The 72,089-nt window shown below is 44.7% G+C and overlaps 1 protein-coding gene across 2 annotated transcripts; it reads left to right on the plus strand.

Moving 5' to 3' along the window:
- The first annotated feature begins 2,268 nt into the window (after window positions 1-2,268).
- SLC30A10 (solute carrier family 30 member 10) lies at window positions 2,269-49,212 on the plus strand. Of its 2 annotated transcripts, none has more exons than XM_069768480.1 (4): window positions 2,269-2,746; window positions 36,876-36,959; window positions 39,387-39,626; window positions 45,071-49,212. In XM_069768480.1, exons 1-4 carry the CDS (start codon window positions 2,296-2,298, stop codon window positions 45,547-45,549), a joined length of 1,254 nt encoding a protein of 417 aa, XP_069624581.1. In that variant the 5' UTR covers window positions 2,269-2,295; the 3' UTR covers window positions 45,550-49,212. The 2 variants fall into 2 exon arrangements, with proteins under 2 accessions (XP_069624581.1, XP_069624580.1); XM_069768479.1 differs by lacking the exon at window positions 2,269-2,746 and adding an exon at window positions 33,825-34,942.
- Window positions 49,213-72,089: the final 22,877 nt, after the last annotated feature.

Genomic DNA, 72,089 nt, shown 5'->3' on the forward strand with positions numbered 1-72,089 from the left:
TGCATCAGATTTGGAGTCATGTGGTGGACAATTTGAAGTTGTCCCAGGAGAAGGCTCAGCAGTTTGCTAATCGCCGTCGCCGCGTGGGTCCTCGACTTCGTGTTGGGGACTTGGTGTGGTTGTCTTCTCGTTTTGTTCCTATGAAGGTCTCTTCTCCTAAGTTCAAGCCTCGGTTCATCGGTCCTTATAGGATCTTGGAAATTCTTAACCCTGTGTCGTTTCGTTTGGATCTCCCGGCATCGTTTGCTATTCATAATGTGTTCCATCGGTCGTTGTTGCGGATGTATGAGGTACCTGTTGTTCCTTCGCCTGAGCCTCCTGCTCCGGTGCTGGTGGAGGGAGAATTGGAGTATGTTGTGGAGAAGATCTTGGATTCTCGTGTTTCCAGACGGAAACTCCAATATTTGGTCAAGTGGAAGGGTTATGGTCAGGAGGATAATTCTTGGGTGGTTGCCTCTGATGTTCATGCTGATGATTTGGTCCGCGCTTTTCATAGGGCTCATCCTGGTCGCCCTGGTGGTTCTCGTGAGGGTTCGGTGACCCCTCCTCAAGGGGGGGGTACTGTTGTGAGTTCTGTTTTTGGGCTCCCTCTGGTGGTTACTGATGGTACTGGGTGATTTGTGTTCTGCTGTCTCTGGTGTCCACCTGTTCCATTAGGATTTGGGAGTTTCCTATTTAACCGGGCTTTCTTGTCATTTCCCCGCCGGCTATCAAGGTTATCAGAGTGTTTGTTACCTCAGCTTCTGGCTTCAGTAATCTTCAGGACAAGCTAAGTTTTTGATTTTCTTGTTCCATGTTTTGATTTATTTTTGTCTTGTCCAGCTTGCATATAATTGTTTCTTTGCTGCTGGTTGCTCTAGCGGGCTGTAATTGCTCCTCATGTTCCATGAGTTGGAACATGAGTTCAAGTAATTACAGGATGGTTTTTTGAAGGGTTTTTTGCTGACCGCGCAGTTTACTTTTGTATCCTCTGCTATCTAGTTTTAGCGGGCCTCATTTTGCTGAATCTGATTTCATACTGTGTATGTGCCTTCCTCTCATTTCACCGTCATTATATGTGGGGGGCTGCTATTTCTGTGGGGTATTTCTCTGGAGGCAAGAGAGGTCTGTGTTTCTTCTAATAGGGGAAGTTAGATCTTCGGCTGGTGCGAGACGTCTAGGATCAACGTAGGCACGTTCCCCGGCTATTGTTATTTGTGTGTTCAGGTTTAGGGTCGCGGTCAGCTCAGGTTCCATCACCCTAGAGCTCGTTGGTGCTTGTCGTTTTGTGATTCCCTGCCATTGGAATCATGACAGAACACATCCTCTATATACTACACCACATGGGACACATCCTCTATATACTACACCACACGGGACATACCCTCTATATACTACACATCCTCTATATACTACACCACACAGGACACATCCTCTATATACTACACCACACGGGACACATCCTCTATATATTGCACCATACAGGACACATCTTCTATATACTACACCACACGGGACATACCCTCTATATACTACACATCCTCTATATACTACACCACACAGGACACATCCTCTATATACTACACCACACGGGACACATCCTCTATATAATACACCGCACAGGACACATCCTCTATATACTACACCACACGGGACACATCCTCTATATACTACACAGGACACATCCTCTATATACTGCACCACACGGAACACATCCTCTATATACTACACCACACGGGACAGATCCTCTCTATACTACACCGCACGGGACACATCCTCTATATTCAGAATTCCTCCACACAGAAGAACAGGAAATATAAAGTTAAAGGGATTGTACGAATGTGTAAGTTATTCCCTATTAATTGGATGAAGTATAATTTGGCGATCGCTGGGGTTCCTACCACTGAAACTCTCTGCGATTTTCTTAGATTTGGTCCCATAGAGCCACATTTGAATGAAGCGGAGATGAGACCTCCGGAGAAAGACGAGCACTTTATTCTGGCAATTATATTGCTACTCTTTTAACGTTTTATGTCACTTCACATTTTTATGAACACAATGTTGTGACATCAATGGATTTGTTGCTGGGTTATAACATGGGCCCGGTTCCTGAGTCTAGTAGCCCTCACATTGCCTGTTTCCTCAGTTAATAATACTCCTTACTTTAATGGCTTGTTAAAAAACAAAGTTATTATTTTACAGTGTCATAAAACCACATTGTAAACTGTGATTGGCGTAAGATATAAGATAGCTGTTATCCATACTGAGAGAGATACTCCTTCCCAGCTCAGTCAGCGCACCAGGAAGAGTCCAGTAATGGGTCGATACACGGGCAGAACCGGGCGCCTGATCCTCATGTGCGTGATTAATTTCTTCATGTTCATAGCAGAGTTGGTGATAGGATTCATAGGGAACTCCCTGGCCCTTTCCTCCGATAGCTTTGCCGTTCTTTCCCACCTCATTTCTATGATCGTTGGTCTATTGAGCGTCCGGTATAGTCGTGTTCAATGGCATAAGAGAAACACCTATGGCTTCCTAAGAGCGGACGCAGTTGGCGCTTTTGGTAACTCTATCTTTGCCGCCGCTCTTATGTTCAGCATCCTTGTGCAAGCCATCAAGAGGTTTATCGAGCCGGAGAAGACAGAAAACGCTGTGCTGGTGCTGATCGCCGGGGTAGTCGGCCTGGCCACTAATATATTAAACTACATCCTCTTTATGGACTGCTGCTTTCAGAAAAAGTCGGGAGATAATCTTGATCATGAAAAAGGTAAATGTGCAATTGTTGAATGAATGAATGAATGCTATATCACCAATTTTCATAGACTCCTGAATAGCAGATCTTATATCGATCTATCAATTGAATTGATCATATATGATGATCTATTGATGGCACGCCTAACAGATATGATCATGTGTCCCAAATTCTCCACATTTGGTTTATCTTTGCTGCAGGAAAGCATTTTCTGGTCCCTGTTCGTGTTGCAGAAGGCTGCTTGTCTCACTCATTTCAGAAGCTAAGCCAGCCCCCTTCATTTTCCTTATGTCAGCTATGACAGGCGCTTCATTGCTGGAGATATATCTATCGATCTATTTATCTACAAACATTGTACAACCTAATTGGATGAAAAACTTATCCAAGGGCACAAACTGAGCATCTCCCAGACAAAAATCCGAAAATGAAAAGTTTAAGGTGCCTTCATTTACCAAAATTGGGTTTAGAAAATTCTCCATAGAAAGTCAAAATGTAGCTTGTGGGGTCAATAAAGGAGCCTTACATTATTTTTACACCCTACTACATAGGAATAGGTAGATTTACCCTATTTATTTTACTGACTTTTAGGCCATGTGCGCACGTACAGTATTTTTCGCGGTTTTTTTCGCGTTTTCGCTATAAAAAGTGATAAAAACACGAAAAAAACGCTTACATATGCCTCCTATTATTTACAATGTATTCCGCATTTTTTGTGCAAATGTTGCATTTTTTTCCGTGAAAAAATCGCATCGCGGAAAAAAAAGCAACATGTTCATTAAATTTGCGGAATTGCGGTGACTCCGCACACCTAGGATTGCATTGATCTGCTTACTTTCCGCATGGGGCTGTGCACACCATGCGGGAAGTAAGCAGATTATGTGCGGTTGGTACCCAGGGTGGAGGAGAGGAGACTTTCCTCCACGGACTGGGCACCATATAATGACGTCGCGGTCCTGTGATTGGTCACGCGACCGCTCATGTGACCGCTCACGTGACCGCGACGTCGTCGAAGGTCCTGCGCGCACCATCTATAGGAACGGACGCCGCTGAGGAGATCGGCTGTCTGCAGGTGAGTAGAACCATTTTTTTTATTTTTTTTATTATTTTTAACATGATATCCTTTACTATTGATGCTGCTTAGGCAGCATCTATAGTAAAAAGTTGGTCACACTTGTCAAACACTATGTTTGACAAGTGTGACCAACCTGTCAGTCAGTTTTCCAAGCGATGCTACAGATCGCTTGGAAAACTTTAGCATTCTGCAAGCTAATTACGCTTGCAAAATGCCAAGAAAACCGCAAAAAAAACGGCATTATTTCCATATGGAATATTCTTATAAAATGAAGCCGGTGTCACACAGGCATTGGCCAATTACCTACATTTTATTGCATCCTATTCTCTATGGTTATATTGTGATTTACATTTCACATGCTTAATATTTTAGCACATTGTGTTGCTGCATCATGATAATTTGGTTTGTAGATAGATAATAAGATGGAAAAAAAAAAAGTTAAGTTGGACGGCACACAATAGCAAATTCCTTTAGCAAAAATATCATTTAGTGAATAAATAATGTTTGTTGTGTACAAAATATCAAACTAACATAGAAAATTGATATAACACATTAAGGCTCAATTGTCTAAAGCATAAGGCAGGGATGAATTATAATAAAACAAGTGGCTCGCCAATTAGGAGAAAGTGACCGGTTAATCCATTACTTGCCAAATTAGCAATTTTCATTTTTTTTTAAATGACAGATTTTTAATGATTTGGGTGCAAATGAATCAGAAACATAAGTTGCAACATTTTTTTCAAGTACGGATTTTTCAGAAAAGGGCGTCCCAATATTCAATTAAAAATGACAATCACACGATTTCCTATTTTGAAAACATTCATTTTACAAACACAACACAAAAAATTGGACCTAATTATTAAAAATTATAAAATCTTAGTTGCTAGAAGCTAAAGATTAGGCGTCCCAAAAAAAGGACATTGGTAGATAATGGGTTAATCGTTGATATCTGCATCCTATGTTTGTTACCTGAACGCCGACTGTGTGATTGCAAATAGATCCCAAAGGGTGTGAGGTCAGGGAAGGGTTTATAAAAAAAAATAGCGCCAGTGATAGATCGGGGCAAATACGTGTGGAATAATTAAAGTTATGCCCGAAGAAATAAAGTGAGTATTAATACATACTGGTAAGGCTGCGTTCCCATGATGAGCTTTTGGTGAGTTTTTCATGTTGCAGATTTTTGTACCATTTCTGCACCTATTATGCAATCTTACATTTTTTAGTGCTTTTTTTTCCATGCCTTTTTATTGGGTTTTTGATGCTGCTTTATTGATGCAGTCGTGTACTGAGTACATATATTTTGGATATGTTTCCGCAGTGGACATGCATATGGGTTTTTTTATCTGCAGAGTTTTCACATCTAATGCAAGTCTATTTTCAAAATCCGCCCATAAAACGTAGGGGACCCGCAAGAGAAATTGACATGTTGCAGATTTGAATCGCGTACCGCGGGTCAGTTTAGGCTAAGTCAAAAAGAAGCCCAATGGACATGAGGTTTCTATAAATCCCATCTACTTTGTTGGAAATGTAAAACACTGCTTTTTATTGCAGCGAAAATCCGCAGCTTAGAAAGTTAACAAAATCTCAGAGTTTCGCACCCCGTTCGGACACGATCTGATATCCATGACCTATCCCAAAGATATCACCTGACCAGACATCGTTATCATCTGACTGGACATCAATGTCATCTGACCCAACATTGATGTCATCTGACAGGTCAACGACGTCGTGTTTCTGGACACCGATGTCGTGTCTCTCTGGACATCGATGTCGTGTCTCTCTGGACACCGATGTCGTGTCTCTCTGGACACCGATGTCGTGTCTCTCTGACTGATAAGTTGCAAAAACACTCGTTAACCCTTTTGATTCCGCTTAACTCTTTACTGTTTGATTTGTCTCTATTAACCCCCTGTTTACTCCCTGTGAGGAGAATTTTACCCCTGTTAATAAATCCCCTTCAACAGTTGGTCTGTCTGTTCCGTGGTGACATACTCAACCCTGCACTCTATTACACTTGGCGTAGTCGGCAGGATGTCACACGGTAGCGCGGAAGGGGCAGACCAAGCAGTTGAGGGAGGCCCCAGGTCTAGCATCTCCCTGGGACCCATGTTAGTTAACCTGCCAAAATTCTTGGGGAGCGATGTCATGTTGTGGAGTTGGACGGAGCGCATCCGAGGGATGATGCGGATGCATCCTATGACACCGGCTCTGCAGGCGGAAATAGCGGTGATGGCCCTAGAGGGGGATGCATGGGACTCTGTTATGCTCAGACCCCCCAGGCGAGAGATACCCTGGACAAAGTATTACGTATACTTGAGGAGACGCATGGGAACCCCACTGACGTAGGGGAGCTGCGCATGCGACTGTTCCGTCGGGTACAAAGAGAGGGGGAGACCGTTACACAATATATGAATGCACTGCTGGAGCTTCATACTGCCATTATACGGAAGGATGGCGTAGGTGTGGGGTCAATTGATGTTATGCTGCGGGACCAACTGGTGACAGGCTTGCGAGATGTGTTGGTGAAACAGGCCCTGCGAGAGCGCATGCCCTTAAAGCTACATATGACTTTCTCTGAGGTCGAGAGTGAGGCACGCACACGCGAGCAAGAGCAAGGGGTGGTAGTGCCAGTCGGACAGGTATGGAGCGGGGAGGTAACAGCCCCTCAATGGGTAGAAGACTTGAAGAAGGAGGTTAAGCGAGTCCGTGAGAAAGTGGCTGAATATAAGAAGATCCCTGCTGCAGAGTACAACCCTCCGGTGCGAGAACGAGAGACCGCCCCCCAAACTGAGACTAGTGCCGCCTGGCGAAAAAGACTGCCTACATGCTACAACTGTGGAGCACCCAGTCAAAATGAAGAGGAGGCGATGTGAACTGTTGTGGATTCTGTTTTTGGGCTCCCTCTGGTGGTTACAGATGGTACTGGGTGACTTGTGTTCTCTGCGGTCTCTGGTGTCCACCTGTTCTATCAGGATATGGGAGTTTCCTATTTAACCTGGCTTTCTTGTCATTTCCTCGCCGGCGATCAATGTAATCGGTGTGTCTTGTTACCTCTGCTTTCCGCTTCAGTAATCTTCAGGACAAGCTAAGTTTTTAATTTTCCTGTTCCACGTTTTGCTTTATTTTTGTTTTAGTCCAGCTTGCAGTTATGTGATTCCTTGTTGCTGGTTGCTCTAGTGGGCTGATATTACTCCTCATGTTCCATGAGTTGGCACATGAGTTCAGGTAATTTCAGGATGTTTTTTTTGTAGGGTTTTTAGCTGACCGCGCAGTTCACTTTTGTATCCTCTGCTATCTAGTTTTAGCGGGCCTCATTTTGCTGAATCTGTTTTCATTACTACGTATGTGCTTTCCTCTCATTTCACCGTCATTACATGTGGGGGGCTGCTATTTCTGTGGGGTGTTTCTCTGGAGGCAAGAGAGGTCTTTGTTTCTTCTAATAGGGAAAGCTAGTCCTTCGGCTGGCGCGAGACGTCTAGAATCATCGTAGGCACGTTCCCCGGCTACTGCTAGTGTTGTGAATTAGGTTCAGGATCGCGGTCAGCTCAGTTTCCATCACCCTAGAGCTTGTTCTGTTTTTTTGTGTGCTTGTCCTTTTGTGATCCCCTGCCATTGGGATCATGACAGTGAACCCAGGATTCCCGGTCGAAGATAAGAAGAATCTGGGAAGAGATTGAGAGTCTGGGGAAAGCCCTGACTGCCGTTTTGGGGACCAGCGGCATACCCCGAGGTAACGTGCGGAGGCCGCCAGAAAGGGATAGAGGAGAGGTGCGCAGCATGAAGAAGGCTTCAGTTGTGGCCCTAGAGTGTAACTCCGTATCCTGTGGTGAAGAGCAACCGCAGGTGAGAGATGTCCCCCGCCAAGGTCGACGATCCAGACTGAAGCGCCCTCCAGACAGATGCAGACGTGAGTGCTGGTCGTGCAGAAGGGTGGGACACATGTCCAGAAATTGCCCTACCCAAGAAGAGCGGTGGCAGAGATCCGCTCACCCCTCTGAGGGTCCTGCTACCTGGAGGGAACGTCGCCCCTGGAGAGAATGGTACGGCAGGAAGAGAAGAGTTCCACCTAAGGCAAGACAGTACCACAATGTCGGACACCAAGGAGAGGTGGAGAAGGTGTCAAGCATCTCTGGTGGAATGACTGCACTGTCCTGACGCGTAAAATTGAGCCTGGTGGATCTCCAGCCTGGGTCTGAAGGTTCTGTTTGTGAGACTCAGCCCGGAAGAAAGAAAGGGACGTTCACTCGAGAAGACCACCGAGGTACTTTACTGCCTTGCCCAGCACGAGTTCCCGAAGAAGGAGAGAAAGTGCCAAGTATACCTGCGACGCACGTTTTCGAGGTCCTCGTCGATGAGAAGGAGGAACCACTGATGTCATCCCCTGAGGTGAAGAATGTGCTGGCTGTCAGCTCACCTGATCAGACAGGGGAAATGGAACAGCTGTGTGAGACAGGGCGTATGGCTGAGAAGCCCTGGGAAGTGATGCCCGCAGAGCCCGGCGCAGATGACGAAGAGTCCGGCCTGCATAGTCATCTGACTCAAGTTTTGACGAGAATACTCTTGTCAAAGGGAGGGGGAGCTATGGAGAGGAATTGCTTGTACTAAACCCCCAAACTGAGGAGCCCGAGCAAGAAGTCCCTAAAGTTTCCGATAACAACAAGGAAGAAGATGAATCATCTACGCAGACATCTGCTAGTGGCAAAGTTAAGAAGAAGAAGAAAAAAGAAGAGGCCAGCAGTTCTCGATCAAGCGGAGAAGGCATATTTCAACCTGACCGATGAACAACTCCTATACCATTTAGTTTGGCAGTATGTGAAAGAAGAAAGGCAGAAGGAGATGTGAGAATCGCAGGTATCTGACTACCCTCAAAAGAACAAAGAGAAGCACGAAGAGTCCGGAGGTTGCTTTCCCTGCTCCTTACCTGGAACAACTTAGTCAGACAGCTGGGTTGTCTAGGGGAAGACTTTCTGCCCTGGACAGAAGGGACCATGTGACGGCTGGGGCAGGGAGGAAGAGACTGGGGTGTGGTCAGAAAAGTGCGGGAGAGCAGAGCAGGCTACAGCGCCGCGCTCCCCATGACGGAGTGCTCCCCGTGAGGGCACTAAGGCTGGAGTGAGAGTGGGGACTTGGAAGCCTCCATAATCAGAGACGACGTATCCCCTTACAGTGACCTAAGCGCGCAGCCCCAATGACCGTACTGACAAGCCAGGACCCCTGAGTGTGACTAAGGAAACTGCTCAGTGTGTGTGTGTTCGGGCTGCAGAGAGAGAGACTGTCAGCCTAATATCCAGAGACTCGCAGCAGAGTGGCTGTGTGACTTCCTGCTTCCAGCTGCACAGGGAGAACAGGCTGCAGAGGCTTAACCCCGAAGTTTCCACGAGACAGAGAAGAGACTTCAGGATCTCAAGCCCTGCTGGTGACTGTACCCGCGTTGGAAAAAGGACCCTCCAGTCAGGACCTCCCTGGACTGATAAGTTACAAGAACATTTGTTAACCCTTTTGAATCCGCTTAACTCTTTACTGTTTGATTTGTCTCTATTAACCCCCTGTTTGCTCCCTGCGAGGAGAATTTTACCCCTGTTAATAAATTCCCTTCAACAGTTGGTCTGTCTGTTCTGTGGTGACATACTCAACCCTGCACTCTATTACATCTCTCTGGACACCAATGTCATCTGACCCAACATCCATAGCAGCGCTGTTCACTTTGTAGTGGCTGCTTCTCTTGAACTTGATTGGTGGGAGTGCTCAGTGTCGTTCCCCCACCGATGGGGATAGGTCATCAATATTAAGAGTTTAGATAACCCCTTTAATGGTGCGCATACACTGTGTGGATATCCAGCATTAGTTTTTTTCTAAGTTGAAACAAAGATGCTTTTTAATTATGCAGAATTTTGGAGATTTTCCAAAAATCGAAGTGGAAATGGACTGAATTTGCGCATGTGAAATTGACAGGTTTTTCCATAAAGAACTCTGCAATAAAATACGCACTATTTGTCCATAATGTCACTATCCCCACCTGGTGGTCACAATTGGTTCTACATATTTTTTTTCTATAACAGTTTGGCACCTGCAAATGTTCCTGAAAGTTACTTGAAGTTAGTTTTCCACAGAAGAAGTTTGAACAGTTTCTTTAAAAAATAAAATTTGCAGATTAATGCAGTAATGTTTTGCAGGTGTGATCACTAATGAATTCAGTTGGTGGATCCCTTTAAAGGTTATATCCACCTTTCAATTAATCTCCTTATTGCTCCAATGCTTCTACTATAAAAATCTGTCCCTTGAAATGTAAATGATTACATTTTTCCTGACGTTTTGTGCATACATCTCCTATGTTGTTGTATGCATATTCATAGATACTTACTACATAGGTACAGACAGACTACATAGATACAGACCCGTGTAGTCTGGTCCTCTATACCCCATTTCTTGCTAACACTTACCATATGTATGTCAGTAAGATGTAGGGGAGAGATGAAGGCAGTATGACCTCAGGATCAGACTATGCAGGGTTTGTTTGTCGTCTGTTTCTATAGAGACACATAGTCTGCATAGGAGCTGTGTACAAGAAACGATTTTTAATCAAGACCATTTCTAAATTTGCTACGTGATTTTACAAACTGCACAAATGTTGTAGCTACCTGTGATGTGGACGGTTCATTCTATTAGACAATATTTAATAGTGCCGCCTTTAAAAATATAATATAACCCTATATCAGTGATGGTGAACCTTTTAGAGACCGAGTGCGGAAACGGCCATACAAAAACCCACTTATCAGTATCAGAAAGTGCCAATACGGCAATTTAACATCGCATCGCAGAAGACCTGCAAAATACACCCACATACACACACACACACACACACACACACACTACCCCTCTGCAAAACACACACACTACCCCTCTGCAAAACACACACAGCCCCTCTGCAAAGCACACACACACTGCCCCTCTGCAAAACACACACACACACACCCTCTGCAAAATATATATATACACACACACTGTCCCTCTGTAAAACATATACACACACTGCCCCTCTGCAAAATACACACACACACACACACACACACACACACACACACTACCCCTCTGCAAAATACACACACACACACTCTCTCTTCAAAATATATACTCACACACTGCCCCTCTGCAAAATATATACAAACATACACTCCCTCTGAATAAAGCAGCCCCCCATCCCCACCTCTCTCAAAACTAAACGTAATACATTTAATGTCCAGCTCCTGCTTGAGCTCTTACCAGTGCACGCCTGCAGTCTTTACTCCTCTTCGGCCCCAGCAGCAATGTTGGACATTGGACCTGGGGCTCACAGCCTTGCCGTGAAGGCGAAGATCACAGGGGGGCACATAGCTGGAGGGGACAGAGATCACAGGGGGCACAGAGATCACATGGGAGCACAAATATCACAGGGGGTACATAGATCACAGGGGGGCACAAAGCTGGGAGGCACAGAGATCACAGGGATGTGTGAAGCCCCAGGGTCCTGGTCGTCACAGTGACATTGCTTTCCTCACGGGGAGAGTGATGTCACGCTTAGAAGCAAATGAAGATATCTTTTATCAGGTAACCACAATGCATGTTCACACTCCAGGCCAGAAGGGGAAGCTCTGAACCTGGTTTTTAGGGGAACTCCCTTATTAATACATTCTGGTCTGGAGGGAAAGAAGCAGGGCCGGCGTCAGCACCCGGCGTACCCGGGCAAGTGCCGGGGCCCTGGCGAGACGGGGGGCCCATTGACGGTATGACACTGAGGCTCCTGGGGGGGGCCCCCGCAGCCGGACTACATCCCGTGTCCCCTGTAATACACAGTACAACTCCCAGGACTCGGAGCACATCCCCAGCAGAAGGCAGCACAGAGCTCTGGGAGTTTTGCAGCTGCTGGAGAGCCATGACGCGTCGCCGTTGATTAGCAGTCTCACCATGGATACGCAAAGTGACTTCCGGTCTGTGTCGTCAATTCCGGGTGACAGTGAGGACAAACTCGTTATCCTAAGAGCTCAGAGCGGTCCGCCCTGCCCTGGGAATCCTCATCGTCCAGCGGCGCATGGGGTCCGACCGTCCAGTGCCCACAGCATGAGCCGCGTGTCACCAAGCAGAAAGACGAGTAGCAGTGCAGCACCTGTGGGTGTCCGTGACGGTGAAAGTGAAGCAGTCTTCCTTCCTGGAGCAAAGGCAGACCTACAGTATGGCATCTGAGTGAGTGATGCTGGGACTTGTAGACTACTGTCTGTATATACTACACTACATGGCTGTGTTATATACTAGGTGGGCTGTGCTATATATTACGTGGGCTGTGCTATATACTATATGGACTGTGCTATATACTACGTGGGCTGTGTTACATACTGCGTGGGCTGTGTTATATAGTACGTGGACTGTGCTATATAGTACATGGGCTGTGCTATATACTACATGGGCTGTGCTATATACTATGTGGACTGTGCTATATACTACGTGGGCTGCGCTATATACTACATCGCTGTGCTATATACTACGTGGGCTGTTATATACTATGTGGCTGTGCTATATACTACGTGGACTGTGCTATATACTACATGGCTTTGCTATATACTTCGTGGCTGTGCTATATGCTATGTGGGCTGTGCTATATACTACGTGGGCTGTGCTATATACTACGTCACTATACTATATACTACGTGGGCTGTGCTATACTGTATACTACATGGGTTGTGCTATATACTATGTGACCTGTTACATACTACGTGGGCTGTGCTATATATGTTTGCTGTGCTATATACTACGTGGGCTGTTATATACTACGTGGGCTATTGTACTACACGTATATTTCTCTGCTGTATCTGTGCATCATGAATCGTGGTTTGTGTTAAAGGGGGGCCCACTGAGATGTTTTCGCCCGGGGCCCTCAAAAACCTGGAGCCGGCCCTGGCTGCAGCTCCAGGATTGAGAGATACTGAAGGAAGTGAACATACAGGAGAGCGAAGCACAGGCGAGTGACAACTGGGGAGGACAGCTGTGACTGGTCTACCTCCCTGCAAAAAAAAGCGCAGATACTGGTAGCCAGAAGACCGAGGTTGTGTCGGACTCTAAGTGGCACAGCAGAAACCGGCAGGACAGCAGACTTCACATAGCCTGTCTTCCATAACACCCAGGAGACAGTGGCATATAGAGCCCGGGTCGTGATAGAGACCCTACAAAAAGACTCCAGCCACCTATCATACGGGTTTGTGTCCACTTCTATGAGGGACAGAGAGAGAACTGTGATGACCTTGGCAGAAGCCATAGGGACTACAACATCACTGCGCTAATAGGAAGGCTTCTAACTCCACCTGGTAAAGGGGACTCTGAATTTGCTTCCAACCCAGCTGGACCCTGCCTGTACCTGTGATCTGGTGCCCTGGACTGCGGTTGCCTGAAGCCTACAGTAAACCAGGTAAAGAGACTGCAAACCTGTGTCCTCCTTTCTTTACTGCACCATTCACCATCTCCATCTACACACAGGAGCCCTAGGGACCTACTTCACCTGTGGGAAGTTATACCATCTAGGTGCCATACCATCACCCCAGAAGACCCCTTTAAGCAGCGTCAGTCCCTACTGACCGAATACCACAGGTTGCGTCACAAACAAACTTTATTCTCAAAAACCTTTTAAAGACCGGACCTTTAACATGGGCGCCCAGGGCCATGGACCGGGTCGCCGCCACCGTGACATCCTCCTGTGAGTACCGGATCCGGTACCGAGTACCCCACGGCCCTGGTGGGCGACTCAGGTGCACATAGTGAGGGGGCACAGAGATCACATGGGGGCACATAGCTAGGGGGCAGAGAGATCACAGCGGGCACAGAGATCACAGGGGGACACATAGCTGGGGGGCACACAGATCACAAGGGGCACATAGCTGAGGGGCACAGATCACCAGCAGAAAGGCACAGAGCTGTGGGCACAGAGATCGCTCTAGACTCTCTGGCAGCAGCTCCTCTTCTGGGACAGGAGGACGGGAGCGCATTGGGTGCTAACCCTGCCCACCCCGATGACTGTGTATAGTGCACTTGGGGGGTTAAAGGGCTGGCAGCTGGCAGGATACGGCTGCCACCCGAGCATTGCGGACTTTGGGGATCTGCCGGAAGGGAGTGGAGTGTGTGCGGTGGCAGGGCTGGCCACGCGTGCCATAGGTTCGCCATCACTGCCCTACATAAAGAGCTCATTATAATGCTGCAATAATATACGGCAGTAATTAGCTCTTTGTACATGGACGGTTCTATTTCACATCCGTTATAAACGTGACAATCTGTTACTCTAATGAAATTCTCCACTCTGTGTTACTGATATACAAGGGAAATAAATTATTGATCAGAACACGGTAAGTAATCAGATCAGGACTTGTGATTAAGACGCTAGGTGTGAGGTCTGGATGGTAGGACGAGCTGGCAGACGTGACCATTCAAAAATTGAAATGACACAGCAGAAAATGGTAACGATTCCAGGTTTATGCGGGACATTGGGAGACCAAGTCCCAGTGGGCCCCTCTATGCTTTAGATTTTCCTTCCTCATCTACAAAGAGCTATCATGTTGTTGTTTTGTTTTTTTTAATTTGCGGTAAAAGCTGTACTTTTTTTTTATTATTACCAATTTTGGGGTGCATAGTAATTTCTGACTTCTTTTGTCTGATTTCGTGGGAAGACGAAACAGCCATTTGCATTTTTTTATTCCCTTACGGCGTTCACTATGAGGGATAAATATTCTGATATTTTATTAGTTCGGGTAATTAGGTAGGTGGTAATACTAACTATATTTTTCTTTTTTTAAATTTTATTTATTTAGCAATAATAATTATATATATACAGTGGGGCAAAAAAGTATTTAGTCAGTCAGCAATAGTGCAAGTTCCACCACTTAAAAAGATGAGAGGCGTCTGTAATTTACATCATAGGTAGACCTCAACTATGGGAGACAAACTGTGAAAAAAAAATCCAGAAAATCACATTGTCTGTTTTTTTTAACATTTTATTTGCATATTATGGTGGAAAATAAGTATTTGGTCAGAAACAAACAATCAAGATTTCTGGCTCTCACAGACCTGTAACTTCTTCTTTAAGAGTCTCCTCTTTCCTCCACTCATTACCTGTAGTAATGGCACCTGTTTAAACTTGTTATCAGTATAAAAAGACACCTGTGCACACCCTCAAACAGTCTGACTCCAAACTCCACTATGGTGAAGACCAAAGAACTGTCAAAGGACACCAGAAACAAAATTGTAGCCCTGCACCAGGCTGTGAAGACTGAATTTGCAATAGCCAACCAGCTTGGAGTGAAGAAATCAACAGTGGGAGCAATAATTAGAAAATGGAAGACATACAAGACCACTGATAATCTCCCTCGATCTGGGGCTCCATGCAAAATCCCACCCCGTGGGGTCAGAATGATCACAAGAACGGTGAGCAAAAATCCCAGAACCACGCGGGGGGACCTAGTGAATGAACTGCAGAGAGCTGGGACCAATGTAACAAGGCCTACCATAAGTAACACACTACGCCACCATGGACTCAGATCCTGCAGTGCCAGACGTGTCCCACTGCTTAAACCAGTACATGTCCGGGCCCGTCTGAAGTTTGCTAGAGAGCATTTGGATGATCCAGAGGAGTTTTGGGAGAATGTCCTATGGTCTGATGAAACCAAACTGGAACTGTTTGGTAGAAACACAACTTGTCGTGTTTGAAGGAAAAAGAATACTGAGTTGCATCCATCAAACACCATACCTACTGTAAAGCATGGTGGTGGAAACATCATGCTTTGGGGCTGTTTCTCTGCAAAGGGGCCAGGACGACTGATCCGGGTACATGAAAGAATGAATGGGGCCATGTATCGTGAGATTTTGAGTGCAAACCTCCTTCCATCAGCAAGGGCATTGAAGATGAAACGTGGCTGGGTCTTTCAACATGACAATGATCCAAAGCACACCGCCAGGGCAACGAAGGAGTGGCTTCGTAAGAAGCATTTCAAGGTCCTGGAGTGGCCTAGCCAGTCTCCAGATCTCAACCCTATAGAAAACCTTTGGAGGGAGTTGAAAGTCCGTGTTGCCAAGCGAAAAGCCAAAAACATCACTTCTCTAGAGGAGATCTGCATGGAGGAATGGGCCAACATACCAACAACAGTGTGTGGCAACCTTGTGAAGACTTACAGAAAACGTTTGACCTCTGTCATTGCCAACAAAGGATATATTACAAAGTATTGAGATGAAATTTTGTTTCTGACCAAATACTTATTTTCCACCATAATATGCAAATAAAATGTTAAAAAAACAGACAATGTGATTTTCTGGATTTTTTTTTCTCAGTTTGTCTCCCATAGTTGAGGTCTACCTATGATGTAAATTACAGACGCCTCTCATCTTTTTAAGTGGTGGAACTTGCACTATTGCTGACTGACTAAATACTTTTTTGCCCCACTGTATATATATATATATATATATATATATATATATATATATATATATAATTCATAGAACGGGTGGGAGAATGTCCAACTGCAGAGCCTGACAGGATCTGTGTGATGTCACAATCATGTGATCAGTCATATGATGGAGGAGTCACGTGGTCTAAGGTTTAAGTAGCTGGCTTTCAACGGAAGCAGAGGTTTTGTGTGTCTGGAGAGAGGATTCTCCCATGGTTTGTGTCTTGAGGAGGAAGGATTGTACATTGAGCTACCGTTTTGTTTTACTTTGCAGTTTTTTGCCCAGAGGACCGTGTTTATTTTGTCCTTAACCCTTGGTTTATGTCGTACTAAATAAACCAAGTGCATCTTTCAAGCCGCAGTGTTCCCGTGTCTATCTCCGAGTGCAGCCGAGTGAGCTGATCTACTGTACCACAGGTGGTGTTAGAAGTGCGGGCACCGTTCCCAGCAAACACGTGTGAGGACCTGCTCAAACATCTGGTACAAGCACAGCAGCAGCAGCAACTACAACACCAGCAACAATTATAGCAGCAACAGATGGTGCAATAAGAGACAAGTAAGCTGCTTACACAGCAGATGCAGCAGCAACACCAGCAGCATCAGAAGCAGATTGACTTGCTTGTAGAGGCTATTTGTGGAAGGCCTGCAGCCCCTCCCCCAAGTCCAGGTGATGACACGTACGTCCGGAAGACTGTAAGACAAGCCATGCTAAAAATGACCCCCGGTGATGATGTGGAGGCATTTTTGACTGTGTTCAAGCAGTGGCAGAGTGTGAGAAGCTACAGCCAGAGCAGTGGGCAGAGGTGCTGAAGACCTATTATGATTTGGCATTGCAGGATGCACAGGAGTATGCCAAATTAACCCCTTTCTGACCTCGGACGGGATAGTACGTCTGAGGTCAGATCCCCCTCTTTGATGCAGGGCTCCGGCAGAGAGCCCGCATCAAAGCCAGGACATGTGCCCGCAATAGCGGCGGGTGAAATCGCGATTCACCCACCGCTTTTAACTAGTTAAATGCCGCTGACAGTGGCATTTAACTGACGCTTCCGGACAGAAATGAGAGCATCGCTGACCCCTGTCACATGATTGGGGGTCAGCGATGCATCAGAATGGTAACCATAGAGGTCCTTGAAAACTCTATGGTTATTGATCCCAGCCTGCTGTGAGCGCCCCCCTGTGGTCGGTGCTCATAGCAAGCCTGTTATTAAGCTACATAGCAGCGATCTGATGATCGCTGCTTTGTAGCAGAGGCGATCGAGTTGTGCCAGCTTCTAGCCTCCCATGGATGCTAAAGAAGCATGGCAAAAGTAAAAAAAAAAATTTTTTTTAAATGTGAAAAAAATAAAAAATATAAAAGTTTAAATCACCCCCCTTTCACCCCATTCAAAATAAATCAATAAAACAAAAATCAAACCTACAAGATTATTATAATTATTATTATAAAATTATATTTGGTATCGTCGCGTTCAGAATCGCCCGATCTATTAATAAAATAAAGAGATTAACCTGATTGCTTAACAGCGTAGCGAGAAAAAATTTTGAAACACCAGAATTACGTTTTTTTGGTCGCCGCGACATTGCATTAAAAAGCAATAACGGGCCAGCTCGGCACGCAAAAAATAAGCCCTCAACCGACCCCAGATCATGAAAAATGGAGACACTACGGGTATCGGAAAATGGCGCTTTTTTTTTTAAGCAAGTTTGGAAATTGTTTTCACCACTTAGATAAAAGAGAACCTAGACATGTTTGGTGTCTATGAACTCGTAATGACCTGGAGAATCATAATGACGGGTCAGTTTTAGCATTTATTGAACCTAGTAAAAAGGCCAAACAAAAAACAAGTGTGGGATTGCACTTTTTTTGCAATTTCACCGCACTTGGAATTTTTTTCCCGTTTTCTAGTACACGACGTGCTAAAACCAATGATGTCGTTCAAGAGTACAACTTGTTTCGCAAAAAATAAGCCCCCACATGACCATATTGACGGGAAAATAAAAAAGTTATGGCTCTGGGAAGGAGGGGAGCGAAAAACAAACACGGAAAAACGAAAAATCCCAAGGTCATGAAGGGGTTAAAAACCAAACTTTTGGCACATGCAGGAGTGACTATGTCCGTCGGTTCACATATATTTTGGGGACAAACCTCCTCGGTCCCAGATGTTTGACTTATTGCTTCTTGTGCAAAAATGGTTGCAGCCAGAACTATCCACCCGAGTCCATATGATTGAGTGCTTTGTCATGGGTATATTTGTGCTCTACCTTCTTAGGCCGGTGCAGACCTGGGATTTTTTTTTTTCACCTATTGACTTGCATTGGAGAGTCTCGTCCGATATATCCGGTCACTCACAGAATGCTGAATTTTTTATTGTCAGTCCGATCCGAGTGGAGAAAAAAAAATCGCATATGAACAGCGAATCATTGACTAACATTAGTTAGTGCAATCCCATTTTTTATCTGATTTCACTCTTCAATTTTAAACGTAGATGAGTATATTCCCTTACCCTCCAAACATAAATAGAAAAATCTAAGAAAATGGAAAAAAAAACCATATTTGGTACGTTGCATGTGTAGTCGCCCAAACTAAAAAGAAAAATTAAATGTAAAGAGATCAAAAAGTTGTATGGACCCCAAAATGGTGCCAATATAAACAGCTCATTCCGCAAATCAAACAACAACAAAAAACCGAAAGAAAAAGCAAGCCCTAATACAATGCTATTAAATAAAAATTAAAAGTTCTGGTTAGAATATGGCAACTGCAATACCAGCTCTTACCTCTAGGAGGTAGTAAAGGATTTAAATATGCATTGTGGGTTACACACTTGTATTGGAAAAAATTGTTAAAATTAAAACAACCAAGTTCAATCACGACAAATTCCAGAATTATTCAGGATGGGAGGAAATGTGAAAACAATTTAACAATTTCCACTATTTTATACAATTGAGCAAACATACAGAATGTACTTGTAAATGTTTTAAATTTCCCAATCCCTACACGTCATATTTGAGGGGAAGAATAATGCCGCATGAAGGGTTATTTTTTTTATGCCAAAACGCGAGAGGCTCCCAATACATTGAATGATAAAATGAATGTTTAGAAAATAGGGAAAAAAAATTCAAGTTGTATTTTTGGATTTTGTTTTTATGGCGTTCATTGTGCTGTGAAAACGACCTGGAAATCTGAGTCTCCAGATTAACCCTTTCACGACCTATGATGTATAGGTACGTCATAGGTTGTATACAGGCTCCGGCACTAAGACCACATGTTTTTCTGCAAATCTCAGCTGATTTCATCAGCTGACATGTGCCCTTAACAGCAGCGGGTGGAATTGACAACCCACCCGTGACTGTTAACATGTCAAGTGCCGCTGTCAATCTCTGACACCAACCCCACCTATCAACACCTGTGTCACATGACCGCAGGTCACCAATGGCTTGGCCTGACAACCTGGGGTCTGCAGCAGACGACTGTGGTTGTCATTGCCGAATTGTTATGAGCGCCGCCCTGCTTTGGTAGCACAGGCAATCAGATGATCGCAGTTTCTAGTATCTGATGGAGACTATTGAAGCAAGTGAAAAGTAAAAAAATCAATGTTATTAAAATATTAAAAAATTAGAAAAACATAAAAGTTCAAATCACCCCCATTCAAAATAAAGCAATAAGAAAAACATATTTGGAATCGCTGTGTTCAGTAACGCCCATCTATCAAAGTATAAAAAGAATTAATCCCATTGGTTAAACGGAGTAATAAGGAAAAAAATCAAAGCGCCAGAATTATGTTTTTCTTGGTTGAAATAAAATGCAGTGTAGCTGAGGACACACTGCAGGGCAGGATCTCGGGCCTCGGCTACACACAGGCGCGAGATGAATACATCAGGTGATGTGAGTTGAAGGCAGCGCAAACGACGCATGCCCGAAAAAGGAAAGCACAGTGCACGTGACTGAAGACAGAGGAGGCGGCGCATTGAGGGGCTGACTGATGGCTGGGAGGCGGTTGAGTCCGGGGGAAAAGACTTGCCCCCCTGACAGACTAAAGGTATGGCACGGAAATTATAAAGCTTAATATTGCAGCGTTAGAAGGGACCACAAAAAGAAGTAGCCCCCTTACAGTATATAAAGTAGCCCCCTCATATTGTATAATGTAGCCCCCTCATAGAATATAATGCAGCCCCCTCATAGAATATAATGTACCCTCCATAGAATATAATGCAACCAGCCTCATAGACTATAATGTAGCCCCTCGTAGCGTATAATGCAGCCCCCTTCATATAGTATAATACAACCCCCCAGAATATAATGTAGCCCCCTCAGAGTATAATGCAGCCCCTCTATAGAATATAATGTACCCCCCTCATATAGAATAATGCAGCCCCCACAAAATATAATGTAGTCCCTTCAGAGTTTCATGCTGCCCCCTCTTAGAGTATAATGCTGCCCCTCTCATAGGGTATAATGCAGCTCTTCCTCATCTCATAGGGTATAATTCAGCTCCCCCATAGGGTATAATGCAGCTTCCCCCATAGGAAATAATGCTGCCCCACTTATAGGATACAATGCAGCTCCTCCATAGGGAATAATGCTGCCCCCCTCATAGGGTACAATGCAGCTCCCCTCATAGGGTATAATGCAGCCCTCCCTCATAGGGTATAATGCAGCCCCCTCGTAGGGTATAATGCAGCTCCCCCATAGGATATAACGCAGCTTCCCCCATAGGGAATAATGCTGCCCCCCATATTGTATAATGCAGCTTCCCCTATATTGAATAATGCTGCCACCCATAGGGTATAATTCAGCTTCCCCCATAGGGAATAATGCTGCCCCCTTATAGTGTACAATGCAGCTCCCCTATAGGGAATAAGGCTACTCCCCTCATAGGATACAATGCAGGTCTCCCATAGGGAATAATGCTGCCCCCTCATACGGTATAATGCTAACCCCCCTCATAGGGTATAATGCTGACCCCATAGGGAATAATGCTGCCCCCTCATAGGGAAAAATTCTGCCCCTGTAGGGAATAATGCTGTCCCCCTCATAGGATATAATGCTCCACCCATAAGGAACAATGCTGCCCTCTCATAGGGTATAATGCTGCCCTCATAGGGAATAATGCTGCCCCCTCATAGGGTATAATGCTGCCCCCATAGGGAATAATGCTGGCCCCCTCATAGGGTATAATGCGGCCCCCTCATAGGGTATAATGCTGCCCCCTCATAGGGAATAATGCTGCCCCCCTCATAGGGTATAATGCTGCCCCCCTAGAGAATAATGCTTCCCCCCTCATAGGGTGTAATGCTGCCCCCATAGGGAATAATGCTGCCCCCTCATAGGGTATAATGCTGCCCCCATAGGGAATAATGTTGCCCCCTCATAGGGTATAATGCTGCCCCCTCATAGGGAATAATGCTGCCCCACTCATAGGGTATAATGCTACCCCCCCATAGGAAATAATGCTGCCCCAGGAAGACCCCACTTCTTACTCCGACGTATAAAAAAGCCAGGCTGGAGTTTGCCAAAACTTACCTGAAAAAGCCTAAAACGTTTTGGAAGAATGTTCTCTGGTCAGATGAAACAAAAGTAGAGCTTTTTGGGCAAAGACATCAACATAGAGTTTACAGGAGAAAAAAGAGGCATTCAAAGAAAAGAACACGGTCCCTACAGTCAAACATGGCGGAGGTTGCCTGATGTTTTGGGGTTGCTTTGCTGCCTCTTGCACTGGACTGCTTGACCGTGTGCATGGCATTATGAAGTCTGAAGACTACCAACAAATTTTGCAGCATAATGTAGGGCCCAGTGTGAGAAAGCTGGGTCTCCCTCAGAGGTCATGGGTCTTCCAGCAGGACAATGACCCAAAACACACTTCAGAAAGCACTAGAAAATGGTTTGAGAGAAAGCACTGGAGACTTCTAAGGTGGCCAGCAATGAGTCCAGACCTGAATTCCATAGAACACCTGTGGAGAGACCTAAAAATGGCAGTTTGGAGAAGGCAGCCTTCAAATATCAGGGACCTGGAGCAATTTGCCGAAGAAGAATGGTCTAAAATTCCAGCAGAGCATTGTAAGAAACTCATTGATGGTTACCGGAAGCGGTTGGTCGCAGTTATTTTGGCTAAAGGTTGTGCAACCAAGTATTAGGCTGAGGGTGCCAATACTTTTGCCTGGCCCATTTTTGGAGTTTTGTGTGAAATGATCAATGTTTTGGTTTTTGCTTCATTCTCTTTTGTGTTTTTTTCATTTAGGACAAATTAAATGAAGATAATAATATCAAAGAATTTGTGTTTCAATCATTTTCAGGAAGAAAATGAGTATTATCTCACAGAATTGCAGGGGTGTGAATACTTTTGGCCATAACTGTGTGTGTGTGTGTATATATATATATATATATATATATATATATATATATATATATATATATATATATATATATATATATATATGTATATACAGTTAGGGCCAGAAATATTTGGACAGTGACACAAGTTTTGTTATTTTAGCTGTTTACAAAAACATGTTCAGAAATACAATTATATATATAATATGGGCTGAAAGTGCACACTCCCAGCTGCAATATGATAGTTTCCACATCCAAATCGGAGAAAGGGTTTAGGAATCATAGCTCTGTAATGCATAGCGTCCTCTTTTTCAAGGGACCAAAAGTAATTGGACAATGGACTCTAAGGGCTGCAATTAACTCTGAAGGCGTCTCCCTCGTTAACCTGTAATCAATGAAGTAGTTAAAAGGTCAGGGGTGGATTCCAGGTGTGTGGTTTTGCATTTGGAAGCTGTTGCTGTGAGCAGACAACATGCGGTCAAAGGAACTCTCAATTGAGGTGAAGCAGAACATCCTGAGGCTGAAAAAAAAGAAAAAATCCATCAGAGAGATAGCAGACATGCTTGGAGTAGCAAAATCAACAGTTGGGTACATTCTGAGAAAAAAGGAATTGACTGGTGAGCTTGGGAACTCAAAAAGGCCTGGGCGTCCACGGATGACAACAGTGGTGGATGATCGCCGCATACTTAATTTGGTGAAGAAGAACCCGTTCACAACATCAACTGAAGTCCAGAACACTCTCAGTGAAGTAGGTGTATCTGTCTCTAAGTCAACAGTAAAGAGAAGACTCCATGACAGTAAATACAAAGGGTTCACATCTAGATGCAAACCATTCATCAATACCAAAAATAGATAGGCCAGAGTTAAATTTGCAGAAAAACACCTCAAGAAGCCAGCTCAGTTCTGGAAAAGTATTCTATGGACAGATGAGACAAAGATCAACCTGTACCAGAATGATGGGAAGAAAAAAGTTTGGAGAAGAAAGGGAACGGCACATGATCCAAGGCACACCACATCCTCTGTAAAACATGGTGGAGGCAACGTGATGGCATGGGCATGCATGGCTTTCAATGGCACTGGGTCACTTGTGTTTATTGATGACATAAGAGCAGACAAGAGTAGCCGGATGAATTCTGAAGTGTACCGGGATATACTTTCAGCCCAGATTCAGCCAAATGCTGCAAAGTTGATTGGACGGCGCTTCATAGTACAGATGGACAATGACCCCAAGCATACAGCCAAAGCTACCCAGGAGTTCATGAGTGCCAAAAAGTGGAACATTCTGCAATGGCCAAGTCAATCTCCAGATCTAAACCCAATTGAGCATGCATTTCACTTGCTCAAATCCAGACTTAAGACGGAAAGACCCACAAACAAGCAAGACCTGAAGGCTGCGGCTGTAAAGGCCTGGCAAAGCATTAAGAAGGAGGAAACCCAGCGTTTGGTGATGTCCATGGGTTCCAGACTTAAGGCAGTGATTGCCTCCAAAGGATTTGCAACAAAATATTGAAAATAAAAATATTTTGTTTGGGTTATGTTTATTTGTCCAATTACTTTTGACCTCCTAAAATGTGGAGTGTTTGTAAAGAAATGTGTACAATTCCTACATTTTCTATCAGATATTTTTGTTCAACCCTTCAAATTAAACGTTACAATCTGCACTTGAATTCTGTTGTAGAGGTTTCACTTCAAATCCAATGTGGTGGCATGCAGAGCCCAACTCGCGAAAATTGTGTCACTGTCCAAATATTTCTGGCCCTAACTGTATATATATATATATATAATAGCAACCAATTACAGCGCAGCGTTCATTTTTGAAACTGCACCCGCAAAATGAATGCTGCTCTGTGATTGGTTGCTATGGACAACGGACAGCTTTTTCATAAATAAACATGGAGTCGTGTCCTATTCTCATCGGTTTTGTGGACATATAATTAGATGGGTCAGAAAACTAAATTAAACGCTGTCCTTTTTATTATGCTAAGAAGCTCCATCCCATGACATATGGGGGGTAAACACGGACACAGGCGACTCAAACAGATGAAAAACGAAGCATTACACGAATTAAAATAAGTAAACACAGAAAAGCAAAACCCAGTTGCATATTAAATGCCAGAAGTGGGGGTACTAAGTAGTATTAACCCACAATTACTAATTTATATAAACTCCATAAATAGCTTTATAACCTGGAGAAAAATTGGAGTAACGAATTAAAGAGTAGAAAAAGTGCAAAATTTATTAGGGATCATCACAATACACATTATAAAATTGCCAAACAGAACGGACACATGGTAATAAGGCTAGGTTCAGATTGCGTTAATGGGACCGCGCTAACGGACAGCGTTGCACGGCGAAATTAACGCCGTGCAACGCGTCCGTTAGCGCGCCCATTAACAGCAATGGGGACACGCATCACTAGCGCGTGCCATTTTCGGCACGCGCTAGCGATGTGCCGGTGTTTTGTGGCGCGTCGCGGACGCTGCTTGCAGCGTCCGAGGTGCGCCCGCGGTCCGTTCCCCGCTCTCACAGATCGGAGATCTGCGAGAGCAGGGACGTTTAACGCGACCCCTTTACAACACATTGCGTTAGCGCAATCCGCTAGCGCTAGGCGCTAAACGGATTGCACTAACGCAATCTGAACCTAGCCTTAGTCATGAGGTAATGCATCCACCAGAGCTGGATGCTGGTAAGTTATAAGGTAAGTCAAGCCAGGTGAAATACGCTCAAGTAATTGCCCATAAAACAAAAGAGGACTATATAATGATTTGAAGGCAAGACTTACCAGACACGAAACGCGCGTCGGGGCTACCCGCCATCACTTAGGGTCGATTGTCATTTTGCTGGTCTTGTGCACTAAGTTCTGGTAAGTCTTGCCTTCAAATCATTATATAGCCCTCTTTTGTTTTATGGGCAATTACTTGAGCGTGGCTTGACTTACCTTATCACGTAGCAGCATCCAGTTCTGGGGGATGCATTACCTCATGACTTATTACCATGTGCACTTTACCATTATGTATATTTCTATGTGTCCGTTCTGTTTGGCAATTTTATAATGTGTATTGTGATGATTCCTAATAAATTTTGCACTTTTTCTACTCTTTAATTCGTTACTGAAATTTTTCTCCTGGTTATAAAACGAATTAAAATAAACAGTCCATTTTCTTGTAAAGTGTCAGGAATATATGAATAAAACCATATAAAAACAGTTCCAACCATTATTTTTTTTTATCAATTTTTTTTTTTTTACTCTAGGTTGTGTGCCCTGTCTACGTTCCTTTAAAGGGGAAGCTTTCTTCACTTAAGGGGCTGTTCCCTTACAATTTTTTGCTCATATGCTAAGTCACTTGTAAAAACATCAAACTGAGCTTTACTCAACCTCCCGAGTCTCCGCCACTTCCCTGGTTTTTTGTTGATTGGTTGCAGCGGTGACATAACATTAACATCGCTGCAGCCAGTTATTGAGCTCAGCGGCTCGGACGTGTGGAGCTATGGAAACAACAGAACGGCGTACCCTTCTGGTGCATGTAATATTCCTTATACACATGATTAGCCAAAAATTACAATGCTGTAACCCATCGTTGCCGATCAGATCCAAGCTCTAATTTTTACAGAACAGCGCCACTCTTGTCTATGGCTGTGTCTGGTATTGCGTATCAGCATTATTCAGTGTAAGGCCTCAGTTAGACATCGGTTTTGCTCTTGTAGGTTTTTTATTAGTGTGCTGGATCCAATTTTCATCCATTTTTCGTCTGTGTGTCTGTTTTTACAATCCATTTGCGACGCTCGCAAGGGCCGTGGGGTACTCCGTCCGGGTCGATCAGTTCTTCAGGGGGTTGTCACGGCAGCAGTGACCCGGTCCTTGGCGCGCAATAAAATGATGAGGGAAATAGGGGTTTATAGGGGATTAGTTCATGACACCACCCGTGGTGTTCGTCAATGGATGGCCGACGCTGCTTAAGGGGACCGCTGGTGATGCAACTGGGATGGTTCTGCTCCTCACAGGTGGAGCAGGGCCCCAGGGCTACCAGTACTGTTATAACTGTTATAAGGGATCGTGGACGTTGCAGGGTGCAGGACTGAGGGTGCTAGAAATGACTGGAGGACACAAGGGCTGTAGTTTTCTTTTCCTTTACTCGATGGCTGAATGTGCAGTCCGGGGCACGGGTAACAGTTTGTAATGGAGATCTGGGCAGCCTGGAAGCAATTTAGGCTCCACCTAGCCAGGTGGGTTCGGAGGTCTTCCTACTGCGCTGGCCTGTTAGGTCCTTGCTGCTTTAAGCTCTGCTCAAGTTCCTCTCACTGTCTGACAGTTAGAATGAAACATTACTAGCATGGCAGGCCACTTGAGCCTATTACAGGTGTCGCTCCTTTGTGGCGGCTCCAGGCTATGGAATGCTGCTGTGCTGCTGGGTGTTAGGTGGGCCAGGAGACCTGCAGTCTCCTGCCCATCGGATTTAACCGCTGGGACTTCAGTACCCCTGACGCTCCCACAGGGCAGTGGGATACTCGGTACCGGGTACGGTCGCAAAAGGGGATGTCACGGTGGCTGCGATCCAGTCCGTGGCCCTGGGCATCAACATTAAAGGAGGTTAAATGTTCAGAGTTTGTGGTGACGCCACCTGTGGAGTTCAGTCAATAGGGGGGCCGATGCTGCATTAAAGGGGTGCCCTGGGGGATGTTGTGGCAGCCCAGATGTTACACTTCCCACAGGTGAAGCGGGGTCCCCAGGGGTCCTATGGTGTGTGGCGTAGATGGTATAGCCGGTGAATAAATGAGAGGAGACAAGTTGTAAGTCTTTACTTGGTTTACTTGTGGGTGACAGGCCACAGTCCAGGGTACCATGCATGGATGATGGTGGTCCAGCCGGCTCAGAGGCAATTGAGAGTTCTCCTGTACCAGTAGCGGTCCATGAGCCTTTCCAACTAGCGCCTTCCAAGGTGAGGTTCCTGCTGCCTGAAGCTTCCGACAGGGTCCTCCAGTTTCCACCTGTCCTGGGACAGGTACCTGCACGACGGGCAGGTGCTGCTGCGTCTCAGGAGTGGTGCAGGCAGGTAACGTGTAGTGTCGTGCCATCCTGTTCTGCTCCGTGTCCTAGAGTCCCATGAGAGCCTCGGGCTCCCGGTTGCCGGATACTGCGCTTCAGCACTGAGGGTGTCCTGCCACAGTTCCCCTCTGAGCTCTGTTCCTCTCCTGTGCTCCTTCCCTTCTGGCTACTCCACATTCAACCACTCCAGGTTATCTGTCCTTCCAGAGGCTGCAGCTCCCTCGTGGCTACCAGGCCTCTCTGTCTGCACTCAGTTCCAGACTTCCTTCTCCTTCAGTGTCTCTGAACAACTAACTAGCTGAGGCTCCTCCTCTAGGTCAGTATACCTAAAGCATAGGGAAGCTCCCCTTAATACGGGTATTGAGCTCCCCCTGCTGGCCTGGATTCAGAATGTGTTGCATGTGTGTGCCTTACCTGGTGAAGAGAACTCCTTTGCCTCTGAGCATGACATCACCTTCCCCGAAGGAAAAGTAACATCACTACAGCAACCGGTAACCTGGGTGCTGCACCCGCGCAACTACGGACTCCGGTGTCTAGTTTCTAACGCTCAGCTCTGGGGTGAGTTTGGTTACAGCTCCACTCCCCAGGTTCTCCTTGACTTCTCTCCTCTCACTCTCTCTCTCAGACTCAGGCTAACTAACTCCACCTCCAGGCCAGAACTTATAGGGATTTTTTTTTATATAAACTTGGCACACACGAAGTGGATGCGGTGAAGAATTTCATGAAATGCAGTACATACAATGACAGTTGACATTTCGGTCACAGCGACCTTCATCAGAGGCACTTTGTTCCAACATACGATACAGTACATTACTCTAGTGCTCTGATGAAGGTCGCTGTGACCGAAACGTCAGCTGTTACTGTATGTAATGTGGAGCGCCCCCAAACGCAGGGCCGCGGGTTACTCGCTACCGGTCCTCTCTGTCTCAGTTCTGGGGTTGTCACGGTGGCTGGACCCGGTCCGTGACCCTGCTAAGGGGCGTCCAATAAAAGGGATGATGAAAGTCAGCTAAGGTTTCGTGACCCCACCTGTCAGGGTGACCGACGCTGCTAGGGGTCCACTGGGGTGAAGTGATGGCAGCTAGATGGTATACCTTCCCAGCTGAGCATTCGGGATAGCCCTCACAACTTCTTTTCTCGTTCTTTCTAGTTCTTTCTCGTTCTTTCTATTCTCCATCCCTCAAGTTCGTTATGGCTAGGACGCACCCGTTTGACGGGTAGGCTCGGAGCTTTTCAGGGACCCTAGAGATGCCCCTCTCCACGGTTGGCCCCTATGTCTGCTTAGGTGATGTAAGGTAGACAGCCAACCTATAATTAACTGTCCTGCGGTATTTGAAGTAAGGCATAGAGTCAGTTACTTCCTCGGTGTTCCGGTCACCGGCTACGCGCCTCAGTAGGATGTTGCCGTTCTCGGGGCACGACTCCTACTGGCTCTCCTTTGTGCTTGATCTCGTTTCTCACTGTCCACAATATCCTTTGCTTCGTGTCCTTTCTAAGGATACCGCCGCAAGGTAGTGCAGGCGCGGTTCCGTTTCGTTCTGTTCTTGTCGCTAAGTCTCTGCCAGGTTCCCACGCCTGATAGGGACTCCCCTGAAGTCTCCCCCGCAACACCCCCTGCCATGGGATGTTGCCTGGGCAAAACCCAGTCAGCTTCTGTCCTAACTTCCTATCCATCCCCTAGTTTTACCAGTGTGAGGAGTGGCCTAGTAAATAAAACCTTTTGCTCCCCCTAGTGGCCGGAGTGTGAAGTGTAATGTGTGCTTGTGATACCTGGTCAGGTGAACTCCTTTAGTGCCATCAGACGTACCATCACTCCCCTTAGTGGCAGAGCGACACTACTGCAACGACCAGGTCTCTGGGGCGCTGCATAATGCATTTCATTAAATTCTTCACCGCATCCACTTAGTGTGTGCCAAGTTTATATAAAAAAAACTTGATACGGATTGGGCCCCTACTTGTGCACCACACATAGTTGTGCCAACGGTTTTCACCATTTTTTAACTTATAGGGAAGCTCCCCTGAAACCTGGTGTTAGAGCTCCCCCTTCTGGTCTGGGGTGAGGAAAAGTGTTGGATGCTAGTGTTAGGGTACGTTCACATTTGCGCTGTTGGGTGCAGCGTCGTCGACGCATACCGACGCATGCGTCAGGCACCCCTATCTTTAACATGGGGGGCGCATGGACATGCGCCGGTATGCGTTGTATTGCGTTTTATGACGCATTCGTCATATTGATGCACAGACAGGGCGCAGAGGACGCTACTTGTAGCGTTTTCCCTGCGCTGAAATTCCTGCTCTGTACGATCTTATGACAACGCATGCGTCGCAAAACGCTGCGTTGTGTACATGCGTTGTTGGTTGTGTCGCCGACGCTGCGCCCAACAACGCAAATGTGAACGTTACCTTACTTGGTAAGGGGACCCCTCCTTGCTTCCAGGCATGACATTTCCCTCTGTGAGGGAGGCAATGCCACTGTGGCAACTGGACTCCTGGGGTGCCACACATTCATGCTTGTAAAATTTCCAAGCATCTCCTATCCATTTAACAGTAAACACAGGCAGCATTCAGATATCACACGGACGGCGTCTGCTGTTCATTTTCTCACAGATCCATTGATATGAATGGGTGCGTTTGATCTGTGATGAACACATCTCGGTCCACAAAAAACCCACAAACATGTAAACAGCCCCATAGACTGTAATGGGAACGTGTTCTATCCGTGAAAAATGGACTTCCGATGAAGCCTAAGTTTCAGGACTGCAACACCCGTATACAGCACTTTTCTTTTTTTTTTAGAAAAATCAAAAACTCCATCAAGCACCAAGAAACCTTTGCCAAACACCTCCTTAAAGAGAACCTGTCAGCAGGATTTAGCCCTACAAACTAAAGGCATGGCCATAACGGTACTGTGACGCTGATTAATATGACACCTGCTGACAGATTCTCTTTAACCCATTAGTGACCGCCAATACGCCTTTTAACTGACCTGAGATATAAGAGACTTATATCCCCATACAGGTGACAATCCAGTAGCTGTCGGCTGTCCACTATAGCTGACAACTTGCTGCATTAGCCATGATCAGTGTTTGCACCGTCCAAATCTATTTAACCCCTTAGATGCTGCTGTCAATAGTGACTACATCATTATAAACGGTTAACAGACTGTGGGGGCTTCCTCTTTATCCCAATTGGTGGTCTCAGATCATAATTGTGTGGTCCTGATGTTTGCCATGGCAATTCATGACCAAATAGCGGCCTTAGAGTCTGTCGGCTGTAGTAATCTGTTCAGAAGTTAGTGACATTTAGGTGATAAAAATACACATTTTCATTTTTCTCATGCCACTTTGCATTAATTCCTGAAAATCACCCGAAGGGTTAACAAACGACCTGACTGCAGTTTTCAATATATCAGGGGGTGCTGTTTTTAAAATGGTATCACTTGTGGGAGTTTCCCTATATATGGGACCCCCAAATTCACTTCAAACATGGATAGGTCCCTAAAAAAATACATTTTGTAAATTTCCTTGAAAAAAATTTAAATTGTTGCTACATTTTTAATCCTCCTAAAATGCTAACAAAATAAAATAACATTTTACAAATGGTGCTGTTGTAAAGCCAACATGTGGGAAATGTTATTTATTAATGTTTTGCTGTGGTATGACTATCGGGATTAAAGGGATAATCATTCAAAGTTTGCAAATTGCTAATTTTTTAACATTTTTTTCAAATTTCTGATATTTTTTATAAATAAACATAAAGCATATCAACCTAAATTTACCATTATCATAAAGTATAATGTGTCACGAAAAAACAATCTCAAAATCACTGGGATTTGTTGAAGCGTTCCAGAGTTATTACCACATAAAGTGACACTGGTCAGATTTCAAAAATTTGGCTCTGTCACTAAGGGGTTAAAGGGGTAGTATCATATCGGCCATTTATGCTATATCCCAAGGATATGCCATATATGCCTGCTACATGCAGGTCCCGCCTATCTTGAGGACGAGTACCTGTTGTGTACAGTTCTTATTTATAAGCACCTCTCTCCATTCACTTCAGAGTTCTGAAAATTGCCGAGTGAGCATTCCTGAAGTGAGACCCATTTGATGGAATATTCTTAATGGGGTTTTTCGGTTTCAGAAATTCCCTAGCCACAGACTGCATTTTGTTTAAAAAAACAAATAATCAGTATTTTACTACCCTCATCGAAACCAGTGCTGAGCATCTGCTGCTGCTCCCATTGTTTGATATTGGATGCAGCCCTGACGTTATTTTGGCAGCACTGCAGCTAATTAATGAGCTCAGCTACTTTTGCCATGTTGACGGCATAAACAGCTTAGAGCTGCTGAGCTCATTGATTGGCTGTAGCGCTGTCGACATACAGTTTGCAGGGCTATGTGGGGGGACAGTATACTGTGAGGAGGGTTGTGTTGGGCAAATCATATTGTGTGGAGGGTTGTGTGGAGACCATCATACTGTGGATGGTTATGGGGGCCGCTATACTGTATGAAGGGCCATCATACTGTGTGGGGGCCAACATACTGTGTGGAGGGCTGTGTTGAAAGCAAGTAGGTAAACTGACTGAACAGAGAACTAGTCTGAACTGGTGCACAACCAGTGTAGAAAGCCATCATATTGTGTGGAGGGCTGTGTGGGGACCATCATATTGTGTGAAGGGCTGCGTGGGGACCATCATATTGTGTGAAGTGCTGCGTGGAGGCCATCATATTGTGTGGAGGGCTGTGTGGGGACCATCATATTGTGTGGAGGGCTGCGTGGAGGACATCATATTGTGTGGAGGGCTGTGTGGGGGCCATCATATTGTGTGGAGGGCTGTGTGGGGACCATCATATTGTGTGAAGGGCAGCGTGGGGGCCATCATATTGTGTGGAGGGCTGTGTGGGGGCCATCACTGTGTAGAGGGCTGTGTGGGGGCCATCATACTGTGTGGAAGGCTGTGTGGGGGCCATCATATTGTGTGGAGGGCTGTGTGGGGGCCATCATATTGTGTGGAGGGCTGTGTGGGGGCCATCATATTGTGTGGAGGGCTGTGTGGGTGCCATCATATTGTGAGGAGGGCTGTGTGGGGGCCATCTTATTGTGTGGAGGGCTGTGTGGGGGCCATTATATTGTGTGGAGGGCTGTGTGGGGGCCATCATATTGTGTGGAGGGCTGTGTGGGGGCCATCATATTGTGTGGAGGGCTGTGTGGGGGCCATCATATTGTGTGGAGGGCTGTGTGGGTGCCATCATATTGTGAGGAGGGCTGTGTGGGGGCCATCTTATTGTGTGGAGGGCTGTGTGGGGGCCATTATATTGTGTGGAGGGCTGTGTGGGGGCCATCATATTGTGTGGAGGGCTGTGTGGGGCCCATCATATTGTGTGGAGGGCTGTGTGGGGGGCATCATATTGTGTGGAGGGCTGTGTGGGGGCCATCATACTGTGTGGAGGGCTCTGTGGGGGCCATCATACTGTGCTGTGGTCACAATGGGGGGTATTATACTTTGCAGGGGCTACTGTAGTGACATCATACTTTGCGTGTGGAGGGTACTGCAGAGGAATTCACTGTGGTGGTATCTTATTGTGTTTAGGGAGCACTTTTGTTTGCATCATACTTTTTGGGGGCCATGAGAGGGGTATCTTAATGCGTGGGATCACTAAGGGGCTTCAATAATGGCAAAATTATTTTGTAAGGTCTGCAAAGTTGTGACATATGCTCTTCTGTGACCCCATCGGATATTATTTTGTTTTAGGGTTGGGGGGCCAATTAGGACTTCTGCTATGGGTCCCTATGATTTCTATGTACGCCCTTGCATAAAATGTTATATCATATACATATCATGATTGATTCCATTTATTGTGCCTCAGTATTGCTCCTAGGGGGGTAGTAACCCAGGTCTTGCTGAATGGTATTATCTGCCTTTCTTGCTATTGGGAAAGCAGGATGAGTCCCAGCTTTTCCAGAATCAGATTTGATGTAGGATCACTCAGCCAGCGGAGGCTCTGAGGACACCAGCTCATATAGTACTATAGGGAATCGCTGCCATTCGTGCCAAGTGCTAATTATGCAGAAGAAATAATAAGAGGTAACAGGAGGAGGTCCAGGCTGTCACATTACCCTGTGTACGTGATGGAAAATAGGAGCGGCCAGGGCTGGTTAGTGAGCTAATCCTGACACAGCAACTGTTCTTATCTCAGCCCCATATATAAACTGGAGCTCCAAAAGCCCTGATCCATTTCCCTGAGAGCAACAGGACCCAGGATAGGACCACCTGCCACAGAACACTTGTAGCCCTTTTGCACCAACCAGAAGAGGACCACCAGCTCCTCTGCACTGGGGAACAGCAGCACTAGCCCTTCTGTACCACCTGCACCACAGAGGACATCAATACTTTTTTGTGCTCTTCTACACCAAGTCCACAACTTTAGCGCCCCCCACTGCGCAAGAAGCAAAGCATCTTTCCAAGTGCTCCACCATCCTGCACCAGGTGCTTTCTTGAACTGCAACCTCTGGCTCTACAGCGTTTCATTGCCATCTTCCTTCTAGACTCTGCTGCATTAAATTTGTACGGAACCCTCTGCGTAAGACTACTCACCCTGGCTAATACAACGCCAGTTGCCTGCTACCATATGCTCTCTGCCCAAAGGGAGAGCAAAAAGAGTAGGTCTCTGAGCCACATTATTAGCTGACAGTGGCTCTATACCTGACCCCACTGCAAGACCTCTGAATTCCAAGAACCCACTGTAAGGACCACCAGTGCCCACAATGGGTCGCTACACCGGGAAGACCTGCAGACTCATCTTCATGTTGGTCATCACAGTCATCTTTTTTGTGGCAGAGTTAGTTTCGGGCTACTTGGGCAACTCCATCGCGCTAATCTCTGACTCCTTTAACATGTTGTCAGATTTGATCTCTCTGTGTGTTGGCATCACAGCCTCCCGTATATCTAGACGACAGAGCAGGGGACCCCAAGCTACCTACGGGTACACTCGAGCAGAAGTGGTGGGGGCACTGTGCAATGCCGTCTTCCTCACCGCTCTTTGCTTTACCATCTTGGTGGACTCTATACTAAGACTGGCCAAACCTGAAAAAATTGATGATCCTGAGTTGGTGCTGATCGTTGGCACACTTGGGTTGGGAGTAAACATCGTGGGTCTCTTGGTTTTCCAAGACTATAGATCATGCATGCGCTGCTTATTTGGGCCTAAAGACCAACAGGGACCAGAGTTGCCCACAGAAACCTCCAATGATTGCATCAACGTCACCCCTTACCAAAGTGGAAGGAGCCAAGGATCTGAGAGCCCGGACAACAATTTAGCAGGTGCCTTTCGATTATTTTACAAGGGAATTTGGGATATAACTATAAGCGTTGGGTACATTATGATATTTCAATCTTTTTCCTGATCTTTCCTAAAAAATGTAAAGTAGATATTGCTTTTCCATTATCTTAAAATTTATTAAAGAGGGTCCCTCTCTTAAGGTATTAGGTAAGCTCACTTTTGGCTGTTGTAGGACCTTCTGAAGTCCTCTTTTTTGGACGGCCATTTTGTAATTAGTGCAATAATTAAAAATCTTACAGTGTATTGAATCTTTGTACTTTTACATGTTAGCATCCTGGGTCACCAAGGGTTAATGGCTTCACAAATTCCAAGTTGTCCTTATCTCACATAAACTACAAAGTGCAGTCATGGGCTCCCTGATAGCACTCTCTGCAGATAAGAACGCCCATTTTGTAAAATGCAAAAAAATGTAGACACTTCGGAAAATTGTAACAATTTTTTTGAATAGGCAACAACAGATACAGATGACTCGAAGCAAATTAGTGACTCGATTCTTGCTCCTTCCAGGAGTAAAGGGCAAATATTACACAACAGGCACCATTACTGTTCCCTCTGACAGTGGCGGTAATGCTGACAGTCAGCAATCCATTTTTGTGGTTGCCTCAATGCATCACTGTCTAGCCTGCGCCTTAAGATATTTTCCAGTCCTTGTAAGCAAAAAATATTTTAGGCAGTTTCATATATGGTTGGCCCATGTATATTATTTAGTTTTGAAAAAAGACCTAAGTTTGTAAATGTCTATGAATTTAAAGGGGAAGTTTATTGCTTAAAGGAGAAGTTCACTAACAATTATGATATGAAATGCTGGGCATCTGCTTTCCGATCAAAACACAACTGTGAACATACTTGCCATTCCAAAATCTCTTTTGGAGACCAAATTGTTATAATTACTAAGGACCTTTTTTATTAACAGTTCAGAATCTCAATCTTGCAGGTCTTGGTTAAAGGCAACTTCCCCTTTAAATGCTAATAATGAACATATTTAGTACTGTTCTTAGGCTCATATATTTACAGGCAATTAATAAATGCAATGTAGTCCAGCAGGTTTCCAGCTGAAATGTCACCTGTGACCTTAAAAATAATCAGTTCAGAGGAGGTCAGGGTGTAGATAATATTTTAGAGGATGTTATTTATCTGTAGACATTAATATGGACAACAAATAGGAGGAGCAGAGCAGATATATATGTAGTTTAGTTGGGAAAAGTTTGGTTCATTTATTTAGCTCCTAATTCATAATGTCCTTAGAAGTCCAGTGGGCATGTCCTACTTAGTTTTTCACATAGATCACTGAATAGTACGGCCCACTGGACTTCTAAGGTTACAATGAGTAGGGATTTAAATGAATAAACTAAGTTATACAGAATAATTTCTCGTAAACCAACATACACATCTGCTCAGTTCCTCCTGATCTAGAACATTTCAAACATAGATCAGACACCATGTACAATGTGGGTTTCCTTTAATAACTGGGTCAATTTGTGAATTTATGTTTGATGGCATGGAGGGTCTTCTGTGTAAACAAAATTGCTTTGTCATTTCCATAAAATAGAAATCCAGGTCAAGTGATCATTGCCAAAAATTTACAATAGAGTTTCGGGGCATTAGGTAAAAAATGTGAAAATCCGATTCCATGAAAAGTCACCATCTGGTCCAAGCGTAATGCTCGGTTCTTCTCTGAAGCCCTCATGATCATTAGGCGTTACATCATCTTTTCGTTTTGGTAGAGTTCACCGGTTAGGTCGTAGATGAAGAATATCCTGAAGGTTCTTGTGATGCGTCTCACACGACCTCCGTCCGATAATTCTGGGGAATGTATTATGTTGTCAATGGTGAAACTGATTTTTTTTTAAAAACCTGGTGTTTCTTCTGTTTGTAGAATTTATACACAACACAGCGTTTCTTCTTTGGCCATAGGTAACAATATAGATGACCAAGAATCTGACCTAGAAGAAGTAAAGGGCAAGAATGAAAAGGACGCGGCCGCCCTCAACATTAGAGGTAATGTAAATGTGGCTTTGTAGGCAGCAGTCCCCAGTAGGACAATAAGGTCAAATGGTCCTATGGGTCAAATGCTCCTACACCACAATGGCATTGTCCAAAAATGCTGGTAACATAAGCACAGGCTCTGTTTACATTTATATTTTTGGCTACATTGGAGCTATACATCTGGAGTCTACCTGAATTTATTCCGCTTGTATATGTCCATTGGCTCCCATAGGCCCAACAAATGTCAAAAGAGTGACCTTAACACTATCTAGTTTTTTCAGCTACTCTCCACCTCATCTTGCTTTTATAATCAGATTTTTCTAAAGATAAGATTCAGCAGAGCCCCGATCATACTTTCGATATCCTTTCTAGATTTACAGCTAGCCATATTAAAAATAAAAAGGTTGATATTTTATTACTAAGCACTAGTATCTTCTAAGTGTACTGCTTTAATGGTGTCTTAAAGATGTACAGTTTGACCCTATTGTCCCATTAGCCATACTAGCCAACCACAATAATTGTGGAGCTTTCATTTGTATAACCATAGACCCTAGAACAGGCTACATCCACCCCCAACGTGCCTCAGAATGCTGGAGATCAGCATCATGGCTAAGAAAACACCGGAGGAGCGTTTCATTCCAGAAATTCTGGTAGGCTTCCATGGAGATTGGCCAACTCTTCGAGGAGTCTGAGAGGCACCATTTTTTATCTGGAGCCTCCTGGAAGTTTTGTAAGAGTTGGAAAGTCCTATAGCATAAAAGATGGTAATCTGTTATATCAGTTGTTTTGACTTATGGCTCTACCTGCACCCTCTGTATAATACAATATCCTGCTCAGGGCCTTGGATTTCTCCGCAGCAGCCCTGACTCCGTTCTTCTATCAAGCTTACATAATTACAGGCGCTTAATAAATGTGGTAGAGCAGGTTTCCAGCTGAAATGTCACCAGTGAGGTGTCACATACTGGAAGAATGTGTTCCCAGGACCTCTGTAGATGCAGTTTCCATGGGACGTTACTGATGACCATATGTCACTGTGGCTTGGTCATCGTACCAAAGGATGGAGAACTGGTAGCAGTGACCAAACACAACTTTCATGTGTAAGGGTAGGTGCACACTGAGTCATTTTGTTGAGCTTGTGGAGCAGAAACTGCCTAAGTGCTCACGACATCTTTTAGATGGTGCAAAGATGCTAAGTCTAAGTTTTCCCACGTGAAGCCGGTGTCTTTTTTTCCTGAATCGTTTCCGCTGAGGGTTTTACTGTCATTTTCGCATTGGCTCCGCCGTTGGTGTCTTTAGAGAGCGGGTGGCGCCCAAAGAATGAACTTGTTACTTCTTTTAACTACTCCAGGGTTCCCGAATCTTGAAGTGGTTAAAAGAAGTAACTAAATACTAAATGTGCACAGCCATGTCATTTTGGTAATGCTGTGCATTTTGTTCATTTTTTGCTGCAATTTTTCTGGCGGATTCCAGGCGGAATATGCCTCAAGATGATGATGTGTGTATATAGCCAGATTTTGTTCCAAAACCTCCTCAAAAACTCTGTGTGCATATACCCTGTTTGGTTTTTGTGGTGGGGACTGAATCGTTGGCCACCTCCAGCAAGTCATTTAATGTTAATCTTAACCCAACAATGGCACCATGGCAATCTATATATATAAAGCTGAGTGTATGTGTGTATGTATCAAGCCACGCCCACTCCATGTAGCCCCGCCAAATCCACATAGCCACACTCCCTCCACACGCAAAGCCCTGCCCACATGGCCCGTGTTGTTAGCGCACACGGGTGGAGACACATTCACCTCAAACGCCACCCTGCAAAACTCACTGGCTGCAATGTCCCAGCCACTGCGAGCTACAATCAGGGCCGCCGCCTTCAGAGTATCAGTGCGCGGCAGGCACAGGCCACATGTAGCTCCGTCATGACTAAAATGGAGTTGTTTCTGTGAGGCATGATTTCAAGGGAAAAGGAGGAGCCTCATGATTTACACCGCTGTGCTCATTAAAGGAAGTTGCTGTGTATGTGTGAGGGGAAAATGAGAGGAGTCAGAGGAAAATGAGAGAAGTGAAAGGAAAATGAGAGGAGTGAGGGGAAAACGAGAGGAGTGAGGGGAAAACGAGAGGAGTGAGGGGAAAACGAGAGGAGTGAGGGGAAAACGAGAGGAGTGAGGGGAAAACGAGAGGAGTGAGGGGAAAACGAGAGGAGTGAGGGGAAAACGAAGAGAAGTGAGTGGAAAATGACAGATGTGAGGGGAAAATGAAAGAAGTTTGTGTTGCAAATCTGTAGTGTTGAATATATGATGTGAAATGTTTTTATGTGCAATATAATCATTATAATTTGTTATAACTAACCACAGCTAGTTACTATGCCCCGCCAATGCCGGGCTCTTCAGCTAGTATATACGGTAATTTTAATTTACATGGATTTTCCTGTCTCTGCAGGCGTTCTGCTTCATGTAATGGGTGACGCACTGGGGTCTGTGGTTGTTGTGGTGGCAGCCGTCATATTTTATGTACGACCACTGTCCGCTGAAGCGACATGCAACTGGCAGTGCTACATCGATCCCAGTCTGACAGTAGTGATGGTAGCCATCATTTTATTTTCTGCCTTCCCACTCATTAAAGAGACCGCCACCATCCTGCTTCAGATGGTCCCCAAAGGCATCAACGTCGGAGAAATTGGTAAGAATAATACATTCCTTCATTCCCTTCATGCTGTACTATTGAAAGAATTTAGGATTTTACAAACCAGCCAAGGATTGCTACTTTGTTCAAGCACATCCATGATCTACTAATTGAGTCTGGTATGTCGCTAGCCAGATCATTCGTATGAATTGCCTGATGAATGGTTGAGTGGGCACGTGGGGACCAATCCTTACCTAAAACGCTATAAAGTTTAATCAAATAATTTTGGGTCTACTTTCTGTGATACATTTATTACTTTTTTCTAATATCTATAATATAACGCTAGGAGCATCACTCTGTCCGAAGACTTTATAGACTGTGCAAGTGTGACATGCCTACGTAGTCTGGACCCCACAGAGTTAAGCATTTGGGGATCAGGATTGTGGCCCAGGAGATCGCGGTATGCGTAAGCACTGAGTGCATACTGCGATCTCTGACGGAGAAGCAGGGACGTGCCAGGTGGGTGAGTATGACGGGGGAGGGTGAGCCATGCGATATTCACCTGTTCCTGTTCCACCTCTGGGCAGTGTCTTCCGGTCAGAGGGTGCGATAACGTGTTTAGTGCGCGCCTTCTGACTGAACAGTCACTGCAGAGTCCCGGAAGAAACAGTGGCGCACGGCGGTGGAACGGGGACAGGTGAATATCGCAAGTGCTGGGGGCATGAGCCAGTGGCGACTCTGGCACCTGACCCCCATAGCGCGCTGGTGTCCCCTCTTGCTCAGGCCATCGGCACCCAGAGATGAGTGTCATTTTTTTTTTTATCGCAGCGGCATATTATGCTATGGAGCATCTTATGGGGCCATCAACCTTTATGGAGAAGCATATGGGGCATACTATGCTATGGAGCATCTTATGGGGTCATCAACCTTTATGGAGCAGCATGTGGGGCATATTATGCTATGGAGCATCTTATGGGGTCATCAACCTTTATGGAGCAGCATAATGGGACATATTATTCTATGGAGCATCTTATAGGGCCATCATTAACCTTTGTGCAGCATTATATGGGGCGTATTTTAATATGGAGCATCTTACGGGGCCGTTATCAACCTTTGTGCAGCATTATATGGGGCATATTTTTCCATGGAGCATCTTATGGGACCCATCATGAACTTTATGGAGCATTATATGGGGCTCCTGATTCAATATGGATATTCAAAAATATTTAACCTACTGATGTCTCAATTAATTTTACTTTTATTGGTATCTATTTTTATTTTTGAAATTTACCAGTAGCTGCTGCATTTCCCACCCTAGGCTTATACTCGAATCAATATGCTTTTGGAGCGCCCCCAGACACAAGGCCGCGGGTTACTCGGTACCGGTCCTCTCTGTCTCAGTACTGGGGTTGTCATGGTGGCTGGACCCGGTCCGTGACCCTGCTAAGGAGCGTCCAATGAAAGATGATGAATAAAGTCGGCTAAGGTTTCGTGATGCCACCTGTGATATTCGGTCAGGGTGACCGACGCTGCTCGGGGTCCACTGGGGTGATGTGACGGCAGCTAGATGGTATACCTTCCCACAGGTGAAGTATGTCCCCAGGGCTTCCCAGTAGTGTAGGTGGCGATGGTGTGAGGCGCAGTCAATAACGAGGACACAGGGTTGCAGTCTCTTTACCTTTTACTGAAGGCTTCAGGATCCTCACTCCAGAGCACTGTCAACAGGGCTGTCTGAGACCGGCCAGTCCGAAGGCACATCCAGAGTTCCCTTTGCAGGTGGAAATCGTTGCCTACCACTAGCGCCTGTGTGTTGTAGTTCTTCCCTGCTGAGCATTCGGGATAGTCCTCACAACTTCTGTTCTCGTTCTTTCTCGTTCTCTCTCTCCGTCCCCCAAGTTTATCTGGATAGGACGCACCCGTTTGACGGGAAGGCTTGGAGCTATTCTGGGACCCTAGAGACGCCCCTCTCCACGCTTGCCCCCTATGTCTGCTTAGGTGATGTATGGTAGACAGCCAACCTATAATTAACTGTCCTGCGGTATTTGAAGTAAGGCATAAAGTCAGTTACTTCCTCGGTGTTCCGGTCACCGGCTACGTGCCTCAGTAGGATGTTGCCGTTCTCGGGGCATGACTCCTACTGGCTCTCCTTTGTGCTTGATCTCGTTTCTCACTGTCCACAATATCCTTCGCTTCGTGTCCTTTCTTTAGATGCCGCCGCAAGGTAGTGCAGGCGCGGCTCTGTAAAGATCTGTCCTTGTCGCTAGGTCACTGCCAGGTTCCCACGCCTGACAGGGACCCCTCTGAAGTCTTCCCCGCATCACCCCCTGCCACGGGATGTTGCCTGGGCAAAACCCAGTCAGCTTCTACCCTTACTTCCTATCCAACCCCCAGTTCTACCAAAGTGTGAGGAGTGGCCTAATAAATAGAACCTTTTGCTCCCCCTAGTGGCCGGAGTGTGAAGTGTAATGTGTGCTTGTGATACCTGGTCAGGTGAACTCCTTTTGTGCCATCAGACGTACCATCAGTCCCCTTAGTGGCAGAGCGACACCACTGCAACGACCAGATCTCTGGGGCGCTGCACTTTCCCAGTTTTTTGTGTCAAAATTAGAGGGGTTGGCTTATACTCGGGTCGGCTTATACTCGAGTATATACGGTACCTATCTGGTATTGCAGTGGGGTCTCTTCGGGCTGGAGGCCGGGACATGAAACCTACGTCAGAAATGGCACATGCGTATAGCGCACTTCAGGTGCCATTTTGTAAGTTACGCATCCAGGAATGAGGATTGTGGCCCAGGCGGGTTGTGGCGCCGGAATTGGCGCCTGCGCAGTCCATGCTTTCCCGCGCCATTTTTATACTGGATCTATATACGTATAAAATACATCAGCGGAGCAATCCAGTCACTTTCTACTGAATATATATAGAAAATACGTCACAGCAGCAAGCCAGTGACTTTTTACTGCAAATGACAGAATGGGGGCGCAGGATGGGAGCAGCACATGACAGAATGGGAGTCCAGGATGGGAGCAGCACATGACAGAATGGGGGTCCAGGATGGGAGCAGCACATGACAGAATGGGGGTCCAGGATGGGAGCAGCACATGACAGAATGGGGGTCCAGGATGGGAGCAGCACATGACAGAATGGGGGTCCAGGATGGGAGCAGCACATACCAGGATGGAGACCATGTACCAATATAAATGCTCGCCACCCGGGCAGAGAATGGGTTCAATAGCTAGTAAATATATATATATATATATATATATATATATATATATATATATATATACAGTATATGTATGTTTTTTATTTTTGCTGTGTTTTTCACAATTTTTTCAACATATTGTACCACTTAAATACATTTTAAATTGTTTTCTTTATTTTTGCTGTCGGTATTTATATGGAGGACACACAGTTTACGATCATGTGGAGTGGAACGAACAGTTGTGGATTGGGCCATGAATGCTCTTTCATTTATCAACTGACATTAATTTTTCTTTTTTTTTCTTTAAAGAAGCACTCCTATCAAAGTTTTTATCCTCTTTTTATACTGCAATCATCATATTATATAGTACCGTGTACCTACAATTGCTCATTTTGCCCTTCTACCCAGTTAATTCTCTTTTCCATTAGATCTATGATATCGCATGATAATTAACAGTCAGACAGTCATTAACAAGTCTAGATTGATGCCAAGTCCCTGTTAGCCCAGCTCTACCTCCTATTCAATTTTTGTACCCAGCTGCTCCCTCCTCCCCCCTACTAGGCGACTTTGCAATGATGTAGAATTATAGTTCTGATGATGACTCATGCATGGAAAATTGACCTCTTGCTTCTACATAGAGCTTAGAAGCATTCACCTAGTCTGTTTTTAATCACGAGATGTCATGGACTTGAATGGAAAAAAAAACAGAAAAATTAACTGAGTTGAAAGGCAAAATGAGCAATTATAAGGACACAACACTGTTTAATATGATGATTGCAATATATTAGGAGGATAAAAAAATTTGATGGGAGGGCTTCTTTAAGCGCTTTTGGTCTGGTGGCATCAGGTCATACAAGATCTTTGAGAAGGGCATTGCATTTTTTATTATTTTATTGCTATATCCTGAGATATCCTGCAGAGCTGATCTGTTATGACCTGGTGATCCCTGGGACTGGAGAACTTCCTTTGTCACCGCTGCTTACTAAAATGTGGACATGGTGTTCATGTCTGTAGAGACATTGAGAAACTACCCCATGGTCATAGCTGCCATCATTTCTGGGATTGGGTAAGCCCTGCATCCAACCCCACCGGGCCACCCCAGAACATGCCCGATCCTGGTTGTCTCTTTCTATTCTACTTATCACTCAATCAGTATTGCATTTATTATTATTTACAAACAGATAATAGACAGTAACACACAAAAAAACAAAGACAAGTTGATTCATATAAAATGAGATTAAAACTGGATCTTTTGGCATCAGATCAAAAATATAAGACATCTAATGTCAGTTATACAAGCTGTTCCATGTAAGATCACAAAGGCCCATAGAGCACTGCCAGCTGCGGGTAAACATAGGTTAGGCACGAACAAACAGATGGCGAAAGAAGAATATCATTCCGGAAAATAGATCTAATCTCCAAGGACATAATCAGCTCATGAGACACAAGGGTCCGACAAGAAGACTTTACTGTTTGCATAGAAATAAGTAACAACAATTAATAATTGTAAAATAATAAAGATAATAATAATAATAATAATAATTGTTAAATAATAAAGATTATTATTATTACTATAATTCATCAGGATATCATGATCTAATATGGGTGAGTTTTCCATCACAGTAAAAGGAATTAAAAAAAAAAAAAAAAAAAAAAGAAACATCACAATACTCGGCTTTGGTTAGTTCAGTGATCCTGAGCACCATTTAAAGAGGAAAACTTTCAAAAATCTGCTTTTGACCTCACTTTCAATGACGATTGTGTATCTGGGAACTCTTATTTCGTGGGATGACCAAGATACACATTTATCCATTATGTATAACAAAGCCTTACGATTAATTTTATTGTCCTCAGATATAATTTATAGGAAAGGAAGCTGGGATTTTATTTCCTATTTTTTTTTTTTAAATGTCCATTAAAAGTATAACAAATAGGCTCATACAGAAGTTTCTCATCACAATTGGAAGTAAAAAAAATAAAGTTTTAGGTAGTTCAGGGATCCTGAGCATAATTTAAGGGGGAACACCTCCAAAATCTGAAATCAATAAATGTTGCTTTTCAATGATAAGAACTCTTGTTTAGTGTGTTGACCCAGTACATATTTAGGTATAAAATAACTTTATGATAGATTTAATTGTCCTAAAATAATTTACAGGGATTTGTGTTTTATATCCTATTTTTTATTATTATTTTTTTTGTTAACATTTAACAGTTAACAAATAGCAAATTATTATCTTGCCTATACGTTTTTTTTAAATTTTAATTTATTTAAAAAAATATTAATTTCACATTCTGCAGGTGAAAAAATTTCCGTGGTACCAGGAGTAAAAAGTATTCATGAAATTCACGTTTGGGAGTTAGCCAGCGGGAAGAACATCGCAACGCTTCACGTGAAGTTTCAGAGCCTTGAAAGCTACACCTTGGCCAATCGCGTCATTCGTAAAATCTTCCACACAGAAGGCGTCCATGCCGTCACGCTTCAGGCTGAGTTCACGGAAGACAAAGACTTCTCCTTGGCATGCAATGCTCCATGCATATCCAAGAAATGCGATGCAAGCCTTTGCTGCAGCCAGGAGCTGGCACCATTTGGCGAAATGACTGGCAAAGCACTGAAGAAGGGCAAGGCATCTCAAGTGTGGTATAAGAGCAATGACTTAATTACCGATGTTGAGAATCCAACTGATCCCTCATTTGAAGAGACTCCGGAAGTCAAGGTGATTGCCAATGGCATAAGTTCAGAAAATGAGGCTCTGAACAACAAGGCCACCCGTTTTTAGACTATTGGCATGGACTGGAGGCCAATATGAACCCCTGAGGACCAAAGTGACTTTTCAGATCTATAGTGCATGCTTTGATGTGGGCTGTGCTGGGTATCTCGGTCTACTTTTCCGTTTTAACAGATAGGCATCAGGGCCGACAGCATGAATGTCTTTGGATCGTAGAGTCTACTGAATGTACTAATATTGGTAACACACAAATATATGTTTTAGTACAGCAACACAATGTCTCTTTGGGTAAATGATGGAGGATAAGCCCTAAAGTGGGCAAATTGTAAGAGCCACATTGTCATCAAATCTAGTCTCTAACAAGTTTTTAGGGGCGGATTTTATAAATTTCCCAAAAGGGGGTTAAAAAAACCCTATATTCATATACCGTATAACTTACTATAGTGGGGTTCTGCATTGCAAGACCCTAATTTATAAGCCACATTAGGAGCATCCGTACAGACCGATTCTTGTGCTGGAGGTCCTAGCATGTCATTTCTTCATTTGACCTGTGGAGGAGCTGCAGGAAATTGACCACTTGCTATATAAGCTTATAATTGAGGGACTGTCCTCACGAAAGAAAGGTTTGTCCATAGCTGATAACATCTTTAAAGAGCACATCCAATAACCATCGATAATAGTATCTATAGAAAAGTAAGCTTTCCTAAAGTGGATGGTAAAGCGGTTTTATGAAATATGCTTCTTTAAAGATGTTTATTTTAATTCTAAATATTACTCCCATCATGCCTCATGGTAGAGAACAGATAATAAACAGGAAAACAGAAAGTAAAGGAACACAACGGTCTGTATCAGTGCTGCCCCCTTATGGACAAGAATATAACTGCTATAGTACTGCCCCCTATGGACAAGAATATAACTGCTATAGTACTGCCCCCTATGGACAAGAATATAGGTATTACAATACGATTTCCTTTGAACAAAAATATAAATATAAGAAAATAAATATATAATCTAATACTCCCCCCTATAAATGAAAATATGGGTTTGGCTATAGGAAAATGTTCACATTTTATTGAAATTGACTTTTTAAATGGACCTGAAAGATGAAGTAAAGGTTTTATCTGATTTTTTTTTTTTCATTCATTTTCACTTAAATTTGTCAGGGCTGCTATATAGCACAATTTTTTACTTTTACAATCACTTTTGGGGTGTATACTCTGTTGCTGTGTGTATTAGCGATTGACATTCCTTATATTATGTATCTACACTATATATTTTTCATTTATTATTGTTTCGAATAAATAACTAACGTTGAAAATTATAGATTACACTTTTAAGAAATGTTTATAAATATCTTAATATTGAATTGTTAGTCAATTGAGACGATCCCCTGTCTACTGCTGCAAACCGCATCTCTTGGTTTGGAGGACCATCGTGAATTACGTGGACAGCCTATAGTGTAACCGTCACTTTAAATATTTTTTGATTACAGTTGCGTTTCATAACATTCTATGGAGAGGGGAGGGGCAGATACAGACATTCTGCTGCAAGTTCTCCTGCCGCAAGTTCTCCTGCCGCATTTTACACTTTAAATAGTAGCTGTGTAATGCTTCATTTATCCTGTGGTGGCGCTGCAGAGAAATGAAACTCTTGCTGTAAGGTTTCTCTACCGATTATTTCTGATCACTGAGGTTACCACCAATAGGTATCTGGTGATCTACTGTACCTATCATGTGACCTATCCAATAAAAGGGATTGTCCAAAATGTCTAACCCCTTTAAATCTTCAGAAATTGACACTGGATTATATTGTATATATTTACACCACTATCATAAATGGTCTACAATCTGTATTTACTTGTGTTTTATATTATCACTGTATTTGTCTTCAGACAGAGAGTTATTAATATTTCCATCAGATTTATGTAAAATGTAATAAATTAACCGTTTCCCCCCAAGTAAACCTAAAATGTATAAAACATAATATTAAAACCCAGATTCATTTTATTATTGTTTAAAGGGTTTCTCCACCATACCAGGAAGGTGTGCCCTGACTTCCATAAATATCTGAAATAAGTACTAAGCTATAGATTACAGACCTTATCTCTCTGATAATAAAACTGTTTTTGTTGCCCATAGCAACCAAATCAAAGCTCGGAATTTCAAATGTAAACTGTGTTAGAACTTTGAATTCTGAGTTCTAATTGGTTGCTATGGGCAACAAACAGTTTTACTGTTAAACACTTTTGATGAAGTAAGCCACATATTTTTTTTGGGGGGTCTACTATAGTTAAAGGGGATGTATGATCTTGGAAAATCAGAAACGGTGCCATTCATGTCCAAGACTTGTGTCTGATATTTCAGCTCCGCCTTCTGCAAATCATGGACCACCCCTTTAAGTCCAGCAATAAGCATAACGCAGTGACTGCTCCTTTATTAGAAGACCCCCTAATGCATGGAGCCACACCATATCCATAAATATCTGAAATAAGTACTAAGCTATAGATTACAGACCTTATCTCTCTGATAATAAAACTGTTTTTGTTGCCCATAGCAACCAAATCAAAGCTCAGAATTCAAAATGTAAACTGTGTTAGAACTTTGAATTCTGAGTTCTAATCGGATGCTATGGACAACAAACAGTTTTACTGTTAAACAGTTTTGATGAAGTAAGCCACATTTTTTTTTTTGGGGGGGTCTACTATAGTTAAAGGGGATGTATGATCTTGGAAAATCAGAAACGGTGCCATTCATGTCAAAGACTTGTGTCTGATATTTCAGCTCAGCCTTCTGTAAATCATGGACCACCCCTTTAAGTCCAGCAATAAGCATAACGCAGTCGCTTCTTGTGACTGCAGACTTGTGAATCTTCATAATGCGTGCTGTCAGCATTCTCCAGGGGCTTATGGGACTGCAAGTATGTGATATGCATACACCTGGATACATTCCGACTAGACGTGCGCGGCCTCACTCATTTCAAGTGTGTTGAATGAGGCCGCATGCATCTAGTTGGAATGTGACCGGAAGTATGCAAATCGCCCCATCTTGCCGCAGTTACTGGAGAATCCAAAAACATGGACAACCCCTTTAAGGTCTACACTAATATACTAGCCCGCGATAATAAAAATGAAATAGACAAAAATTAAACAGTTTGACCAAATTGTTGGAAACCATCAACCAGATGCTGACCAGGAGGCGCAGTATCGGAAGTCACATGCCCACCGATCTGATATCGATGGCCAAACCTAATGATAAGCACTTCATTTCACCTACCCTGAGACCTTTTGGATCTTGATTTTTTTTTTTATTACAATGTCCCCATATTAATAAAACAAGAGCAAACAACAAAACTGGAATAAAATAAGACCGTAATACGATCTGAGAATACAACCTACTTGTTGATGGTTTCCACCTAGCAAAATATTCATAATATTTTTTTTTTTTAAAGTTATGCGAATCCAGTAAAACAAAAAAAAATACTGATTATATTACATGAAAGAAAAAATATTTTATAAAGGCAAAAGACCCCCCCCCCCAAAAAAAAATAAAAAAAGTAATAATAATAAAAAAAATACTATACCTGTTATAATGTAATTTCTGTTGTACATGTGTGACACTGTGTTCTTTATTTTGTGTGTTCTGGTTCTGGCTGTGTACTTTTTGGACATTTATATGAAAAAAGTGAACAAATGAAATAAAATGTTTATTTTTATAACTTTGTGTTTCTGTATCTTCTTGTTTAATGTAGGATTTTCTTTTCTAAAGGGGGCACTCTGAACAAAAGTTTTAGGGCTCATAGTCACTTGCGTGAAATACGGCCGAGCCTCTCATGTTAAAACCCGGCTCTGGCGCCGGCACTCCAGAGCGGAGCGTGGGTCTGCATAGCAATACATGGAGCTGCACGCTCCGCTCCCAAGTGCCGGCGGCAGAGCCGGGTGTTACCATGCGAGTCTCGGGCGTATTTCACGCAAGTGCGTATGAGCCCTAAGCCTGTGTTCTGCCCAGTGACTATATTCACACAACCTGCTGATCTCTGTTTGCCTTTTTCGCTGAGACCGTCATTTTGGTCTTTTGACCATGGGGGACTGTACTATTAAGAGGTTTATATACAGTACCTTCGAGAACATTTTTTTTTTATTTATATGCATGTATTTTAGCTAAAAATTATTTTTTGTATTTGCACTTCATTAAAAGTGTTGCAATGTTTAACTTCTATAACCTTTGTCTATTGCTGGCTGCAGAATGAGTTAAGGCTACGTTCACATTTGCGTTGTTGGGCGTTGCGTCGGCGATGCGTCGCTGACGCAACGCACAACGCATGCAAAACCCATTGTTTTGTGACGCATGCGTCCTATTTTGGCATGATTTTTGGCGCAAAAAAAAAGCAACATGCTGCGTCCTCTGCGCCCTGACGCTTGCGCCAAAAAAGACGCATGCGTCACAAAAAGCAAGACAACGCATGTCCATGCGCCCCCATGTTAAATATAGGGGAGCATGACGCATGCGTCGCTATGCGTCGCCGAACCTGCGCCCGACGCAACGCAAATGTGAACGTAGCCTAACTGAGAATCAGTCAGTACGCTCATTTTGACGTGAGAAACTTTCTAACTCTTATCTGTTTTTTTTCTGAGCTCCTCTCAGCTCACTCATGGCCACAGACCACGTCAATATTGAATAAGCCAGGAAACAAAGAACCCGTAAAAGCCAAACTGCGCACAATTGTTAATGAAACCAAATTGCAAAAATGAAATTTAGCCCCAAATACATGCATTTAAGTAAAAAAAACAAAAACAATTGTGTGTCCAAAGGTTGATGATTTTTTGAAACCTGCTTCAACAGCACAGCAAAGGGAGGGGAATCGAAGTTCAAAATGACCACTGCCTCCTATCCCACTGCAGCAACCATCATGGATGCAGGATGAATGGAGCTCCAGTGTCCATGTAAAGCTCAGCAGGTGGAAACCAGCACCAAGGAGGGTGACTACACATGGCAGATGTACAGTCACTTCTCAGATCCAGGGTGCAGGCTCACTTTAATGTCCTCCAATGTCATGATGTCTTATGTGATAGGTTAAGTTTTTGAGAAAAGGCATTGCCCTATTTTAGCAAGTTATCATTTATTCACCAGATACCCCCCATCAATTCTGAGAATTGCGCTTTATTTCAGGGGTGCAATGTCTGTGGACGCCCGCTACCACTCTACTCACCTATCCTGTAGGGTTGAGGGCTTCTCTGATATATTGTGCTATGCCTAGTCTGGCCTGCGGGGGCAGTACATGATATAACGAGTCCTTATTTGCTGTTTGTATTAGATACTACACTGTACCTTTAAATCTGCCCAATTACATTCAGATCAAGAAAGTGCGACCATAAGCAATAGGAAAAGTAATTAGTTGTCGTCTCTCTCCTGTACGCACAAAGAGCTGGTGGCAATGCAGAGAGAAGAAACTGATCAGCGACCATAAATACCCGACCAGATCTGCACAGACTTGAATCTTACGTTCTATAAAATCACATTGTAAGTTTCCATTAAAAATCGATTTTTCTCACTGACCCTATCTCTCTAATGAGATCTTATACCAGTGCAAAGAGAAACAATAGCCAAGTCATGAAGTCATTAACTTGTTATAATGAGGGTAGAGGGCAATAATCCATCAAAACAACCGTACGATCAATGGAAGAATGGAAAGTTCTAATCATCGAGTGCTCCTTCATTTATTAACAGGCGCAAACTGGTTATTACATGATAGGGGTGGACGGACCAAGAGATGGAAGTTTTGGCTCACAAGAAGACGAAAAACTTGAAGATCCTGGGCCCCAAAACAAAATATGTCTCAGGGCCCCCACCTGTATCTAATACTGGTCACTGGGCAATTGGGCAACAGAACCAGAATGTAACATCTGCTGCTGCACCTAATGTAGATAGCTCCCAGTCCAGGCCCCCAAAATGTCAATGTATCAGTTTCTGGACCCATCGCACCAGTGTGATTGTCACAGGCAAAAAGTGTCAGTGTATTGAGTCCCTAGACCCCAAAAATTACAACGAGGGTATATCACTGCTCTGTGAACCCCCAAATGTCATTGTTTGTGCGGATGTTCTACCAGAGGAGATCTGGACTCTGCAGTTATGGGGTCAGGAGAGCGTTGGTGACATTTCTGTACTATATGAGTTCCAATATAATGAGCATACAAAGGAGAAATATCTGCTGGTGTCCTTGTCACAACGCTGGTGGCTTCAGATGTGCAGGATCAGCATAGTCCACCTTATCCATAGGCAGCAGCTCTTATCTCCGGGGCACAATGTGTCCCTACTGCAATACACTGGGCATCTGGCTCGTCTCTGCTTCTGTCAGTTACATATCTATAATATTTCAGTATTGTACACCAGAACGCCCAATATTAATAATATCCATCTTTGTCTAGTTGAGCTTTAGTATAGTGAAAGGGAAGACAAGTGGCTGCCAGACATATGTAAAGCCGCTTGTCTCCAAATTCAAACACTGCCTTAGGTCAATCCTAGCCAACCCCTTCAAGCTCAGTGCCTGCATAATATATTTACACAATGCAGGGAAGCTGACGCCGGGGGACGTGACAGACATCAGAATGTGAGTATGTAGTGTTTTTTTTTTAACTTTTACATTGGTAACCAGGGTAAATATCGGGTTACTAAGCGCGGCCCTGCACGTAGTAACCCGATGTTTACCCTGGTTACCCGGGGACTTTGGCATCGTTGAAGACAGTTTCAACGATGCCGAAGTCTTTCTGCGGATCGTTGGTTGCTGGAGAGAGCTGTCTGTGTGACAGCTCCCCAGCGACTACACAACGACTTACCAACGATCACGGCCAGGTCGTATCGCTGGTCGTGATCGTTGGTAAATCGTTTAGTGTAACTGTACCTTAAGGCCGCTTGTTTCCAAATTAAAAACATGCCTAAGGCTAATCCTAGCCAACCGCTTCAAGCTCAGTGCCTGCATAATATATTTACATATCCCTTGTAAAAAAAAAAAAAAGTTTATCATATGAGGTCCTGTCACCAGGACCTCATATGATAAATTATTATTTTTATTATTTTTTGTTTTTATATATATATAAATTCGCCATATGGTTCCAGAAATATAAGCCTTTTTTATTTAGTGCTGCTTTTCCTGGTCTTGAGGTGTAGCTCACAGGATCACAGAATTATTTATACTAACGAGGGACCAAATGAATGTCTTATTTGGTTTATGAAATAATTTCATCCATCTGACAGAATGTGCACAAGACATCAACGTTTTTGAAGAGATTTGGACGAGTACGGTTTGGAAAGTTCCTGCTCAGCTTCTGCTCTGAAAACTCCATTTGCACGTAGCCTTTGATGAAGAAATGTTTTACCGAGCTGTTTTGCATGGAAATCTCCATGATGCTAAGGTGGCAGCTTCTTTTCAGGGTGTGAATTGTTTTTGCGTTCAATTGAAATGAACTCCATAACTTTTGTAAATTACCCGTATAATAGGATGTTCTGCGCACACATAATGCCCTGGAGCGGCTCCAGCCGGGTGGAAGGATGGCTAGAAAATACTGGTAATAACACTGAGAAGACTTGTCTCTTGCTTTCATAAGACTTGAGCAATCCAACTTTCTAATGTGCACAGAGCAAGTTCTACTTGTTTTGTAAAATCTTATTTGCACATCGAATACTTAAAGGTATTTCGTTTTTTTTTTGTGCAATCTTTTTTTCAAATCCACTTTGAAAACAGTCTTCATTAAAAAATGTCCTACTGTGTTGTGTAAGCAGCCACACTGCAGACCCATGTGTCTCCATGGCAACAGACTACAAACGCTGCTTGTAGTCTGATCCTGCAGTCATGTTTTATTTATATGTTTTGGGTATTTTATGTTCCCCTTTGTTAGGGTATGTGCACACGTCAGGATTTTTAGCGTTTTTTTTGCGGAATTTCGCCATAAAAACGCTATAAATCTGGTAAAAAAAACGCTAACATTATGCATCCTATCTTTTAGAATGCATTCCGCATTTTTTGTGCAGATGTTAGCGTTTTTTTCCGCAAAAAAAACGCATCCTGCAAAAAATCCGGACATGCTCTATCTTTTTCCAGATTTTTTGTGGATTTCCTATCAAAAAGGTCATTCCGGAAATTTTTAAAAAAAAAACGCAAAAAATCCGCGCAAAAAACGCGCAAATTCCGCGAGAAATCCGCGCGAAAAAAGCACGGGGATCTCTGGCAGAATTCTCAGGATTTTGCCAGGAAAAAATCCTGAAGTGTACACATACCCTTAAACTAAAGTGACAAAAGGTGTCACTGAAAATGTAAATACATCTGTAACTTTGAATCACAAAGGCGTCTTCACAGCGATTCCTCTACAACATTGACAATTCATTCATGTATTTTCTCCAAAATCGACTGGACACAGGGCCGTAGCAACTAGACGCACTACTCCTTCCCCATATGTCGGAGGTATTTGATAAAGCTGTCTAAAAAAAAAAACAGATTACATGACATGATGGCCTCTTCAAGGAAGTTGCGATCCATGACATTGGTATTGTCGACCACCGTGAATAAGTGTCTCCCCAAGGGTCTCCGACCCCTTTCCTTCCCATCATCCGAATAATGACATGAGTCTCACGTTGGATATAATTGGCCACAGCGGCCTTTATTATAAACAGACAAACATTTAACCGTAACATGATCCGGGAAGGGGTCCTTGAAGCTAAAAGTCTGGTGTTAACCATAGTATAAACAAGTGGACAAGAGACCAACCGTAGATTACTCTCAGCCGTTACACCACAGGCTCGAAAGCACCAAAATACCCCGAAGGGTTACCCTTGTCCACTTCCAACTTAGGAATCTGGCCCACCGTTACCAAGATTCCCCCAAATCACTAGACCCGTAACCAAAACATATACCAACTGGAGAATCTGTATCCCGACGGACCCCCCAGGCCAATTTAGCACCAACTCCAAGGACCCCTCCCCCCATCACCACGAGGATACTTGACCCCCTCCAGTACCTGAGACCCCACCAGCCTTAACCGCTCAATTTCAGACTGCAGCCCGAGGGCCCACAAGATGAACGCCCTCACCCAAAACATATTGGTCACCCCCACGCTCCAATTCAAAATGACGCACGGCAAAACCCCCATTCCGTGCGACAAAACCAGACACGGCCCGATTCACCTTGATGCGGGCCTTATTAATCTTGTCCACCGACCTAGCGTGCCTCCAGGATTTCCGTGGAACGATCTCCGACCACACGATAGACAAGTCCCGAAAAGAAACCCATAGCCGTAGCAAGTCATGCTTAATGTCCCGGATCAACTCACGACAAGGACGAACTCCCAAGTCATTTCCCCCAACGTGTAAAACCAAAATGTCGGGAGACCTGTCCAACCGCACGCCGTTGTGTACCTCCTCCAGGACTCTATTCCAACCTAAGCCCCGAAACCCCAGCCACCTGATGACGGCCACGTCCCTGGAAAAGCCGAGCTGTCTTCCATCCCGTCGGACAACTGCTCGCTTTGTGCCCCAGTACACGTAAGAGTGGCCGACAATCCACACCAACAGCAAGGATGAACCTGAAAAACATAAACAACTTAGGCATGCGCCAACAACGAGTACAATGACCGACAGTCACCAGCCTCTCAAGGCCTCACGTAACTCCGATAATGACCAGACTCCCACCGTCCTATCCTTTGTACCACCGCAGGAGCCAAACCACTCCGCGCCGCCTCCGTAGCGGCCCCGATCCAAAAAGAATGCGAGGCGAACATGGAAGAATCCACACCAATGGCTTCCAAAGACTGCCGAAAAACCGCTACAAACTGGTATTTAGACAGAAAAGACCCGTCCTCATGACGTAACAAAGGCCCATCACCCCACGGGTGGAGCCTATCAAAATCCTGCCAGCAACGGACAGGACACATAACGGACCCGGGAACGGCACCCAAAACCACCCTTTTATCCCTTCCCATCTGATCCGTCTTAGACTTCCGAATCCAAAACTGCAACGACCCCTTGGAAACAAAAAAGTCCCCCACCCAAAGGCCCCCTTGACGAACTGTAGTGGGAGACACCAATTCCCCCACTCTCAAGGCCCCTTAAAAAGCCAACGAGAAAGCCAGGCGAAATAGCGCAACCTCAAAACCGGAAACACATATATCGCGCAGACGTGCCCCCAACCGTTCCAACATCTCAAAAGACACTGGGTGCCTGCAATCGCCACGGCTACCTGATCTTCTCAACCCCTTCGCAGCTTGCTTTACCAAAAAAGACTTTGTCACGTCCTGCAGGCCCCGGAGCCTGAAACCAAAAGCTAAAGCCTCTATCGTCCTATCAACCTTTGCCACCGACTATCCCTGGTCCGCCCCGTGCCTCAACCACAACAACGCCCCCACTTGCTCCCGACCAGTACCCGCAACACCACAAGATGCCAACCAGCTCTCCCACAAACTTCATACCGCCTGATAACACGACCACGTATTCGGCGCAAAGGATGCTTGAATTAAAGGGTCTGCAGCCCGGACACCACGCTCCAAAGCTCCGCTGGGCATTCCCACCCCGTCTCTTCGACCTCTGGAGCCAGCGACCGAAAACGCTCCCACTGGAAACGAGACAGAGAATCGGCAATGCAGTTATTAACACTGGGCACGTGTGATGCCGTGAAATAAGCATTCAAAGATAAACAAGACAAAACCAACTGCCGAAGAACTCTTACCACGGGGGGGACGCGGTCGTCAGACTGTTAATGGCACACACGACCGCCATATTATCACAATTAAAGGGCACCCTTTTGTTTCGAAAATCGTCACCCCAAAGCTGCACCGCCATCAAAATCGTAATGTAATGTTCCGTACCAACCCTGTTTCAAACCAAGTTTCCGGCCACCTAGCAGCACACCAACGGCCACCGAAAAAGGCCCCAAATCCAATACCGCCTGACGCGACGGTAAACAAATCCAAATCCGCGTTACCCACTGCTTCCTCCATCAACAATGAACGCCCATTGTAACAAGACAAAAAACGATCCCAAACCTCCAAGTCGGCCTTGTGTTCAGACGACAAACGAACAAAATGATGTGGGGCGGTAATCCCGGCCGTAGCGCTCACCAATCTACGTGAAAAAATCCTCCCCATTGGGATAATTCGGCATGCAAAATTCAATTTTCCCAAAAGCGACTGCACCTCTCGCAGCGGCAATTTCTTCACACGTCTAGCACGGGCCACCTCCTATCTCAAACCCAACACCTTGTCAACCGGCAACCTAAACTCCCACTTCACGGAGTCGATAACAATACCCAAAAAAAGACAGACTCGTGCACGGACCCTCAGTCTTGCCCGGTGCAAGCGGGACCCCAAAACGCTCAGCAACCCAAACAACAGTCCTCAACAGGACCTCACAAGATTGAGACTGATCAGGGCCTATGCACAAGAAGTCATCCAAGTAATGAATCACCGAGTCCAAACCAGACACATCCCGCACCGCCCACTCCAGAAAGGAACTGAATGCCTCAAAATAAGTGCACGACAGCGAACAGCCCATCGGCAAACAATGGTCAACATAAAACCCGCCGTCCCAATAACAGCCTAACAACCGTATGCTATCGGGGTGATCCGGCAGTAAACAAAAGGCCGACTCAATGTCGGTCTTAGCCAACAAAGCCCCTCTACCACAACTGCGCACCCACCTGGCTGCCTCATCAAACGACGTATACACCACCGAACAAAGCTCAGGATCGATCCCATCATTCACGGACCTCCCTTTCGGGTAAGACAAATGCTGAATGAGCCTAAATTTATTAGGCTCCTTCTTGGGGACCACACCCAATGGTGACACCACCAAATCGTTCACGGGAGGAATGGAAAACGGTCCAGACATCCTACCCAAAGCCACCTCTTTGCCTAACTTTTCTGACACAACTGATGCGTGCTAAAAAGCCGATCTTAGGTTCTTCAAACTCGGTGGTACCACAAAAGCCGGGGCAGGTATACGAAAACCAACACTAAAACCAACCCGGAGCAACTCCGCCTTCTCTCTGTTGGGAAACCTATTTAGATAGGGGGCCATCGCGTCCAACCTCACCGGAGTCGCCCACTTTGGAATTACCCTCTGGCTTCCCTTTTTTCTTAAAGCACTTGGAGGCTCCGTGCAACGCGCCATTGCAGTTCGAGCACAAATGTTTGAACTTACACGTCGCTCTGAACTTACACTGGCCCTAATTGAACTGCCAACAAACTCCTTGCCTCTGGCCGCCGGATTGTCCCGACTGACCCCCGGCTCCTGAAGAGGAACCTTGCGAAGCGCCTTGACTGGAAGTTCTGGCCCCACCTTGAAAGGAGTGACCAAACTTCGTTGGTGCCATCACCCGCAACCACAAACCAATGTCCTTCTGATCCCACCGGATCGCAGGACGAACCGCCTTCCGCTGCTGGAACTGCTCATCGTATCGTAACCATGCTTGCCCACCATAGGCCCTATGCGCCTCACCTATGACATCCATATAGCAAAACAAGGTGGAGCAATTCTCGCCAATTCTTGCCAATAACGCTTGCCAAAATCGCGAATGCCTGGAGCCAATTTACAAACGTCTGAGGAATAAGGCGCCATCGCCGCTTTTCCTCATCTTCCTTCTTCCTATCTTCCTTTTTACTCTTATCAAGGTTAAATTTTTCCAACGGCAAGAGCAAAAATATCTCGACACACTCGTCCTTCCAAATCTTCTCACGCACCTGCTTTTTCAAGTGCGCCCCCAACGGCCCTTCAAAACAAACATACACCTCGCCCCGCACCTTATCATCCAACCGAATGCCCCCCTCCTTCTCTTTCTCAGTCTGCACGGATACCGAGACCGGCTCGGTCGACCTGCCCGATTCAGCAGACCCGCTGCCGGATAACACCAACCCCGGATCAGACGATCCGACCCAAGCTGACAAAGGGGATGGCCCTGGCCTACCACTGCCCAACCGTAACAACAGCTCTCGTACACCTGACAACAACTCCCCCACCCCTTCACGACTCGCATCAGCCCGCATACCGACACCATCACCCCCTTCCACATACCCCACAACCCGATTCACAGAAGTCAAAGTCGGCGTCGAAAACGCCGGGGACAAACAATACATAGAAGGCTTCTCACCAGGCTGCAGGGGAGCTGTGATCCCCCCAGCCGCAGACGCTGTCGCCGTCCAGCCATCTCTCGATCCCGAAGCCTTCCTTGGGCCCTCCCGGACATGAACTTCGCTCCGCAATACCGCTCCAACCGATCCGCCCCCTGCAGAGGGGACCTTGCCGAATCCGTCAGCCAAGGTGACTGCCTGATGTCCTGCAGGCCCAGGCCCGGACCCACCGTCCGAAACGCTGCCGTCTGACGTCGCCACCCTAGAGGATGCAGGCCCAGCCGCCGGTGCTGGAGCGGAATTGTGCCCCCTGGTCGTGTCCAGCAGCCCCGCTGGATCTGGGGCGCTGCCCGCCACTGCCGCTGGTATGCTCCCCCGCTGACTCACGGTGCCGCAAGAGGCAGGCCGCCTGGCCTGGTCATCGCGTGACATCGCTCCGGCCATTAGTAGCTCTGGTGTGCATAGGCCCCGCCCCCCCGGCGTGCTGGGGGAGAAGGCCTAACTGCCGCTGCAGGCCTCACCGCAGCTGGCGGATTCCTCCCAGACCGCGGCCTGCTGGGGCGCTTCTGAGCAGGCACGCGGCCTGGAGGGTCCCCTGAGGGGCTCCTGCGCCGCCGCTGAGACACCGGGGTGACATCGGGGGATAAGCGCTGCGGGGGCCGCACTGGCCTGGACCGCTGCTCACCGGGCCCGACCGCCGGGGGAACCACACCGCCGCTGCCGCTGCCACCTCCAAGGATGCTGGACACTTGAGCGTCCAGCCAGCCTGGAGGCTGTGACGCTGCTGCCGCCCGCAGCTGTGACAGGACTCCTTCAGTGGCTGCCATGGTAAGCTGCTGGTGCTCGGTGCTTCCTGCTCACAGGTCCTCAGAGTGGGAAGTCACCGGCTCCTCCCCCCCACTCACCCCATACCTCTCCAGGCCAGCATTAACCCTCCCCTAAGAGTAAAACTCCCTGCCCCCTTTTTCGCTGCTCCAAACCCCCTGTCATGTCGGCTTTCACGTACGCCGCCCGGGGGGGGGCGGCTTGCTCCAGCCTGGTCTAGAAAATATAAGACAACACTAATCGCGCTGCCTGTGTTGGAAAAGAAGAACCTCCTATACACTGGTTACATTAGAAAATTTACCTGGAAGTTTTCAGTTTTTTTAATTGTTTTACAGACCTCTTAAAATATACCGTTTAAAAAAAAAAAAGTCACATCAAGCATTCGAGATGTCCATAAAAAAGTACGACCGTATGTGCTCAGTGACATGAAATCTAGTATGTTTAGATCCCCTGTGTCAGCAACATGTTCTATAAGTGTCCTGTAACTCCGAGGCATTTACAATTCTGTAAATGCTCTGAATTTTGTAAATGAGCGAAGTAAGCACCGTAAAATGCTTTACAGGGCACAGAACATGGGCGTGACATCAGAGTCGGAATGGTGTGCCAGAAGAGATGATTCTGAGGGCCCATCCTCCATATTTCGCTTCCTGTCCTCATCAGACGAGTCTTCGAAATTATTGGTTATTTTTGGTGACTCATCTAACTGCCAGTATAAGTAGGGAGCCTCCAGAATCCTCCAGGGAAGGTAGCCTGGTCTCTGTCCAACCCAAGTTTTTCACGACTGCTTCACTTTCTCATCCGGTTAGGTGCCAATATGCAGGTGTCTAGATAGCAGGAGGTAGGGGGCACAATTGGTGTATGAACGTAAAGCTTTGTTGAATAGTTTTGGGGCAGCAACTACTATCGTTACTCCTTATGAAGTTAAACTGTACTTTTCGGTCACATTGATAAGGATGCCGTGTGGAGTCATCCCACTAAGGTCTCATAAGTTGAAGATGGACTTCTACAGTGAGGATTTGTGGTGGGTCACTCCCTTTTGCAGAGTCTAAGGTGCTCCCTGGTTTTCACCCTTTAACCCCGCTATAGGGATTTGGTTTTTGCGGCAGGGGCTCCAAGGTTGCGTTCCTGGAGTAGTTGCTGACTGCAAAAGCAAATAAACAAAAAGCAAGACGAAAATCAGAACAGAAAGTTTAGGAATAGCCAGATCAAAGTCCACCTCTGTCTGACAGAGTAATAAAGCAAAGTAAAAAAGGGCAAAATAACCCAAGCTGGTACCAGAGTGCAAACCAGGAGCTTAGCTACACGGGAGGGTGGAGAGGCCAGAAAAGGTTGTTGCCCTGTGCCACTTACTTGGAGAGGCCCATCTGGAGTGACCACCACTTTTAATTGTACACCATGTGTATACTGCATGCTGATACAGCATAAATCTACTGTAGAGCAAGAAGACATTGTCTCCCTGCTTTACCCACAGGTATGAACTAGGATTTTAACCGGTGTGCATGCAGCGTGTAAGCGCGCGTTCACACTGGCCACTGTTAGACGGCAGACTCGCCAGGATTCAAAATTAGCTGAGTATATGGTGTTTATTTTTCATTTATAGTATTTGTAGTAGGGGGGATATGGGGGCATCATATACTGTTGGGGGCAGTATGCGGTGTTTAGTGGAGGTATGGGGTATGATACTCTGTGTTTGGGACACTATAATGTGTATATGGGAGCAATGGGGCATCATACTCTGTATAGGAAACATTATACTGTGTATAGGAGGACTTTGGGGGCGTTATACTGTGTGAGTGACTATCATGCAGTGTGGGGAGCATTATACTGTGTATAAGGTAGCTTTTAGAACATTACAAAGTGTGAGAACTACTGTGGAGACCATCATGTTGTACTGTGTATAGTTTTTTTTAAGGGGTATTATACTATATACTAGATGGTGGGCCGATTCTAATGCATCGGGTATTCTAGAATATGCATGTATGTATGTACGTCGCGCTGTGAGTGTGGGTTAAATTCCGCGCCAATATCGCTGATTGGTCGCGCCCGGCTGGCCGATCAGCAAAGCGTGGTTCAAATCTGGCGCCAATTCGCGGCCGGACTGCACCTGTTGCTGATTGGTCGCGGCCGGCCGGGCGCAATCAACGACCGAAGCGGTGTTTAAATACCGCGCCAATATCGCTGATTGGTCGCGGCCGGCCGTGAGCTACCAATCACTGAAGCGGTGTTTAAATCCTGTGCCAATATCGCTGATTGGTCATGGCTTGCCGGGCGCGATCAATCAGCGAAGCGTGGTTTAAATCCCACGTCAATTCGCGGCTGGACTGCGTCTGTTGCTGATTGGTTGCAGGATGTCGGGGGTTCGGGGTGCAGGATATAGTACAGCCACGTAGTATATAACACAGCCACCTAGTATATAGCATAGCCACATAGTATGTAGTATATAGCACAGCCACGTAGTATATAGCACAGCCACGTAGTATATAGCACAGCCATGTAGTAAATAGCACAGCCATGTAGTATATAGCACAGCCACATAGTATATAGCAGCCATGTAGTATATAGCACAGCCCGTAGTATATAGCACAGCCACGTAGTATATAGCACAGCCACATAGTATATTGCACAGCCACGTAGTATATAACACAGCCCGCGTACACAGACAGCCACGTAGTATATAGCACAGCCAAGTAGTATATAGCAGCCACATAGTATGTAGCAGCCACATAGTATATAGCAGCCAAATAGTATATAGCACAGCCACGTGGTATATAGCAGCCACGTCACGTAGTATATAGCAGCCACGTAGTATATAACACAGCCAATGCACTAAATAACACAGCCCACGCAGTATATAACACTGCACACGTAGTATATATCAGTATATATCAGTCACGCAGTATATAACACAGCCCACATAGTATACAGCATTGTGGCACCATATCTCTGTTAAAAAAAGAATTAAAATAAAAAATAGTTATATACTCACCCTGCGGTGTCCACCGAAGTTGTCCCGATGCGTGCAAGGCTGCCGCCAGCTTCCGTTCCCAGAGATGCATTGCGAAATTACCCAGATGACTTAGCGGTCTCGCGAGACCGCTAAGTCATCTGGGTAATATCGCGATGCAGCTCTGGGAATGGAAGCTGGCGGCAGCCTCGCCGCTTGCGCGCATCGGTGGACAGCGGAAGGTGAGAATAGCACCATTTTTAATTTTTTTAAATTATTTTTAACATTATATCTTTTTACTATTGATGCTGCATAGGCAGCATCAATAGTAAAAGTTCGTCACAGTGTTAATAGCATTGTTAACAGACTGTGTTACACCGCGTTATGCCGCGGTGTAAAGCAGTTGGCTTAACGAACTGCTAAAACGCTATGTGGGTGGCGGGCGCTGACAGGGAGAGGAGTATGGAGGGGGCACTGACTGCAGGGGAGTAGGGAGCGGCCATTTCGTGGCCGGACTGTGCCCGTCGCTGATTGGTCGCTGATAAACCAAACTTGAGATGGTAAGAAGGAATATAAAAACAACAAACAGTACGGGATCTCGCGCTCTCACCAAATTTCTCCATAATAAAATGCCAAGGAGGAGGCCAGTATTAAATTGGGCTCCCAACACCACCAAATAGAAGAAGCGGCTGCTCCAGACAGAAAAATATTCCCGCAAGTTGAACACCATCATGTAACATTCGCCGCCTGTTATCACCCTCCAATTGCCTGTCTGACTATGGCACCAGAATGGTAATGAATATAGTGCGCCATTCGAGTGTTGACTGTTCTCTGCGTTCTCTCTGGAACCTCGCCAAACCACCTTTGATATTATTTCTGCAATACAATAACCCCGGGAAATTATCTAAGTCAGATCACATCATAATGAAGAGTTCATCAAGTTTTAAATTGCAAATGTCATTACCGCCAGCGCGGATTGCTAAGATTATGGGGACAGCCGTAATTCCACTTATTCTGACCACCTCCGATAGAATCTGAGACCACTTCAAACCCTTGATACCTCTCCAAAAGACCTCCATGATTCAGCCTCCTGGAGGATATTAAAATTAAAATAAAAGTTTTATATAAAGTCATGAAAATTGACTCTTCAGAGAGGAAGAGGACTTGAACGCTAGCAACACATATTGGAAGCAGCGATCCTAAAAGTCAATATTGACTTATGATAAAAGCAAAACCAGAATGTCAATTTGCAGACATGGTGTTTCAGGGTGTTGCCCCTCATCAGTGCAATGAGATCTGATTTTCCTAGGTGAGGCTCTGGACTGGGTTCTAAGGTATAACATTTCTCCTTCTGGACAATGACAAGCCAAGCCTGGCATGTCAAAGTGAGGAGGCTCACTCCGACATGTCAGGCTTGGCTTGTCACTATCCACAAGGGGAAACGTTACAAATTAGACCCCAGATAAAATCATGAATTCATGTTTGCAAAATGTGCCCTAGATACTCAGAATAACAAATGTGTGACATGACCTTTATAATCTATAATTCACGTATGTACTGTTATTATTACTGTTTTATTACTTTGCACTTTTATCTGGAAAATAATGTATCCTGTGCAGGTGAATGTATAACATCAGTATAGTTATGGGTTTGGGAAAAGATGATAAGTTTCCCCATATGGGTGGTTTGTGTTGTAGATATTTTAGAAGTCTGGTAACGACTGAGTGGTTACTTTATCGTTACTCAGACATATGGACAACTGATAAAACTCATGAACTGCAAATCAGTAATTATTCATCCCTGATAAGTGGAAACCCAGTGTAATAAATAAAAAATATATTGACAAGTTTTTTTTGTTTCTCTTTTAACCACCTTTCTGGAAAAGTATAATGTTACAGGGTGTATACACTAGATTCCTTGATAGGGCGTTGATCCAGGGAACTAGTCTGATTGCCGTATGTGGAGTCGGGAAGGAATTTTTTTCCCCAATGTGGAGCTTACTCTTTGCCACATGGGTTTTTTTTGCCTTCCTCTGGATCAACATGTTAGGGCATGTTAGGTTAGGCTATGGGTTGAACTAGATGGACATATAGTCTTCCTTCAACCTTAATAACTATGTAACTATGTAACCATAACATCCCCTGATGAAGCAATGGCGAAACGCACGTTGGGGTACTTTGATCACATATTAGAGAATCTTTTCTTCATATAAATATGTAAGCATCTTACTTAGGTCAATGTTCTTTCCTATGAACACTTGTTCCAAGACAATATTTTAGGCACTGACAGGCGTTCTCTATACGCATTTATTGGATATTTGTTATTCAGTCTGTTGTGTACATTTTTCAAATAATTGATCTACTATATATTCACATGTAGTCCTCCATTGGATGACTCTGCTTTTTAATATTTTCTTTATTTTTCTAATAAATGAATCAGACCTTGTACACCATGTGGTTTCTGTTGTTGGTATTCTCTTTTAACCATGTAGAGCCTTTAGTCAGAAACAGGGGCGTAACGATCGCGGTCGTAGAGTGTGCGAATACGAGCGGGCCTGTGTGGGAAGGGGGCAGCCGGTATTTCAGATAGATGTCTGTCCATGGACGCACATTCAGCTGATATGTATCGCAGCGCAGAGACCCGCCGGCTCTCTGCCCCGCAATAAATGCTACCGGGCAATCAGAGGCCAGCAGCTGACGCCGGCGTGCCGGCGCATCGCAATGACGTCATGCACTGCCCGTTGCTTGCACCCTGAAGTCAGCTGCTGGCTTGTGTGCCGGCTATATTACAGATTGCTGCATGTCGAGGGAGTGGAAGAAGGTGAGTAGAATCTTGTATTTTTTCATAATATTTGTTGGAGAAGAGCCACAACACGGACATTATTACTGGAAGGGACCCTTGACTTTGCAATCATTGCATGGTGCTCAATGAACCCAGTAGCTTGTGTAAAGCATTGACGTGCCAGGTCCTCCGGTGAGAGAGTTGGTCGGATTGGATAGTCTCTTGAGTTGGTTCATTGTTAGAGGTCCCAAATAAGTCAGAATACTCCAATAGATTTTTGAAGAGATGTTTTTATAAATCAGACACCCCGTTTTTACAGCACTGCCTACCAGAGAGTAGCTAACACTTCACCTCTTATTGATCTGGTTAATAAGTTGCAGCATTTATTGTCTAGATCAGAGTTTGCGACCTTAGTCTTACTTAGTGACTTGATACTTCTGAATGAGCAGAGCTGTGTCAGCGGCTTCTCCTTTATAAAATCGACTGTAAATCTCTATTATGAGCGTTTATAAAGAAATGAGCTGGATATGAGACAAGAAAATGGAGAAGTAAGCGAAATGCGTGAGGCCAGAAATGTGATTATGTTTAAAGTGAACCTGTCAGCAGGGTTCTGCTAAGTAACCTACAGAAACAGTAAGGTTGGCGCCGTTACACTGATTAAAATGATGCCTGGGTTGATTAAATCCATAATGTGGGTGTTGTTTTACTATTACTCCCCAGAGACATTCCCGCTGCCTTGGGGTCATACTTGATTCCGAGCTTTCATTCACCCCCACATCTGATTACTGGATCACTCTTGTTATCTGCACCTCAAAAACATTTCTAGAATTCAACCTTTTCTTACTTTCGACTCTGCAAAAACTCTCACTGTTTCACTTATTCATTCTCGTCTGGACTATTGTAACTTTCTACTAATCAGCCTCCCTCTTACCAAACTCTCCTCTCTCCTATCTGTCCTGAATGCTGCAGCCAGGATCATATTCCTCACCAACCGTTATACCGATGCCTCCACCCTGTGCCAGTCATTGCACTGGTTACCCATCTGCTACAGAGTTCAATATAAACGTATCACTCACAAAGCGCTCCACGGTTCAGCACGACCCTACATCTCCTCCCTGGTCACAGTCTGCCACTCTACCCGTGCCCTCCATTCTGAAAATGACCTAAGATTAACATCCTCAATATTCCAAACCTCCCACTCCTGTCTCTAAGACTTCTTGCGTGCTGTGCCAATTTTCTGGAAAGACCAGGCTGGAGGGAGCCGCCCTACCCCCTCCCCCGGGCGGCGTACGTGAAAGCCGACATGACAGGGCGTTTGGAGCAGGGAAAAAGGGGGCGTGGAGTCTCGCTCTTAGGGGAGGGTTAATGCTGGCCTGGAGAGGGTATGGGGTGAGTGGGGGGAGGAGCCGGTCACTTCCCGCTCTGAGGACCTGTGAGCAGTCCCGCCCACCCGCCCTTTATGTTGTGTATTCGATAATTTTAGTTGGCTTTTTGTTCTCGGGTCATAGTGGCTGTAGGCGGGGGGAGGGGTCCTTGGAGTTGGTGCTAAATTGGCCTGGGGGGTCCGTCGGGATACGGATTCTCCAGTTGGTATATGTTTTGGTTGCGGGTCTGGTGATTTGGGGGAATTTTGGTAACGGTGGGCCAGATTCCTAAGTTGGAAGTGGACAAGGGTAACCCTTCAGGGTATTTTGGTGCTCTCGAGCCTGTGGGGTAACGGCTGAGAGTAATCTACGGTTGGTCTCTTGTCCACTTGTTTATACTATGGTTGACACCAGACTTTTAGCTTCAAGGGCCCCTTCCCAGATCATGTTACGGTTAAATGTTTGTCTGTTTATAATAAAGGCCGCTGTGGCCAATTATATCCAACTTGAGACTCATGTCATTATTCGGATGCTGGGAAGAAAAGGGGTCGGAGACCCTTGGGGCGACACTTATTCACGGTGGTCGACAATACCAATGTCATGCACTACCCAGGATAATCCGATTAATCCCCAAATACCCACAGTTTTAAGCGTGCCTTAAAAACCGGTTCATACAGCATTACATGAACACCCGATTTATTACATTGATGGCCGGACCGTACAATGAAAGCAATTGTTACCATCCACCTTTGGTGTATCCCCTATTTCCTCATAGGGGATGCATATGTAAACAGACCACCAAATAAAGCCATATAGTGTAATGAAAAATGGGAAAAAAACATTCTAAGTGAAATGCTTTCCCCTCCCCATCCCCCAGCAATTAAAAAAATTCTGAGCTCTGGAGTTTGGAATAAAAAAAAATGGTTTGTATTACCATTTTCTATGATATTTTTAGTTTATTAATTTTTCTGTTGAAAAAAATGTTTTTATCAATAACATTTTGATATAAGTACAATGTTTTGATCACATTTATTGCATTTTTTTTTACGACGGAACTGTGCCATTTTTATTTTTTTTTCTGGGGAAAAAGGGGTTGATTAGAACTTTTTTTATATTTTACTAAACTTTTTTTGTTTAAACTTTATATTTACTGCATTACCAAACTTGTATAGTTTTTGATTTTTTTTTAATTCTGAATTTTGCAAAAATAAAATTGTTTTGTGTCACCCATTCCCATTTTTTATTTTTCTGTCAATGGTTCTGTGTTAGGGCTTGTTTTTTTGCAAAGTGATGTGTTTTTTTTATACCACTTTGGGGTACATTACTGTCAATTAAACTTTTGGGGGGAGCTGCAGTGACCGAAAAACTGAAAATTTTACATTTTGTTTTTTTTTATTATGGGGTAAATGGAGTGATTAGAATTTTTATTTTTAGATTTCACAATCCTTTTTTTTTTATTTTTTTTCATGTGCTGAATTACCAAACTTTTATAGTTTGAACAGTTTTTGAGGGTACTGGATTGGCTAAAAAAAACTGCAATTTTGGCTTCTCAATTTTTATTTCTTTATGGTGGTTAAATAATTTTTTATTGTGATAGATTGGACTTTTGCAAATGAGGTGCTACAGAATTAGCTTTTTTTAAAAAAAAAACCAAAACAATTTCTTCGGTTTTGGATGGGAAAAAAAACGAGGTAATTGTAAGGCCATGTTCACACGATCCTTTTTTTCACGCGGAATTGCCGCGATTTTCCCGCTGCGGGTCCGCAGCTGTTTTCCATGCAGGGTACATTACATTCTACCCTATGGAAAACAGGAACTGCTGTGCCCACAATGCGGAAAATAAAAAAAAAAACCGCGCTGAATAGCTGCGGGAAAAAAGAAGTACCATGTCACTTCTTTTTTCGGAGCCGCAGCGGTTCTGCACCCATTGACCTCCATTGTGAGGTCAAACCCGCAGATGAAAAAAATATCTGCGGGTTTTACTGCGGTTTGTGGTGCCGAACCGCTGCAGCAGGAAGTGCGGGGAAGCGGGCGGAAGTGCGTGGGCGGAGTGTGGCTGCCCCCCGTGCTCCGATCCCGCCCCCCCGTGCTCCAATCCCACCGCCCCGTGCTCCGATGCCCCCCCCCAGTGCTCCGATGCCCCCCCGTGCCCTAATCTCCCCCCCTTATACTTACCCGGCATCCCGGTGTCCGTCCGGCCGTCTTCTCCCTGGGCGCCGCCATCTTGCAAAATGGCGGGCGCATGCGCAGTGCGCCAGCCGAATCTGCCGGCCGGCAGATTCGTTCCAAAGTGCATTTTGATCACTGAGATATAACCTACCTCAGTGATCAAAATAAAAAAAAATAGTAAATGACACCCCCCCCCCCCCCTTTGTCACCCCCATAGGTAGGGACAATAAAAAAAAATTAAGATTTTTTTTTTCCACTAAGGTTAGAATAGGGTTAGGGTTAGGGGTAGGGTTAGGGGTAGGGTTAGGGGTAGGGTTAGGGGTAGGGGTAGGGTTAGGGTTAGGGTTAGGGGTAGGGTTAGGGTTAGGGGTACAGTTAGGGGTAGGGTTAGGGTATTTTCAGCCATTTTAACTGCATAGAAAACTGCATAAAAAAAAGGATCAAAAAAAGGATAAAAAAAAAGGATCAAAAAACGCATCAAAAAAGGACCAAAAAAAGGACCTGCGTTTTCTGCCAAGAGCTGCAGTTTTTTAAAAAACAGTCCTGAGAAAAAAAGGATGGAAATCAGGAACGTGTGAACATACCCTAATGCTTTTTTTTTAATTTATTTTTATTATATATTTTTTAAACATTATTTTTATCATTTTAATTGTCCCATTGGGGACTTGAACCTGTGCTGTTACGATATACTGCTTTTACAAATGAGGTGCTGCAGAATTAACTTTAAAAAAAAAACAAAAAAACATTTCTTCAGTTTTGGATGGGAAAAAAAGGAGGTAATTGTAATGTTTTTTTTTTTTTATTATATTTTTTAAAAAATATTATTTTTATCATTTTAATTGTCCCATTGGGGACTCGAACCTGTGCTTTTACGATGTACTGCAATACTTAAGTATTACACTATGTATACACTATGTATACAGTGAGAATCATAGTATTCTATGAAGCTCAACATGCCTTCGTGTAAAAATACATCATGGCTCGGGAAGGGGTTAATAAGTTTGCAACATCACAAAACAAGCCAATTCACAATCTCCTCTTTAAAAAAAATGCAATACCCATCTGCAAATTCTGAGGTAGAATCTTGTGGGCCAAGCAATGCATCCTGGGAAAAAAGCTATGCAAATGATCTCTTTTCCAGAAGAAAGAGAGTGGTCTCTCTGGTGCCACCTAGTGGAGGGAGGTGCCCTATACATGGGTGTATCCTGCTCTAATGTGGATCAGTTTGAGCAGGGATGTAATGGTAGAGGACGCAGGGGAAGCCATTGTACCCATGATGTTTTGCTGCCTCTGGTGGCCTAAATGAACCTCTGCCATATTGCAGGACCCCAGTATTACAGATTTTGCATTAGTGCCATTAAATTTCAAGCTCGTTAGTTGTTATAAATCATTAATTGACCCATTTTCGAGGTTGTCGGGTTCATTGGGATGATAGGAGTACATGTAATTATACCATATTGGTAGGACGCCAAGTAAAATGAAATTTTCCACATTAAATCTCGCCCTGGTTTTTATGGATGAACCCATTAGCTTTGATGATGAATAAATGTTGGCTCTGACTGTAGGTGATTGTTGCAGGTTCTGGTGCTGTAAAACTTATCAATAGATAAGTCAATGTCTGTGGTGAAAGGGTCACTCAGGGTTAGAAAAGTGGCTTTATAAAAAATAAAAATACAAAAAATGGCACCACCCCTACCCACAGGCAGTTTGTGGTATTGAAGCTCAGTCCGATTATTTAAGCGGGGCTAATCTGCAGAACTGGACATAACTAATCGACAGGTTTGTTGCTGCTTCTGGAAGAAACGGCTTAGTAATGGAGAGGCGCCTATAAGACACCTATCCATTACTAATCCTATAGTTGTATGGTAAATAAAGACACAGCCAGAATAAAGTCTTTTATTTGAAATAAAACAAAACACTTTTGCACTTTTATTTAAAAATAACAAACACAGCTATTACCTGCTTTTTTATGTACTTTTATTTATATTTTTAATTTATTTCACATATTGTGCCACCCACCGCCCATGAGATCATAAAAGATCTTTGGGGGCATTTCAATATATATATATTTTTTTACCTGATTTTCCCTGTAATTGGGGCTGGTATATTAACCCCAGTCACAGCGGAAATGGAGCCTACTGGTAGTACAGCAGAGCTGGTGGTGTCTTCTGGGACTCAGCAGCTCCCGCTTCCTCTCTACATTCAGCGATCACATGACCGCTGGGTCTGGAGGAGGAAGCGCCCATAGGGCTTCCTATTACTGCATATAAAGTGATTGTTCAACACTGTGTTTAGCGCTCTCGAGAAGAGCCCCTAAGGTTATCCAGCTCACTAAGATTTTGCCGTTACATGTAATTTACACCTTTGCCAAGTAGAACGAACGTTCTCCTCCCGATTGTATATGGCTGAACCCATTCACATTGGAAAAACTGGTGAGTTTTGTAGCCAATCCTAGGGGATTGAGGATCAACATACGATACGATACGATACCATAATTTCCCACGGGATCAATAAAGTGTATCACAGCAGCACAACTTAAATCAAATCATAAAAATCATAAAAGAATTACATAGTTGACATGACAGTGGAGTTGACAGAAGAACATTCGGGATTCGGGTGACATCTTGAGGATCATTGGCACATTTGATATGCAACACCAGGAGATTAGGAAGATCTTTACCAGACACTGGGATGTGCTAAGATTTGATCCCGACCTTGCAGATATGGTGGGCTAACGCCCCAATATCACATTTAGAAAGGGTAGGTCTTTCAGGGACATGCTGGTGCATAGTCAATACCAGAGACCAAAGCCTGGGGACACATGGTTAAGTAGGAGACCATGTGGTTTCTACAAATGTGGTGATTGCAGCCTATGCAAATGGATGAGACCCTGTATAAGGTACCAGAGTTCCGCCACGGGTAAAATCTTTTACCAACGCGAATTCTCCAACTGTAAGACAGTTGGTGTGGTGTATTTGGCATCCTGCTCCTGTCCGAGAGACTACGTGGGGAAAACTAAGAGGGAGTTCAGGAGGAGAGTGGGGGAGCATATGGGTGATATCCGTAATTAAAGAGACACCCCACTGGCCAAACACATGCACACTTACCATAGGGGAGATCCAACAGAGGTGAGATTCACGATTATAGAGGTGGTCAAGATGAACCCAGGAGGGGGAAACCACGATAGAATTATTCTCCAACGTGAATGTGAGTGGATCTTTAGGTTGGAATCTCTGGAACCAAAGGGACTCAATGAGCAGATATCATATGCGTGTTTTCTGTGAATGGTTGACTGGCATTTCTCTACCACTTAGTTTGTAGAAGAAAATTTTGAGTCTTTTTTAAGCTAATTCAGCCATACTAAAGTTTTGATGGATTCCCCATATTTTGGGGAATGACATGG

Source organism: Ranitomeya imitator, chromosome 5 (assembly GCF_032444005.1).
Source record: "Ranitomeya imitator isolate aRanImi1 chromosome 5, aRanImi1.pri, whole genome shotgun sequence".
Classification (NCBI taxonomy): domain Eukaryota; kingdom Metazoa; phylum Chordata; class Amphibia; order Anura; family Dendrobatidae; genus Ranitomeya; species Ranitomeya imitator.

Excerpts from the sequence above, each read along its gene's own strand:
- SLC30A10 (XM_069768479.1), top strand. The coding sequence starts at position 34,387 with ATGGGTCGCTACACCGGGAAGACCTGCAGACTCATCTTCATGTTGGTC. Across the intron at positions 36,960-39,386 it reads GGCCGCCCTCAACATTAGAG|GCGTTCTGCTTCATGTAATG; the intron begins GTAATGTAAATG and ends CTGTCTCTGCAG. Across the intron at positions 39,627-45,070 it reads CATCAACGTCGGAGAAATTG|GTGAAAAAATTTCCGTGGTA; the intron begins GTAAGAATAATA and ends CACATTCTGCAG.